The following is a 72,089-nucleotide window of genomic DNA, read 5'->3' on the forward strand; positions in this document are numbered from 1 at the left end:
TGATGGAGGGTAAGGTAAGATTAGTACGATAGGAGTGTTTCGGTTTTAGAGTTGAGAGATTAGCGAAGTTATCTTTTCCCACTAATGTGCCTCCTGGAGGTATTCCTTTTGTTTCCTAGTGTGTACAGGAGCGTGTTGCTATTGATAGGATTTGGACCTTCATGGAACCTTTCTCTTGTTCACACTTCAAATCAAGCGCGACCATCGACACAAACAGGTGTTTCTTGTCCATTAGAATTGCCCTTATCTTTTTGCATCCATGTTTGTCTGCTTTGATTGTGATTGGTAGCATAATATTCAACGCATTTGCTTAGTATCAAACATTTAATTCAATGTAATGTTTTGTCATAATCACTTGTTTAGGGGTAAAAATCAAGCAGTCCGACTAAGCTAGTTTGACCAAGCTAGATATTAGAAATCTTCTCTTAATACCATGGGGAATGCCTTCCTAATAAGCAATGGTTACTTAGGTTCTTAATCCGATTTAGGCAGCATTGTATGAAATGTACTAGGGCTTTCTAGTGGGCTTAACCCTATTGACCTTTAGTTTAAGTATTATAAAGGGAGTTTACTAATGTGATGAGCCTGGGGAGGGTAACAGTGTTATATGACCCCCCAAAGTTACAAATTAAAATGCTAAAAATGAACAAACAAAAAATCAAAGTTCCACAATGTAAAATTTTAAGCTGGAAGAGAAATCTTAGCTTGATTTGGTACTTCACTCACATGTATTGCCTATGGTACTTGAGCCCTAGAGGTTCCCAGTGTGGGCGCTTTTCCTTGAAAAGCAAAAAACCCAAGGCATACAAAATAAGCACACACATCATAATTGAATCAATGTGAAAAGACTTTGGGGGGTCAAAGAAAAAGTAATTAGTCAGGCGATGATTTCATGAGAAATTCCTTTTATGGTAGCTTAACTACAAGGTTTTCTAGATATAGCCTCTAGTCAGCCCTCGAACATGAATACTTGGCTCTCGCGATTAAACAACTTAATTGACCACAGATAATTAAGAAGCTTACCCATGGTATTAATATTCGATCTCTAGTGCCTTTCGACCATCAAATTAGCGACCCCAGACTTGTTTAATTTTCTACCTTTACATCTGTTTATGCATTTGATTACATTGCAATTTAATGTTCATTGCTAACAAATTGTTTGAAATTCTTTTACCAATCAATTTGTCTACCTAAAACTGCATATGCTTTTTAAGAGAATGCAATTACTGTGCCAATGTTGTTTGATTTTGCAGTGACTGAAGAAGGCTAAGGACATTCATCTCAAATGCTCTTCCACCTCGACGAACCAGCTTTAACTCAATAGCTTCCGAGGACGGAATCTACATCAGGAAGGGGGGCATGTTAACCCTCACGGCTCACGGACACCCTATGATCTATAAACGTTGTATTATTTAGAGTCAGGTACTGGGCCTGTCGGTCCAATAGGGAAAGGTAGAGTGATCGCCGATGAGAGGCGCACTCTAACACGAACATGCTAGGGTTAGTTGGCTAAGCATGGGCGCCCAAGTGTGAATGGGGTGAGCTCCTATAAAAGCCAACTAAACCTAATTTTTACTCATTCTCTCATTTGTGCAATAGAAGAGTGCTCTTGCTCCATCTCCATCTTCTTCTTCTTCACCTCCTTGTGTGTGTGTGTGTGTGTGTGTGAGAGAGAGAGAGAGAGAGAGAGAGGGAGAGTGTGTGTGCGAGAGAGCATTACGAAGGCACGACGGCGGTGAAGCCGTTGAGCGCGGCACGACTGCAGCTTCTTCTTCATCGCGGCGAGGAATCCACCACGAAGGCGAGCGTAGAGCGGTGAGTGACACACCCTTTGCTCTCTTGAGCTTGCTAGTTTAGGCTTGTTGTGTGCTTGGAGCCGTTTGTGGCTCGTACACGGTGTATTGGCAAGTCCCTTGCTTTGACAGTGCGGCAAGGAGCGCACATAGCCCTTCGTACTAATCCCAACAGCATCATAAATATCCTGAACATCTAGATTAGTGACAATATTAGAAAAATCGCTAAGAACTCTCTTAGTGATTGCGTCTTTCAAGTGTTTTGCCTCTAGAGAGTAAAACAACAATGATGAGCGGTATTAGACTTAAACAACATGAGGGACAGAACATCTTACCTCATAGCTGTCACCCTTCGTTTTCTTGCACCTCCACGTGGTGCGAGAGTCTGAATTTCAGACAACTCTCGTTTCCTCACCCTACTTCCCATGGCAGTACTCTTCATGTCTGAAAGAGTATCCTCAAGCTTTTTAATTACATTTTCCTTGGTTGTGATGGTGCACTTTGACTCCTCAAGCGCACTAGTAGCTGTTTGCATCTGATCTTGAAGATTGTGGAAAATCCCATTCAGCAACTGCCAATGATGCAAGTAGATCTCGAACCGCGCAATATCGTGTCTGTTGAGTCTCTTGCAATTGCCCAACAAACCTTGCTCTCCATTTCCAACGTATTGCAATAGTGATGGAATGTTTGTAAAAGGCGGATGGACATTGAGAGAAGAATCCTTTGGGTACAAGCATCCGTCTGTCCAGAGATCCAAATTCTTCTCCCCTTGAGTGCGACGTTCGTTGGCTGAAGGTAATGTACCCAAGCATGTATTCTTTGTCGGAACATACTCTTGAGGTAGGCGTAGGAAAAGCCCTGGAGACCTACCGCATGAACAACTTGCTGGGACATCGGTCACGTTGTCAAGAGGCATTGTAGGATGGAGAGATGGAGCTGGAAGGATGGAGAGATAGAGCTTGTAGGATAGAGAGATGGAGCTTGAAGGATGGAGAGATGGGTGTGTAGGTGCAGCAGCAGCAGGTGCAGGTGCAAGGGGGATGGGTGTAGGAGAGGAGCTTAGATTAGGAGGGAAAGTTTTCAATTTTGGGGGGAATTTCCTAAAAGTTTTGGAGAAAGTCAAAAAATGCTGAATTATGAGTAATTTAACTTTAAAATCTTTTTTTTAATATGTATATATGCTGGGGGTACTTTTTAGGGGGGAATAGAGTTTTTTTGAAAGTTTTTGAAAAAAGTCATTTTTTTAACCTCTTTGACCCACGGATTTGATTAGGTGGCATGGGAGAGTTAAGAGGCCACTTACAAGTTGACCAAAAAGCTAGAGAGAGAAGACCCCCTACCCCCTACTTTTCAAATGTTTTACCCCGCCCCCCTTCCCTACTTTTTAAATGGTTACCCCCCCCCCCCCCCCTTCCCCCTACCTTTTTAGGGGTCAAAGGTGGAGGAGACCCTAACAAAATAGCCCCATTCAAAGCCTTTGTGCCCCTTAATCTTGGCAGGCTTCCTTGAAATTAGGGATTCTTACAAGGCCCATGGAGAGTCCATTTTTTTCCTAATGGCTTCCCTCTCCTGCAAACACCTTGCCTTTGCCATTGTCCACAAGTCCACCCACTTGGTCATAACCTTTGCATTGAGGATACAGAATTTATTGACCACTTGGGATAGATCCATATCCATGTTAAATAATCTACCCTTTCCACTTGGAAAGTGTGAAGTCATCCTTGCATCCTCCTCATCTGATCACATGCATAGGCATTGAGGGATCAACTTTTGCCAAACACTCTGAAAGGTAAACAAATGCCTCTTGCATGATCCACCCTTTGGCCATACATGCCTTTGGCTGGGACTGTAGCTGCACAATATTTTTGAGAGTCTTTAAAAACCTCTCTAAAAAGAACATCCATTATTCATGCACTACTCCACATATAGAAATCTCCTCAACCATGTGAACCAAGAGGTGCATTTGGCTAAAAAGAACGGATCAAAGAAATGCATCCTCAATGGCACACACAGTTTCCACAGCAAGTGTATGAGTAGTAGTGATGAAATCTATTTCAATTTCTTTGGATCTTACACTACAAGGGTTTCTTCAACGTAGCGACGCTCATAGTATGACGTTGAAATGTGAAAAAGTGTTAGTGTAGCTATAGTCTTTGGTATATAGTGATGCATGTAGCTACGCGGACCTTGTAAAAATAATCCAAGAGTGCCAAAGACTCAGATCTATAGATATGAGTTTCGGCACTCTCAGCAAACCAGGTATACTCGCCTCTCTCTCTCTCTCTCTCTCTCTCTCTCCACACACACACCCCCGCACGCACACACACACACACACACACACACACACACACACACACACACACACACACACGCACGCACCCACGAGAAGAGGAGGGAGAGCTAGGTATGCTCCTTCTTCTCCTCTCTCTCTCTCTCTCTCTCTCATGTTCCCTTCCCCTCTTTCTTTCTCTCTCCCACACACACCCACACATTGTCTATATGTGTGTCTGTGTGTGTGTGTGATAGAGAGACAGAGAGAGAGAGAGAGAGAGAGAGAGAGAGAGAGAGAGAGAGAGAGAGAGAGAGAGAGAGAGAGAGAGAGAGTACACACACATGTATAAACAAAGAACACACACACACACATTAAGAGAGAGAGAGAGAGAGAGAGAGAGAAAGAGAGAGAGAGTACACACACATGCATAAACAAAGAACACACACACACACACATATTGAGAGAGAGAGAGAGAGATATAGAGAAGTAAAAAGAGAGAAAGAGAGATAGAGAAGTAAAGAGAGAGAGAGAGAGAGAGAGAGAGAGAGAGAAATGAGATAGAATGTTACATTAAATGTCTTCAAAATTCCCTATGACCGATGAGACCAATCCTATGAATTATTTGGGGATCTAATCTAATGTCTATGTTGTCCGAGAAAGTAGTGCATCGGTCGGTGAAGAGATTCCTCAATGTTTGCCTTTGTAAATAGACGTACTGGGCGTCTCCCATATCGTGCTAGAGTAATCCTGTTGCTGTGATGGAGCCTCGGTCGATGTCGTGGGTGGATGTCTAGCTCTCCCGATATCACTGGCTCTGACAACTAATATATCTTGAGTATGAGAGAGAGAGAGAGAGAGAGACATAGACACAAACACACATACATTGAGAGAGAAAAGGAGACAAAAAGAGAGAGAGACATAGACACAAACACACATACATTGAGAGAGAGAAAAGGAGACAAAAAGAGAGAGATGAGAGATAGAGAAACATATATAGATAAAAGAGAGAGAGAAAGAGAGAGAGTCATAGGTTTAGGATTTAGTTTTAATATTTAAGTTAGAGTTTAGGTTAGAGTATAGGTTTAGGTTTAATGTTAGAGCTTCGGGTTTAGGTTTAGGATGTTAACTTTATATTTAAAGTTTAGAGCATAGTTAGGGATATTTAAAGATAGTTAGTGATTAGAGCTTAGGTTTAGATGATTTAAGATTAGATTTTGGATTTAGTTTCAAGATTATGGTTTAAATTTAGAGTTAGGTTTATGGTTATATTTGCAGTAGTTTGTATGTAACTCACATGAGTTTAGATATGTAGTTGTTTGCAAGCTCACATGTGAAAACGGCTCGCGAATAAGCCGTTTGTGCATGTGATCTTGCAAGTAAGTAAAGAGCAATGATTGTAAGTGAAGCCACCGTTTTGTGGGGTGCGCAATGTGAGAGTGTAGAGGCTTTTGTACAGTGTTTTGAAAAAGATCTTTTTTACGTCCCCAAGATGGATTTCAAAAATGACTTTCTACGCTCTTATCTCTACCTTCTCTATCTTTCTCTCTCTCTTTCTTTCTATCTCTCTCTTTCTCCCTCTCTTTCTCTCCACGGATACGGGATTAGGTTGGAAAGCTTTCAACGGCACAATACCTTAGAATGGAGGGAGGCCTGTAATGTGCATAGTAATCCCTCCAACAAGGAGTTGTTGTTGTGAAGGGATGTTGAGCAAGAATCATAATAAAGAAGCTCTTCGTCAAAGCACTTTAGAAAGGCGGGAGCACTCTCACACTACACACACCATGAAACGGTGACTTCACTTACAACCATAGCTCTTCACGTAGTTTACTCTAGGAAATGGCTACAGTTGAACAAGAGGCAAAGGGGTTCACTAGATGCATTGTCATGTAGACGTGGGTGTGTAGATTTCTTGTACCAAAATGCCAAAATTTTAAAATTTTAATAATAGTAACAAAAGGGGTTTTTTAATCCATTTTAGACAAAGTCCCGTAAGTTTTTGAAAAAAAAGGGGTCATTTTATTACCTTAACCATGTAAATAGACGGGTTCTTTTAATTTCAAGCTTGTCACTTACGAATGCATTCTTTGCAGAGGGGAATACATGGACATGGAGAAGTGTCCAAAATATAATTTTGATAGATATCGAATAGATCTCCATATACAAAAAGTGTTGCAGAAGGTGTTGCGACACTTTCCTCTACTGCCTCGCATCAAGCATTTCTTTGAACGTAAGTCCATGGCCACTCTAGCATCATGTCACAAGGAGAATAGATCGTTAAACAGTGTGCTACAAATCCCTGCAGATTGCACAGCATGGAATCATATAGATGACACGGATTTTACTCGGCGTGGCTATGGATGGAGTAAATCCATTTGGTCAGAGGTCAACATCTTACAGTGTATGGCCAGTTGTCATTGTCAACTACAACATTCCTTCGTGGTTTATGACCAAAAAGGGGCACCTATTTCTAAGCTTGATTATGTCGGGGTGGTATAAAGTGAAGAATATGGATATGTGCCTTTGCTCACTATCAAAATAGCTACAACAATTGTGGATTGGCATAGAAGAGGTGGATATGAGGCAACACGCAAGTCGATGCAATGTTTTGATCAAAGGCATTCTGATGTGGACCATGCATGACTATCCCGAACTAATAGAATTCCCAGGTGATACTCAAACTCACACATTCTTTGTTTTTCTTATGTGGATTTATTTTCATGTTTACACATGCAGGGATCTAGACAAGCGGATATAGAGCATGCATCACATGTGGACCTAGACTTAATGCACGTCGAGTGTCCTCACTCAAGAAGAAAATCTACAAAGGTCATCAAGTGCATCGTCCAAAGAATCACAAGCTACGTGATGGTTTTTGGGAAGATAACCGCCAAGGATGTATTCTCGAGCATGGCTAGATTAGAAGGAGATGTGTGATGACAGTCTGCCCCCAGGGATGAAAAGATTCTCTCTATGGTATGAGTTGCCATATTGGCCCAGACTCATGATCAATCACTTTCTTGATCCAATGCACATATTCAAGAATGTGGGTAATCTTCTATGGGACCATCTCATTGGCAAGAAAGATACTTTGGGAGCCAGAATTGACCTTAGAAATGCGGATCACATGAAGAATTATTGACCGCAGACACCTTCTAATGGATTGATAAAGATCCCTAAAGCACCATGGATTGTGAGAGGAGGCCAGAACGCAAAGTAAAAGAGATCATTTGATCAATGCATACAACCACTGGTGTAATGCACTCACTCCAAACATGTTTCACTAAAGAAGGAAAGCTTACTGGTTTGAAGTCACACGACTGGCATAAAATGTGTCATGTATGTTGGAAGTGAAATAGATCATAGTGGGAATTGCATGGTGGCATATCTGTATGTGGAATTTAATACCATTGCTAGACTTGTTTTGAAGTTTATTTTACCAATGGCCATTGAGGGTTGTTTGTCCCTTAGCATCTATGGAACACAATTTACAAACTCACAAAGTTGGTGCAATGGATCTGCCAGAAGGAGATTGATGTAGGTTCATTACCATCCGCTAAACTAAATGCTACAAAGGTAGTGCTTGCATGTTCAAGAAACACTTTCCTACTACCATGCTAACCGTTCAAGTGCATCTTCTTGTTCACATAGTTGATGAGGTGGAAATAGTAGGGATAGTGAATTCTAGATGGATGTTCTTTTTAGAAAATTTCAGAAAACACTCAAGGATATGTGCGTCAAAAGGAATGTTTGGAGGGTAGCATGGCAGAGGGTTGGCTGGATTTAGAGTCCCTTGTTTACATTGAATAATGTCTCTATGAAGTTGATTGTGCTCGAGATATGCTTTGGTGCACCATAGATGATGAGCGCATATCTCGGATTGTGATGTGCAATCTCGGTGTTGAAAAGTAAATGAAGGAATATCTAGAGGCTATGATCAATCTATTTTTCATGCTTCACAAACCAGTGATGCAAACGTGGATTTCACAGTATGAGGATGCAAAGCAAGAGTGACAAAGTTCACGAATTGAGTGGAGATGGGGAAGATGACCACCGATGCATTATTCAACGGGCCTTGAGAGTCTACCAACATTCATGAGCTTAAGATGGCTGCAAAACCAATTCAAAAGCGCACAACAACGTGGAGAACAGGTGACTAAGGAGGAGTGGGAGTACTCGTGGGGTTGGAGCCCCAAGATAGATTTGCAATGTTTGACTTGTGGCTTTCTAGATGTTATGAAGGCCACTCATAATCGTACGTTGTTGGTTGTAGTATAATTCATACACGGCAGAATGCTGTAAAGGTCAACATTTCATGGTGGAATGGATCGACAAAAATCATTTTACATAAAATTATGAAATCATGGCCAAATTTGAACAATCTAGTCGATGACGGTCCTTTGATACAGATCATGTGGTGGCGGAACTCACTTACTTCGGCACACTACAAGAAATTTTGAGGATAGAGTATAGAGAATTTTTTTTGGACTTGGTTGACGTGCAATGGTTCAAGATAAACATGGAGGATTTCCAAGCTATTGTGCACAGAGGAGAGTCTGGTTTCCTTGAGGTGCACTCGACCAAAAAGTGGACCGATCTTCGAGACACTTTCGTACTACCCGAGCATTGTGAACAAGTAAGTCGGTAAATATTTAACATCCAACTTTAGAGAACTGGTGTATAGAAGCACTCATGTAACTAAGTTATGTGGCTCTTGCAGGTGGTATTCCATCCTAAAAAGTATGCACCAAATTGGTGGTATGTCATAGAGGTAGCCCCTCGGAGTGCACGGATATATAAGGGCTACAATTTTCCAATCACCTTGGCATCTGTGGAGGAGATCTAAAAGGATGCTGATTCAAAAGCCGTTGATGTGGTGCCACACAAGCCTAGTGCTACTACTCTCTATGGGATGCATGTGGAGGACCTACAAAATGAAACCGTGGACATTTTCCTAGATGGAGAGATCTATATGGACTTAGGGAGTTATGCTGAGTTATGCGAGGATGAGAGAGAGACCTCTTAAAGTCATCTAGACATTGTATCTGAGCAATTTTGCTCCCTTTTGTCATATATACTGTATTCACGTGAAATTTTGCCCATTCTTGTCTCTATGTTAAACTTGTGAAAGTTAAATTGTGAATCAAATTATAACTTATTTGGATTTTCTTCTCTATTCATCATTAAGATGTGTTCTTGCATTTAATGCAAGTATGGATGATGATCAGTTTCTTTCTTCCTTGGACCTCGAGTAGAGGAGGTGGTATGAGGGCCACCATTGCTTTGGATCACAGTCATGTCATTCCACTTCTTCAAAGTCTCTATCTGCTTTGGAGTGATCAATGTGCTCCAAGAGTTCAATGTCGCCTAGACGATCTACACACTCCTCTAGGCACCGATGCTCTAGTGGTGGTGATGGTTGTTGTGGAGGAGGCTTTGCTAATGTTTCCATACCACCTCGAAGTCATCGAGGCTCCTTACCTCCCCCTTCTTTGCCCGCCCCCACATCAGCCACAGCATCGTCCTCTACTCCAGGTTTTGTGCGGCTATCAGCCATTCCTGGCTACACACCATTTACAACTCCTTCGAGACTCACACCACTTGCTACTCCTACGAGACTAAACCCACTCGACACTCCTTGCTCCGAGCAGGGATTTCACTAACGTGATGAGGATCGTATGATCACGTAAAATTGCAAGTAATTACACATAAAAAAGACATGATCACGTTAATTAGTAACGTATCTTGATGGTGACCTGCAAAAACCAATAGAGCCGGTAGGTCCACCGGGATTTTTCACTTTCTCGATAATGGGTCCACCAAGCTTTAGGGTTTTCTTAGTGGGCCCGCCAAGAAAATGAAAAAGCCCAACGGGCCTAGACTGTATATAGTAAACCTCTTCTTACTTTGGCATTTTGGCGCCGGGTACAATTGTCTCCTTGTGAATTGACCTAAGGTTACAGAGTCACATGTCCTTTTTTGGGCCGAGCATGATTCTTAATGCGGTAACCACTTCTAAAAATATTTAAATCCTTCACCAAAAATTAAGGTATGAAGCCAAAAAATTTGAAACTTTGAAGAGTCGTACTCATTGTGACGAAGCCATTGGTCCATAAAAGGGCCCAAGTTGGTTTTAGAAGATAAGCATATTTAAATAATGAGTTGATAGTCAAGGGTCTGATGCCTTGTACTAGTGTACAAGGTATGGAAAGATCCTTGAAGTCTTGCATTGTTTTCCATCATAGATTTGAATTGATATACATTTGCACTGCACAATATGAGAGCTATAATCCTTAATTGGATGAAATTAGCTTTTATATATTGAATTGAATGCATAAGGGGGCTACAATCCTTCATTCAATACAAGTGGTCCTAAATTATGTAATTGTATTGAAGATTTCATTGCCTTGTTTTATGCATTGGTTTATATAGGGAAGGCATTACGTATTATGAAATATTTTAGTGCATGAGATGGCCAATTATCAACATTATTTCTTTGTGTGTGTTTTGAAAATAATAATCATCATTTCAATGTAAATGTTGATGATTCTTTGTAGCATGTGAAAATAGTTTGTGTCTTAAAGGAGGCTGCATTTTAGTCTAACACAATGCTACACACACACACACACACACAACTCATGTGTGTAACAAGAACTCCATCTCCTTCTCCAAGCATTGAGAAGTAGAGGCCTACACCAACAAATCTTGGCTATGGAATGCAAATGCAACCAAGAACCAAGCTTCAATGGCATGCTCATCTATTGTACCATGCTAATTACTAAGCTAAGCTATGCTATTAGAGTGATTATGTGAGGAGAATACTTATTTCTCGTAAGATACATCTTCTTCCTCTCAATCTATTCTCATTCCCTGCTAGCTCTCACCATTTTTGAAGGTGTGTGAGGTCTTGGGACTAAGGCTAGGGACACTAGGTGTGTTTTTCAAGTATAATTTGGTGCATGAAGCTTCCATCTTCATTGCACCAACGCATTTTATCAAGGAACACAAGAACTGTAATGAAAAGAACACTTCTTTGATGGGACAAGCTATAATACAAAGCCTTAATGGAGGGGGAACCGGCTGCATGTGAATCCGGTCCTCAACTGTTGTCAATTGTTCTATTTCTCTCTCTTTTCAAGTAGTGTTGATCCGAGCCTATCACAAATTTTTGTTTATCATATTTTGTTGGTTTTCCTTGCTTCTAGAGGTTTACAATAAAAGAAAGAGTGAGAACAAACTCTTGGAAAAAAAATTTAAAAAAATGATTTGATAGGAATTTTTTCTTGACTAGTTCACCGGAGGTGAAAGGTAGAGGGAGAACCTAGTGGTAAAGGGAAGGGAAAATATGTAAATGTGAAAAGAAACGATATGAATTGGTTGTGGAGCCATGCATCCATAATTCAAGGGTCATGAGTGGCTCATATCATCATGGCTTTGGAGCCATATGATGATTCAAACAAATGGGACCCAAGTGGAAGACTTGGTAAAGGAAGGAACCAGACACATGATTTTGCTGAATTTTTAAAAAATATTCCACTCCGATCCAAGAAAAGTTGTCTTCATCAAAGTTGTAGCTGATGAGCTGGAGATTCTGGCCATATTTTTTTTATAATTTTTTCATCTACGGTCTAGGAGATATGGCCAAAATGGCGGACGCCAGTTTTTTCAACTGTGGTGGAGACCACCCCCTCTACCTTTACACACACACACCCTTCCTTTTCCACATTGAGACCTTCTCTAAAAATCAGCCATTAGTCTTCTCACCCTCCTCTCCTTCCTCCTCTCTCTCAAGCTCAAAAACCCATCAAAATTCCTCTTCTAATCACCTCTCAAGTCATGCTTAATCTTGTTGTAATTCATAAGTTCTCATTCGACACCTTTCTATTATTACTAGATATGTATTGATTTTATGTAGATTCTTTACATTTTAAAATAAGGAAGCTCTTGGACTCAACCTATGGAGGAAGGAGTGAAGAAAACACAAGTGATGATGGAGCTAATTGCTCAACAAATCACTTGGAAGGAGCTTCTTCATTGGTTGAATGTCCCTAATCAAGCTTCATTTGTACAAATTACACTTGGATCTTAACCTCACTCCTAATCACTCTCTTTCCTATATAAAGAGGCCTTTCCCTTTGTAATTTCAAGCCTCCCTTAGCCCCATTGAGTCTTTGTATCACTCACCATGAGCCCATAAGCTCATTCATTCACTCTATTCTTGCACATTCTTCCCAAAAAATTTTGGGCGTAGTGGGGAAAATGCTGGGGATTTTTTGGATAACTTGGAGATGGCTTTCCTTGTCTCTGGGAGGGATGATGAAGCATTGAAATTGAGAGCTTTTCCTTTGGTGCTCAAAGAAGAAGCTAGGGTATGGTTCCACGCTCTAGATCCAACCCAAAGAATTGATTGGGAGGGATTGAAGGCGGCTTTCCTACGAAGATTTCAACGAGCCAATTCGGCAGAAGAACTATGGCAACGGCTTCTGGCCCTTCATCAAGTTGACCCTCATGGTTATGCAACCTATGAGGAAGGTTTTCTAAAACTTTGGGGGCAATGGTCAGACTCACTAAACCCTGGTGAGCGAGCTCCCAATTGCCTCCAAAAGGATCGATTTATCTCAGGTTTGTACCCCTTGCTAAGGGAGAAGGTAAAGAGAAAATTTCCAGATGCTTTTGAAGATGCCTTAAGAATTGCTAAGGAAAAGAATAGAAAGATTCTCTATCAAGCCCAAGCTGGCCAGCTAGCTTTGGGAGGCAATATCACAACTATGGAAGCTTCTCACATACCTCCAAATGTGCCTAATGCACCAGACCTCAATAGAGGTCAACAAGAAGATATGCTCCAACAAATAAACAATCTCCCAAACCAGCTAGAGGGGTTGAGAGTAAATCTTTTGCAGGGTGCAAGAAGGCCTATTGAGGGAAATGGTGGGAATCGGCCACCAATGCGACGTCAAGCAAGGGAAATGTTGTGTTACAATTGTGGGGAAAATGGCCACGGCATGTATAAGTGCCCTCATCCCAGAAGATATGACTACCCTGTCAGAGGTCCTCGACAACAAGTAAGTCCTCCCCGTGCTAGAGCTCAAGCACAAGAGCAACCGCAACCTCAAATTTTGCATCCACCTCGTGCTCAAGCTCAAGCCCCTGCTACTCAACCAAATGTGAACATCATAAGGATGGAGGAGGTCCTCAAGGGTAGAAGCAACTAGGAAGAAATAGCTAAAGGGAAGATGAAGATTGATGAAGTGGCTACAATGCCTATCAAACGTGTGCGTGTCCAAGATGAAGTAGGTAAAGAAACAAGCAAGTATGCAAGCAATGAAGCAAGTACATCTCGGGCAACTAAAGATGAAGCCAAGAAGAGAAAGACCCGTACTAGGTCTCAAATTGACATCTCTGATTTCCCTATGGGATCTCGGACACAACCTTATGACTTGACAGCTGATGTGAGTTCTCAAGGACCAAAGATTACTTGGCCACAACTACTTCATATCTCCCCAAAGCTTCGACGACAATGGTCAAAAATGGTGAGCACGAGGGCAAAGCGAAGTAAGCTAGTAAGTGTAATCAAAGCATATGGTCTCAAGGATATAGTGCCTTTGGTGGAGGCTCAAATCAAGGGACAACGGATTCCAAAAACTTACATTGACAGTGGAGCAGAGGTTTGTGTCATGACAGAAAAGCTAATGCATCAATTGGGTTTAGAGGTAATGGAATCATCAAACTTTAGGGCAAAAATGGCCAATAATGTCTCTGTCACTTGTGTGGGTGTAGTGAAATCTTTGAGAGTTTCTGTTTTTGGAATCACTACAGAAGTTGATGCTTATGTGATGCCAGTAAAGGGAGAAGGATACCCCCTTATTTTAGGACGACCTTGGCTCATGGGTATAGGAGCTAGGCAAGATTGGGCAACAGGAGACTTGGAGTTGAGGCCTCGCATGGGTGGCCATAGTCGGAAGGTGGTTTATAACCTAAAGAATGGGCGACAAGAGAACCTTGAACTAGAGATGTCAGCTGATGAGTGGAGCTCAAGTGGATGCTCCTCATCCATGGACGAGGAAGAGAGTTCAAGTGAAGAGAGTGATAGCACTCTCGAAGTCATGGGCGTCACCATAAAGGAAACTACCTCATCAGAAGACAACCCAAGGATCCAAATGGAGAATGTGTGGGATGCCATCCTAGAGGAGATGTTATCCAAGGATATAAAGGAAGAAGAAAAGGAGGGTTATGTAAATGTTCTCAAGAAGCATGCATCATTGTTTATTTTTTATTACACTCACATTACAGGTGTCACTGCAGTGAAGCATCATATCCATCTAAAAGAAGGGAGCAAGCCAGTAGTACGAAAACTAAGAAGATTAGGAGTTGTGCAACAAAATGCACTGTTGTCTGAGGTGAAGAGGCTCTTAGAAGCAGGATTCATATACCCAGTAGAAGATTCAGAATGGGTCTCCCCAGTAGTGGTGAGGCCAAAGAAGAATGGTAAATGGCGAGTGTGCGTGGATTACAAGCCACTAAATGCTGCAACAAAGAGGGACCACTTCCCTCTCCCATTTCAAGATGAGATTCTAAATGAAGTAGCAGGCCATGAGAGATACACAGTGTGTGATGGCTACTCTGGCTACTTTCAAATACGCATTGCAGAGGAGGACCAGAAAAAGACTACTTTCATCACACCATGGGGATGTTTTGCATTTCGAGTCATGCCTTTTGGTCTCACCAACGCTCCAGCCACCTTTCAACGATTCATGAACATGGTCTTCCAACCTTACTTTGGTAAGTCCATAAGGGTTTTCATAGATGACTTTTGTATTTACAGCTCCAAAAGTATGCATCTCGGCAAGATTGATGAAGGATTTACTCATTTAGCTAAGCTGGGTGGACAACTAAACAAGGACAAATGTCACATTGGGGAAAGCAAGGTTACACTATTAGGGCATGTAGTGTCCATTGATGGAATCGAGGTAGATCCTAAAAAGATAGAAACATTGCTAAATCTACCTTCCCCAACTTCCATCAAACAATTAATCTCTTTCTTGCAAAAGCTAAGATATTTGAGTAGATTCATACACTTACTCTCCCAAGTGATATTTCCTCTACAACAGCTGACTCGTCAAGAGACGCTTGTTTGGAGTGAAGAAAGTGATGGGCATTTTAGAGAGATTAAAAAAATGTTAGGGTCACTGATCCCTGTAATCCTCCAACCTTGTTGGGAAGAAACATTCTTTGTAAACCCTAGTGTGGGAGAAGAGGCCATTGGTGCTGCCCTCCTACAAAAAGATCCAAAAACATCCTTAATGAGGCCTGTGTATTTTGCTAGCCGCCTCATGGAAAACACAGAGAAGGCCTACACCCTGATGGAACAGCTAGTGTTAGCTCTCATGTTTGCGGTAACCAAATTTCGGCCATACTTGCTGCCGAAGAGGTTTGTAATTATCACTGTGGAGGATATGTTTCCCTATGCATTACAACATATGGAAATCTCTGACAAAATAGCAAAGTGGGTGGTGCGACTTCAAGAGTTTGATTATACAATACAGGTTGAAAGAACAACTCGAGCATGCTTAGCCGACATTTTAACAAACAAGTGCTATGAAAAAGTTTTCCATTTGAAGAGAAAGGAACTTCCACCACCTCCAGCTCCAGAGGCTTTGGTCAATGCTTATAGCCTCTACTTTGATGGAGCATACAAGAGAACCAAGGATAAGGCAACTGCAGGCATCGTGGTCTTATCTCCATTGGGAGAGAGGATCCATGGTGAAGGGATCACTCTAGAAGATGTCCACTCCAACAATGAAGCAGAATATCATGCTCTAATTCATGGCCTTTGTTGGTGCCTCGATAATTCAATTAAGAGATTAAACGCTTTTGGTGACTCCATGCTTTTGGTAAGGCAAATGCAAGGTACATGGGCTTGCAAAAATTCCCGTCTCTCTACTAAAATGAGAGAAGCCAAAGCTCTTATGAGGAGATTTAGGGAGGCACAAGTACATCATGTGCCAAGAGACCAGAACAAGGATGCAGACCACCTAGCATCATCAAAGTTAAATGAGTCAATAGTGGGAGCAGTGGCCATCAAACTTTCACTTCAGCAAGGCAAGGAGTACTTGGAAGATATTATGCACATTCTGGAGCAAGGAGAGGCTCCTAAACACTTGAATGCAGGGGAAAGGCGATGGTTAGCTAGGAAGGCTACCAGGTATCGCATAGTAAATGATAACTTGTATTGTCTTGGTAAGGATGGTGTGCTTAGGAGAGTGCCTTTGAAGAGTGAAATTGAAGAGATTTTAAAATCTTGTCACGATGATATGTGCGGAGGACACTTTGCACACGACGTCACTAGTAGAAAGGTTCTACAAGCTGGGTTTACTTGGCCAAGTCTTCATCGTGATGTCAAATACTGGTGTCAAACATGTGATGAATGTCAGAAAGCACGACCACGACGGCTCATAGCTGAATCTCAGAACCCAATAAAAGTATATGGGCCCTTTGAGAAGTGGGGAATTGATGCCATAGGGCCTCTACCACGCACTCAGTCAGGTAAAGAGTACATCATCATGGGAGTATACTACATGACTAGATGGTTTGAGGCTATGTCGACCAATAGAATTACTGCTAAGGATGTGAGTCAGTTCATCTTTGACCACATCTGTTGCCAGTTTGGCACCCCTCTTGAAATACTATCTAATCGAGGACCAGGGTTTAGAGCAAACTTGGTAGGAGAACTCATGAAGAAGCTAAATATTCAGCATCAACACTCTACTCCTTACTACCCTCAGTGCAATGGTTTGGTGGAAAAGGTAAATGGAATCATTTGCAAAATTATCACCAAACAAGTACATGCCAGGCGCCAAGATTGGGACAAACACCTGAATGGAGCTCTATGGGCCTATAGAACCTCCTTCAAAACCACATTAGGGTACACACCCTTTCATTTGGTTTATGGAAAGGAGGCGCTTTTGCCCATTGAAGTGAAGTTAACAAGTCTTCGAATATTGGGTAGCCAAGTAGGCTCTCAAAAGGAGAAAGTACATCAAAGGATCATGGATCTAGAGAGGCTGCAATTGGATCATGAAGAAGCCATCAACCACTATTCTCAAGAAGCAGAGAAGCGCAGAGAAAAGTTCAACAAAAAGCTAGCATCCAAAGACATCAAAAAGGGATCTCTGGTGCTTCGATATGACAATCACTTCGACACTCGTAAGGATGGAAAGTTTCTTTTTCGATGGGAAGGCCCGTTCTTGGTCACCAAAAAGTTCAAAAATGGCTCTTATAGACTTCAAGACATTGATGGTAAAGTGCACAAGACTAGGACAAATGGATGGCGCCTAAAGCCTTATCACATCAGGATAAGGTCAGCTCAAGATCAAAGAAAGTAGGCTAGAGGCATAAATACCCCTAGCAAGGTTTGGGGGGGCTATGATCCGAGCCTATCACAAATTTTTGTTTATCATATTTTGTTGGTTTTCCTTGCTTCTAGAGGTTTACAATAAAATAAAGAGTGAAAACAACCTCTTGGAAAAAATTTAAAAAAAATGATTTGATAGGAATTTTTTCTTGACTAGTTCACCGGAGGTGAAAGGTAGAGGGAGAACCTAGTGGTAAAGGGAAAGGAAAATATGTAAATGTGAAAAGAAAAGATATGATGTGGTTGTGGAGCCATGCATCCATGATTCAAGGGTCATGAGTGGCTCATATCATCATGGCTTTCGATCCATATGATGATTCAAACAAATGGGACCCAAGTGGAAGACTTGGTAAAGGAAGGAACCAGACACATGCTTTTGCTGAATTTTTAAAAACTACTTCCACTCCGATCCAAGAAAAGTTGTCTTCATCAAAGTTGTAGCTGATGAGCTGTAGATTCTGGCCATATTTTTTTTATAATTTTTGCATCTACGGTCTAGGAGATATGGCCAAAATGGCGGACGCCAGTTTTTTCAATTGTGGTGGAGACCACCCCCTCTACCTTTATACACACACACCCTTCCTTTTCCACATTGAGACCTTCTCTAAAAATCAGCCATTAGTCTTCTCACCCTCCTCTCTCTCAAGCTCAAAAACCCATCAAAATTCCTCTTCTAATCACCTCTCAAGTCATGCTTAATCTTATTGTAATTCATAAGTTCTCATTCAACCCCTTTCTATTATTACTAGATATGTATTGATTTTATGTTGATTCTTTACATTTTAAAATAAGGAAGCTCTTGGACTCCAGCTATGGAGGAAGGAGTGAAGACAACACAAGTGATGATGGAGCTAATTGGTCAACAAATCACTTGGAAGGAGATTCTTCATTGGTTGAATGTCCCTAATCAAGCTTCATTTGTACAAATTACACTTGGATCTTAACCTCACTCCTAATCACTCTCTTTCCTATATAAAGAGGCCTTCCCCTTTGTAATTTCAAGCCTCCCTCAACCCCATTGAGTCTTTGTATCACTCACCATGAGCCTATAAGCTCATTCATTCACTCTATTCTTGCACATTCTAGAGTGCAAATTGTTTCATGCTAGTAACCTCTCCTCCTCTTACTTATGTTAATTAAGAGAAATCTTTTATATGTGTGTGAGAGTGCTTGATGTGATCTTGGCTAATCCTTGAGTGGTTGTTTGGAAATCTACATGACTATTTGTGTTGGGAGTGTTTGAAGTCATCCATTCCTTGTACACACACTAAGGTTAATGCTTCATTCATAGTGATCTCTCTCTCTCTCTCTCTCTCTCTCTCTCTCTCTCTCTCTCTCTTTGTGTAGCGGTCCTAGCCCATGCTTCCAAGACTAGGTGGTGCCCTTATCTCATTTCCCTTGTGGCGCAATGGAGTTTGTTTTGGTGTAGAGGCCGCCATTCCAAATTTCCTTCGTCAATGTCAATGCCAAATTAGCTAGGTGTAAATTGCTATGTTTCATTTTCAAATTAAGTACTCTATCTATGCTCATTAGGAGCTTGTTCTTAATAAAATGCTCACTATGTTATCGATTTCCGCTACACACAAGCTACTAGTGCATTAAATGTTACATTGGTATCAGAGCTATGGGTTTCTCTCTTCTTGCTCAAGAAGAGAGGTCCTCAAGCTTGTTACAAATGGTTGGTGTTATTAATTGCAAAAGTATAAGTAGAATAGGGATTTTTCATCCTTGAAGCATGCCTACTTTATGCAGTTAACGGGGACACTGTTGAGAGCTATGGTCTTAATAATGGAGTCCTATGGGGATTGCCTTTGGCTTAACCATTATTGTGCTATTACAAGCTTGACAGGAACAGGTGTTGTCTTGGCTCTGTCGAACCCTCTCTTCTATTCCTTGCAATCAATAATATTCGAGCCACGGGTATAGATGCCTGAGTGCTTATCTTTGAAGGCAAAGAGGAGTAGCAACTAGGGCTTGAAGTGCCAAAGTACAAGTAAACATTTACACCTAAAATTTGCTAGTATGGCTAACAAGGGAAAAGAGATTGAAATGAATGTTGATAGCATTGATTTTGCTAATGAAAGAGCAACTAATGATGCCCCTATGCTTGTTAACTATCTTGTTTCTAGGCTTCAACAAACCCTGGGCAAACCATCCCTCCAAGGTGAAGTGCTATAGCAATTGTGCACCCATGGTATTCTCCAAACTCCCTACCAAGAAGAGAGAGTACCTAGGAAAGCTCTTGGTGAGACTTCCAAAAGAGAACTCTCTCCGATAAGGGAAGAAGAGAGGATCCGTATGAAGGGCTCAAAAATTTACTACTTGATGATGCATCTCCCTCTCAAAGGAGAACCCAAGTTTCAACGGTAGAGCCCCCACCAAAAGAACGAGAAAGAAGTGAGTCTCCTACCACCTCGGTGGAGATGGCTCCATGAAGACGGCGGGCAAAATGCTCTCCAACACCCCCTAAAAGGAGAAGACCATTTCGTACTTCTCTACACCATAATTCAAAGAGGGAAGAGAGAAAACAAGAGAAGAAAAAGGAAAGAAAGAGGTCACCCTCTTCTCCATCTTCCTCATCCTCTTCCTCTTTTGAAGAAAGTGATCGTGCAGACAAGGAGGAACAAGGAAAGAAAAAGGCAAGAAAATAGGTCACCCTCTTCTCCATCCTCCTCATACTTTTCCTCTTCTGAAGAAAGTGATGGTGCAGCTCTTGAACCACCTAAAAGAAGAGGCCATAGGAAATCCTATGGCGCATGGAACGGGTCATCCAAGCTTTAAAAATTCAAAGTTGGAGGAAAGAACATCTCTTTTCTTACCTACGATGGCACCTTTGGTGCTACAGACAAAGTCTTGGCCTTTATCCATCAATTCGATGCGGTGTTTGGAGATGAGGGCTTCACGGAGTCCTCTAAGCTACATCATATAGCTACGTATTTTCAAAAGTCTGCTAGGCAATGGTGGTCTAGCCTACGAGCAAACGGTGAAGCTCCACCAACATGGAAAGCTTTAAGAGCTTCCATCATGAAGGAGTTTTTTTCTACCGATGCCAAAGACAAAGTATTCACCAAATGGCGAAGCAGCTTGAAGCTCTCTCCCTAGGAATCCATTCACAAATATGTAGACAAGTTTTGGGATTTAATCTCAAAGCCGTTGTGGATGGGATGGAAACACACAGAACGCCTCTATAACGACCCAACACACACTCTTGGGAAGAAACACACACACACACACACTATGGGGCACCACTCGGCTTACACAACACACCTGGCCGAGACAGGGAACACACCGACGGAGTGAGAGGAGAGAGACTAACCACTTACCCACTCCACACAGACACACACACCCAAAGAAATCAGCTCAAAAGAGGATAAATTTTGATATTTAGATACAAATGATCTTAGGCCAACACCAATGGGGCAAATAGCTCACACAATATGGGTAAAACATGCCAGATACAATCACAAACTGGAGCGGAAACTTCATTCATAGCAGAAACTTACACAGCCAAAACAGCAGAAAAACAATGAGGAATTTAGCAAAATGGACAGCGCCATCACGTCCGGAACGGCCCAAAACCCCAGTCTACAATGTCAAAGTGCTCAAATCCGACCTTGGATGAGCAGTTTACGGCCAAAACAGGCTCCAAAAACACCAAAAACACACCTGCGGCTGTTCCTCCTCTTCTCTCCACGTTTTTTCTGGTCTTCTCTCTGTTTTTTCAGTTCCCACACTTAGCTTTTTTACTTGGGCACCCTTGGCCTTTTAGATGACCTCAAACGGACCCCAAACAGGCCAGAAACTGACCTCTCAGTGCATAGTTGTCACCTTTTTGCATCCATACGCACACCTGGCACTCAGTATTTTTCAATAATGCATCTTGCAACCACGTGAAGTGGCCCCAAAATATGGTCCTCACGATGACCTTTCTGCATAATTATCACAAGAAAACATCCACGTTGTGTCCATACTTCTCCACGTGCAAGTATTGACCCCATTCACCGTCCTGACGCCACTAGATGCCATATGACGCACCTGCTTACCTCATGTCTTCGGCCCGCGGATAGCTTCCTCGAGAAGTTTTACACGCTACCAACTCCTCATCATTGTAGAAAAAACACACTGGTACTGGTAATAGTCAAAATCGATGCACTATGTACATGGTGTCCGACCTGTACACATGTGGGCCCCACATAACCACCTGGCTCTGGAAAATGGGCAATACTTTATTTGATGCACCATGCATGGGTATGTACATATGCGCAATCCCTTGCTTCAAAAAACTCCTGACATAATCTGCCCACCCCCTAGCCTGCTAGAGCATTCATGCTCAGCATCAGCATTAGTAGATGCTCATTCCACCTGGATCAAAAGGCCAAAGGCATATCGCCTGATTCACAAGAAGCATCATAACACCACACCTACATTTGTCAACAATCAACCAAAATGCACCATAGGCATATCCAACTAACACATCCGCCCTGTGTGGAGTTCCAAAAGCATAAATATTGCATGCCACATTCAACCCAACCGATAGAGACAACTCAAGTGACTCATCACCTGGCATCTTGGCTTCACCAGCCATAGCAACAACGTGCAAATCATGCACCCAAGTAGCTAAAAGCATTGTGTGAAGGTAAAGTTGTTGATATCCAAAACACAAAAGTATCCCCGCAGCACACATATCCCTAGCATAGACATCCACATCGCTGAGATTGGACTCATATATGCCAAACCTCTTCTCATCATCATAAGCATACTCGTCATCACACATAACTTTATCCACATCATAATCATGGCTAGCACCACTATCCATAGCTTCTAGCATGGGTTCATTAGTCTCCAAGAATACAGATCCCTGCTCTAAACCACAATCATGCTCACCAATCGGTTCAATCACTGCACATACATCAAAATATGGCTTCAAAACAGGCTCCACATCCAACAAATCCACAAAATGGCTCTCAACCTTGCCCTCTTCCCTAATTTCCAAGGAACTAGTATCCAAAGATACGTGCTCATCATCAATAACCTCAACCTCACACTCACACCCAGAATCACAAGGTACACAAGTAGCCAATGCATCCTCTTCAAGACTTTTCAATCCTGTATCCAAAGAATTACTCACCTCTTTAGGCTCTTCCATAAACCTGTCAACCTGCAAGACCTCTTTACGCTTCACAATAGACCTTGGGAAGAAACGAGAAACATCATAGGATAGGCTACTTTTCACCTGCTTAGGCTTAGCTTCATCTTCCATGCCAAATCCATCTTGCACATGCATGCCTGTACTGATACCATGTTCCTCAAGACGCTTAAACTTCCATTCCTTGTGCTTTGCAATGCATACTGCATCTTCAAAAGACTCGGGCCTCTTCAACTCAGCCTCAAACCGCAACCAAGGTGACAAACCATCAACAAAAAAACTTTTCTTCAATGAACAAGGGGGGGTCTCATCCTTAAGAGCAACACACCAACGAGTCCATAAATCTGTAAAACCTTGTACATAGGCATCAACACCTTGACAAGAACCTTGCTTAAGAGCATTGAGCTCATTCCATACTACATTTGCATCTTCAAAAACCTGGAAACGCTCTAAAAAAGCTTCTATAAACTTGTCAAGACTCAAACCATAAGAAGAAGCCACTGCTTCTTTAGCTTCCAAATCCATGAACCAAACACGGGCCTCATCTTTCAAAAGCAATCCAAATAGCCTCAAAATCTTCTCCTCATCACACATATTGTTGCTTATGCATGCCACCTTGACTTGCTCCAGAAAGTCTTCCGCATCTTTACCACTTCTTCCATGAAATTCCGGATAAGAGAAAGCCATGGCTACCCAAGTTACGATGCTTTGAGAACCCCTTCGAACACATGTGCAAGAACCCAAAACTTTTGACTCAATCAATCCCTAGAAACTTCAATGGAGCTCAACTTTAGATAAGGACAAACACATGCATATCAAATGAGTTTTCATAGTTACTCATCGAAATTACAACAGGCAAAGGACATTCCAGGATCTCTCAAAATCTTCTTGGCCCGAACATAAAGACTATGCGGCACTGCTGGAAAAAAATATTCTTGGATACATGAACATTTATCTAGATTCTCTGAGTTAAATGAAAAGGAGTGAATTGAGGGCCATTTTGATCATCCATTAAAGACCATGAAGCTCCCAAGAAGGCACACCTGACTTATCCTCTGATTTTGCCAAAATTTCAGCATCATCACAGCATAAATGGCTCAGAAGACCAAAAAACCAGCCATCATAACTTGGAAAATTTTTGACAGAGTTTCCCCAGAAGTAGAGCAGTAGGAACCCAAAATATAGACTATATATGTATGCATAAACTGTCAACAATAGAACCCGAGCATCAAATAGGACTCACTAGTACATAGTCTATGGCGAGGTCATGAAAAGGATGCTCCAGCCACCTGTATCACCGAAAGGATATCCACATTTGAGAATCCCCCAGCTCAATAAAACCTCACGCTATCGACCCTCACACGAAGGCTTATGCAAATCTCGTATAGTCAAGTCTCAGAAATCACTATCTTCCAGACCAAGTCTTAGAAATGGCTGGGAGTACCAAATAAAACCAAATATGGCTCTACAGAGGCGTACAATGGCAGTTTCCACAAGTAACGTACAATCCAGCAGACAATGCGCTCAAACAGGCGCCAAGTGATACATACCCACAACAACTGTAAGTGACATCACTACTAGTATATCACTGTACTCCAGCTACCTGTACCTGTGTGAATCACCTGTACCTGTACCTGTCCATGTAACCTGTAACCTGTAACCTGTAATCTGCAACCTGCAACCTGTAATCTCGAAGCTTGAATCTCGAAGCAGAAGGTACTCGAAGAAGATCCTCCGTGGGGGCGCCAAAAGAATGTGGGCGGGATGGAAACACACAGAATGCCTCTATAACGACCCGACACACAATATTGGGAAGAAACACACACACACACTATGGGGCACCACTCGGCTTACACAACACACCTGGTCAAGACAGGGAACACACCGACGGAGTGAGAGGAGAGAGACTAACCACTTACCCACTACACACAGAGACACACACACCCAAAAAACTCAGCTCAAAAGAGGAGAAATTTTGATATTTAGATACAAATGAGCCTAGGCCAACACCAATGGGGCAAATAGCTCACACAATATGGGTAAAACATGCTAGATACAATCACAAACTGGAGCGGAAACTTCATTCATAACAGAAACTTACGCAGCCAAAACAGCAGATAAACAATGAGGAATTTAGCAAAATGGACAGCGCCATCACATCCGGAACGGCCCAAAACCCCAGCATACAATGTCAAAGTGCTCAAATCCGACCTCGGATTAGCAGTTTACGGCCAAAACAGGCTCCAAAAACACCAAAAACAAACCTGTAGCTGTTCCTCCTCTTCTCTCCACATTTTTTCTGGTCTTCTCTCTGTTTTTTCAGTTCCCACACTTAGCTTTTTTACTTGGGCACCCTTGGCCTTTTAGATGACCTCAAACGGACCCCAAACAGGCCAAAAACTGACCTCGCAGTGCATAGTTGTCACCTTTTTGCATCCATACGCACACCTGGCACTCAGCATTTTTCAATAATGCGTCTCGCAACCACGTGAAGTGGCCCCAAAATATGGTCCTCATGATGACCTTTCTGCATAATTATCACAAGAAAACATCCACGTTGTGTCCGTACCTCTCCACGTGCAAGTATTGACCCCATTCGTCGTCCTGACGCCACTAGATGCCATATGACGCACCTGCTTACCTCATGTCGTCGTCCCGTGGATAGCTTCCTTGAGAAGTTTTACGCGCTACCAACTCCTCATTATTGTAGAAAAAACACACTGGTACTGGTAATAGTGAAAATCGATGCACTATGTACATGGTGTCCTACCTGTACACATGTGGGCCCCATGTAACCACCAGGCTTTGGAAAATGGGCAATACTTTATTTGATGCACCATGCATGGGTATGTACATATGCGCAATCCCATGCTCCAAAAAACTCCTGACACCGCTGACTTCAAAAAGATGGATTTTGGAGAGCAAAAACAACAATTTTGTGTGGGTTTAACCAAGGATAGGGCGGAGTATGTTAACTCCAAAAGCCACGCACCGTATCTGCAGTCATATACCATACATGGTGGCCTCAAGAATTAATTTCCAACAAGGGACTAAGAGAATCTTAAGCCCATAGAAAACAAGGATTGTAACAAGCCTAAGGGAAAGGACAACATCCAAAAGTCTCCCAAAGGCAATGCCAACAACAAGAAAGCCAAGGAGAAGGGAGTTTATAAAGGCAAAAATAAAAACTATCCTGAAGAACTAGAGTGTTATCGAAAAGATAACCATTGTTTCAAGTGCGGGGAGCAAGTGCATGATGATCATGCTTGCCCCCACAAGAATACACGTAATGAGCCTCCTAGAGCTACCTTTGTCGAATTTCAAGAAGAGGATGCTCATCACAAAGGATCTCCTTATGCCATTCTTGGGGAAAGGTAAGAGAAATGCATGATTCTTTTATTCTCTTTGACCCTGGTTCTACTGACAATTCATATCCACAGAGTTGGCCACCAAGCTAGGCATCCAAGCCTATGATATTGGAAATGTCCTACCTGCCTGCCGATGGTTCTTTCAAGGGGCAAGAAGCCTCAGTCACTCCCTTAATTGGGAAATTGAGGCTCCATATCCAAAGCTATGTGGACAAGGAGGATATCTTCATCTCTCCTCTCAAGCATGAGTATGTAATCCTATGGGCACCATAGTTTGATTGCATGGCTACCAATGTTAAATTCCCTGAAAGGAAAATCTACTTTAGGTTCAAGGAAAAAGATATGTACATAGATGCTAAGGAGTTGGGTAGTACCATACCCCTTGTACATAAGCAAGCTTTCAACAAGTCAGTAAAAGATCTATTTCCATTTACATTGTTTTTGTTAAAGATTCTCAAAATGAACCTACTGCTTTAGCAAAAGAAAATATAAATAATCAAAAGGAATTAGAGTTATCCAACTTCTTCAAGGGGTTCCAAGATGTTTTTATTGAAGACATCCCTGAATTACATCCCAAACGAGGCAATGAAGACCATGCAATTAAACTTCTTCCAGGAAGTTCACCACCTAATAAACCTCCTTGTAGAGTTTCTCAAGCTCAACAACAGGAGATTATGTGGCAAGTGCATGAGTTAGTTGAGAAAGACATGGTTAGGCCTAGCTCAACTCCATTTTTTTCACCATTGTTTTTAGTGCAAAAGAAAGACGGCAGATATCGTATGTGTGTCGACTATCAAGCAATAAATAGAATCACTATCAAGAATAGCTTTCCCGTTCCATGGGTAGAATACCTATTTGATAAGCTACAAGGTTCGACCTACTTCAGTAGGATTGACCTAAAAAGTGGCTACCATCAAATAAGGATAGCTGATCAAGACATTGTAAAGACCGCATTATTTTAGACTACGTTTGGTCTTTACGAGTACATTGTCATTCCTTTTGGCTTGACCAATGCACCAGCCACATTTAACCGCTTGATGGAAAAACTATTTAGGCCTCACCGAACCTTTACTGGAGTGGTCTTTGATGATATAACCATATACTCTAATTCATTAGACAAATACAAGAAAAACCATACCTCCATGTAATATTTCAAGTTTTTACAAGGGAATAAGCTCTATATAAACCGAAAGAAAACTCCTTCTACAAGAGATTCAGTATTTAGGTCACATTATCTCTCAAGATGGCATCCAAATGGATCCATCAAATTTAGAGGTAATAAAAAAATGGCCTAATCCAAGGAATCTGCATGAACTAAGAAGTTTTATAGTTATGTGTGCATACTATAGACGCTTCATAGAAAAGTTCTCACAAATCGCAGGACCATTACATGACCTCACCAAGAAAAATGTTAGGTATATATGGTCCACCAAGGAGGATAATGCTTTCAAAAATCTTAAAGAGAAGCTTATCTCTCAACCTGTGCTTACACTGTCGGATCTTTCAAAACCATTTGAGGTCCAATGCGGCGCTTGTGGCTCGACCCTATTGAAAAAGATCTAGGGATATATGAAAAGAAACTCTTACCGGTTCTACATGCTCTAGACTCATGGAAGCATTATTTATTGGGGACTCCTTTGATTCTGCAAACGGATCACCAAAGCCTTAAGTACTTCATGACGCAGACCAAGCTTTCCGATAAACAAATGAGGGTGGACAAATTTCCTTTCGCAATTTCATTTTCATATTTCTCACATTGCTGCCAAGCATAATCAAGTAGCCGATGCACTCTCAAGATGACCTAGAGTGAATACGGTATCCATAGCAACTCATAATGATGTATCTTCTATGATAGATGAGTATGCTATCGATCCCAATTTTAGAGGTGATTTTCAGCCCTTGCACTAGGGAAGAAGTAAGAACCATTTACCCTACAAGATGGTTATCTTCTCTATGGTAATAGAATATGTGTTACCAACTCACCACATGAGGAAGCAATGTATGAATCTCATGCTTCTCCTTATGCGGGGCATAGAGGGATTCAGTCTACCCTAAAAGGGATAGAAACATATTTCTATTGGTCTGCCATGAAAGCAAACATACAAGAGTATGTTTCAAAATGTGTGGTATGCCAAAAGACAAAGTTTGATAGAGGGAAGCAACCTAGATTGCTTCAACCATTGCCAATCCCTAATTCACCATGGGAGAGCATATCCATGGATTTTATCTTTGGATTGCCCAAGTCTATCAAGGAATATGGACAATAGACAGGTTTAGCAAACAAGCACATTTCATACCTGTCAAAAAGACTATCAAAGCCCATCAAATGGCAACCGTCTTTATAGTACAAATCTTCAAATACCATGGCTTGCCCAAGTCTATCCATGGGAATAGAAGAATATGGACAATAGTAGACAGGTTAGTGTCGGATAGAGATCCTAGAATGACCAGTAACTTTTGAAAGGGTCTCGTTGAGAATTTAGGTACAAGGCTAAACTTCTTTTTCGCCTATCATCCCCAAACGGATGGCCAAAGTGAAATAGCTAACCTAAAAATTCTTGATCTACGAAAAGCTTATGTCATAGAAATAGACCAAAAGTCCCAATGGGAGAAGTACTTACCCTTAGTGGAGTATGCTTACAATAACATTGTACATACTTCCACGGGAAAATCACCTTTCGAGGTGATAGAGGGAAGATCAAAAAGTCCTATGCTACTCAAGGTACATGGTAAGATCTTCACTGCAGATGAATATAGCCGAGACCTACAAGAATCTTTCCCAAAAGATTAAGGATGCTATATCCATCTCTTAGTAAAGGAAAAAGGTTGCTACTGATAAGCACAGAAGAGACCTAGTCTTTAAACAAAATGATTGGGTCTTGCTTAAGTTTACCAAGGATCGATTAAGGCACACAACAGGCAAGATTCCTATGGGACACCAAAAGTACTATGCTAAAGGTACTATGGTCCCTTCCAGATTCTTAGGCCAATCAATGAGATGGACTATCAACTCAAGTTTCCCAGCCATTGGCTCATACACAATGCTTTCCACGTGAGCCTACTAAAACCTTACAAAGGAGATCCACCTCAAGAAGCAAATATTGAAGACCCACCGGAGATTGAGGACCAAGAAGAGGTGTTGCAGCCTGAGTCCATTCTCTGACACGAAGACAAGGTATTACGAGGCGGTAAGACTATCCAACAATATCTTATCAAGTTTAAAAATTATCCTTTTGAAGATGCTAGATGGATGCAAGACATACAATTAAAGGATATCCTAAACCTTGTCAATGCTTACAATGATTCCCTAGAGTAAGAAAATGTAAATATGTATAAATGAACAAAGTTTTTGTCTTATCAAACTCTATTTTTCTTTGTTGTGCACAAATTTGAATAAGTATGCATGCTTAGGATCATGTTTGTGGAGACGACGTATCCCAAACACCAAGTAGAGCTTGTCACTCTACTATGGAAGATTGATACAGACTAATGTGTAGGCATGCTTGCGGTAGCTAAGGCTCTCAAGCACCAAATGGACTAGTCATCCATTCTGGAACAAAGTCGCGGTAGCAAACGGACTAATGACTAGGCTTTATCTTTTGTACATCATAGTCGAGGACGACTATGATTTCAAGAGAGAAGTAATGTCATAAAAACTAATATCTAATACTCCCAAATGATTTTCTCATGCTAAACTGATCATTTAAATGGGAAAGTACCAGGGAAGTAAAAACTAGAATAATGGTAAGGCTGCCAGACTAAGCTCTGTTAGGGATCCAAAGGAGTAAAAATAGGGATCCAAAGGGGGACAGTCTGCAAAAGATCAATGTGCTTCAATGGGGCTTAAAATTCCTAAGGTTCAACCCCTTTAAGACTTCCATAGGCTAAAGTTTCTAAATTTAATTGTATTGTCCAAAGGCCAAAGTAGGGGAAATATTGGATGGTCATGGGAAGATTAAAAAGTTCTTCCCACATCCCTAGGAAGGAGGGGGCAAGCCCTTATTGTGGGGGATGAGAGATAAACACACACACACACACACTCCAAGGCTCCCCCTTTACACAAAGGGAATACTGGACACATGTCAGGCTCCTAGGCTAGTTGCTCCCAATCTCCCCTCAAATCCTATTGGATGGCCATAGAGGTGGACCAATGAGAATTAGGCTAGAGTAAATTTAGTCTAATCAATTTCAAAATTCTTGATAAAATAACCAATAGAATTTAAGCTCCCTAGAAGACTATTGGACAGTCTACCAAGGGGTCCAATGAGCATTCAGCAGCCCAATGGCTTGCCTGATTCCTATTGGCGAGAAGACTAAGAGATCCAATGAGAGTTTAGTTGAATTATTTAACTACCTATAGCTCTCACAAAAGGGGAAAGGGGGACACTTTTCAAAAGGCTATCAACTATGCTTCTAATTTGTGATTGACTAAGCTTTACAAGAGCCAATGGGAGGCCAGCATGGGCATTTAGCAAGAGGGGTCGACCAAGGTGAGAGAGGGGGATGCATTTTATTCTAACACAATGCTACACACACACACACACAACTCATGTGTGTAAGAAGAACTTGTTCTTAATGAAATACTCACTATGTTATCAATTTCCGCTACACACAAGTTACTAGTGCATTAAATGTTACATAAAACTTTCCAAATCCCTAAGGTTCCATGCACACATTCCCATGTGGTGCATAGTTAACTCCTAACATGCTAAGAATCATGTATCTTTTGAGTAAGTTCAAAAGTTAATATATTTATTAGCTTCCATTCAATATTTTGCTCGTTTTGACGAGTGCAAATGTGAATTACCTTGCAAGAAATACACTAGGCTTACCATAAATACTATACACTATGGAAAATTTGTTGGGCAAGGGTTTTTTTTAGATGTAATGGGCATTTCACATGTTTTTGGATACTTGGCTTTCTTTTAACAGGTGAGATGTAAACTACCTTGCAAAAAATCACTAAATAACCAAAAAAACCATATATTCCGAGAAATTTGAAGGGCAAGGTTTCTCATAAAAATATTCTTTATGGGAAAAAATCCACTGGCATTTATTGGAATCTAAGTTCAAAATATAAGCATGACTATAGCATTAATTGCTACAAAGCAAGGCTTGTTGCATACGGTCATGCAAGGGAGAGGTTTATAATTTGATGAAACCTTGGCCTCCACTTATTGTATGATAACCATTCATGGCATATATGCATTGGAAATGTAATATGGATGAAAGGTACATTGGTCAAGCAATAAAAAACATTTTTGAATAGAGACTTACATGAGAATGCGTGTGTAATTCACGCTCATGGCTTTGTTCAAATAGGGATAAAAAGAAAACATTAATGCAGATTGCATAAAGCACTGTGATGTTTTAATCAAGCCTTGTGTACTTGGTATAATAATTCACGTACATCTCTCATTGCACGTGGATTGTTTAACATTTTGATAAACTTTTTTTCTAGAGACAAGAGTGATGTTCTTTTAGCTATGGCTGTTGTATGCTAACGATTGCTACTCGTTGGACCAAATGAGGCTCATAGTGAATTTATCCTTTGAATGTTGGATTTGGAACCATTGCATTTCTATTTGGGCATATAATTGAAGCAATGCATGGAGGTATTACCTTTTCTTAGGGACATACTAAATTGTAGAGATTTGGTCTTGAAGACTTAGAAGTATATGCCTATGGCTACACATCTAGAAATAGATGTAAGACTTTGTCTTAATGATGCTAGAAATCCATTTGATGTCTCTATGAATAGGGCATAGGATGTCTTATATTATGTTTATTGACGAATTTATAACGTCAAAGGCAAAAAATTCATGCAAAGTCTAGGTTTTAAATCTTAAACTTGTAGTTAAGAGGAATGTGGGTCTCACAAGTAAATAAGTTTATGGATGGGATCATAGATGTTCATAATGAGGGTCAAAGCAAATATTTATTTAAGTGGCCTTGTTTGCCATGGCTATGTTATCTCTAATACTGCTATTAGGAAAGAAGAACGTAAAAGAGCACACTAAGTAGCTACTTCTTATAAGACTTTTCTCATCTTCCACATTCCTCCATGGATATGTTCATAGCTGCTTAAAGGTTAACTACAATGCAAGCTCCAAGAATTGCTTTTATGCTAGAGGGTTTTAGGCCACTAGTACTGCACATATCAAAATATAAAGCATCATTCCTATCATGATTGGAATAAGAAACAACACAATTAGGCACCACAGACTACCTACCAAAAATGTAGTTCACACAATGTGTTTCAAATAACCAATTGGATGGGTTAAAAATTGTACTCACATTGTTCCTCAAAAAAGGCTTTCATGTGGATGTAAATACAACAATATTTGGACATGGTTGAGTCTTAACTTTTCACAGCACATAAGAATCTAGTATGACAATCGACTTCATGTTAATGGCTCTAAATTCAACAACAAGAAGTCAAAGGGATGAGGCCCTGCAAACCACTTAAAAGGCCCCATTAAAGAAATAAGGGGTACCACAGGATAATGACAATTTTTTGTTGGATTATTTCAAACTAGTATATATTGTGCAATATTGCTACTATTGTTTTACGAAAAAGTTGTGGCAATTGGTGCATATTGGATCAATATGATGGATAGATGTATAATATGTGATCTCCATTTTGTGTGTGCATGTTACCACATTCTATATGTAGACAAAGAGCACGTAAGGAGTCCTTCTTATATATCCGCATTAGGACGAAATCTTTTTTTTTTTTTTTGAAAATAGCAACCCAGAACGATTCTTACTTTTGGATCCACATGGACATCACCATTTTAAGTATCCACCTCTATAACTTGAAATACATGTAGCTAGGAGATGCTTACTATTGTACGCAAGGAAATTTTACTCAATGCTTGTCTCTCATGCCATCATGTCTTGTCCTTTACACACATACTTGCCTTCATGCTTGCACACATAGATGCATGCTCTCTCTCTCTCTCTCTCTCTCTCTCTCTCTCTCTCTCTCTCTCTCTACCTTCACAAGGGAAACGTTCCTCACTTTTATACTCTCCGTTTCTCTCTTCTCTCTCTCTCTCTCATAATTTTTCTAACTTTTGGATATGGTTGTATGGCGTGGTGGCATAATTTTGAGTGCCTTTCATACCTCCCTGCGTGCCATTTGGATAATTGGCAATGACTCAAAAATACTTCTCTCTCTCTCTCTCTCTCTCTCTCTCTCTCTCTCTCTCTCTCTCTCTCTCTCTCTCTCTCTCTCTCGGGGGGTGCACTATGTAATCATGTTAATGTATAACGTGAGTTCAAAAAGAGGGGTTTCAAAATGTAAAAAATTTAGGCAATTTAACAAAGATACATTAAAATAAGGGGAGTTTAATATTCGATTTTGGAAAAATTTCCTAAAACAAGAGGTCATTTAATTCATTCAGACATGTTAAAAGAGGGGTTTTTGTAAATACCCCACAAATGCACGTTATATAGGTGGGTATTGAATGGTGAACCCCTTGACTCTCTCTCTCTCTCTCTCTCTCTCTCTCTCTCTCTCTCTCTCTCTCTCTCTCTCTCTCTCTCTTAACTTTTTCAAGATGTAGCTGTTTGGTGCAATGGTGCATTTCTACGTTTCTTTAAAACCTCTCTGGATGCCATTCAGACAAATTGGCCATATTGCAACTATACCTTTCTCTCTCTCTCTCTCTCTCTCTCTCTCTCTCTCTCTCTCTCTCTCTCTCTCTCTCTCTCTCTCTCTCTCTCTCTCTCTCTCTCTCTCTCTCTCTCTCGCCCATAACTTTTTCAGGATGTAGCTGTTTGGCACAATGGTGCATTTCTACGTTTCTTTAAAACCTCTCTGCGTGCCATTCAGAAAAATTGGCCATATTGCAACTATACCTTTCTCTCTCTCACTTTCTCTCTCTCTCTCTCTCTCTCTCTCTCTCTCTCTCTCTCTCTCTCTCTCTCTCTCTCTACACATTCATTGAGATAGACACCCCATGCCTATACATGCTTAAATCTGATTTCTCCTAAAGAAATACATTAGGTATGGGCACATGGCCCTAAAATTGTAGTTAGAACTAATTGTGCATCAAGTTAGTTCTGCTAGTTAGGCTAACTTGGGTATTTGAAGAAATTAGTGGGCTTACTATCACTACCTTGCTGAGACAACCTAGATGAGACCTACTTAACTCATAGCCTAAGTAGATCACAAAAGAAACCTAACTAGGTTAGGCTAAGGCTATACCCTAAACATAGACTGAACTAGGCCTTCACGTCTTTCTGACTTGGGACCTGGGATGGATTAAACCCAAAGGCCTATATCCTGGGCCAGCTTTAAAAATAACATCCTTTTTGCAGGGGTGATGATCTAGGTTGTTAAAAGATAGGCCCAATGATGTTGTTATAACATCTTTACTATATTTGAGCTCAAGGACAAACGCCTCAAAATTTGTGAGGTAGTCCACCTTCATAGCATGATGTGCAGGCTTGAGCTACGGCACCTTTGTCACAGAGTAAAATACTCTGAGCAAGAGAAGGAGTTTTCAAAAGGGACCTCATTACTTTGAGCTCACTTAGTTTCCATTTCAAAAACAAAAACTGCTTAATATGTGAGCATAACAAGGGTTTCCTTTATGTTAGAGCATTGCTAAGTAAGTAAATCAATAGCTTTACAACTCCATCTCCTCTAAGTGAGACGGTAAGTAAGATTTACGAACGCTGAAATTTCAAACCACATTGCCATGGTGTGAAAGAAAGTAACTGGGCGATCTAAGGTACCAAAACCATTAGGTTGTGCTTAATTTCTTTACTAATGTATGGAGTAGTGATTAGGTGGGGATGCATGGGCTATACATACAAAGGTACCATGTTAGATGCATGGTTTAGCTAGATTAATATAATGATCAAGGAAATTTGATGAGACTAACCCGTTTCAGAAGGACTAATAGACTCATCCTTGATAGATTCCCTCCCCCTTTTTCTACAACATTCTTCTCTCTGAGTATAAGTTAGGGTGACATTGATGAAAACTAGAGTCACCATAGTTACCTGTAATGTTGTTTGGAAACTAATACATTGATTTTTTTCGTACTATAGATGCAGGTAAGGGTATTCTCTCTCTCTCTCTGGATTTGCAAATGGAAGGATCTTCTGTCACTTTCTCTTTTTCTCTAGCGAGACCCTAGAAATACTAAGATCTGGCCTATAAATTTGACAGATGTATCTTTTACAGTGAATGACTACTTAGATATTTGAAACAATTGTTGTGGCCTAGGGTTCTTGATTGTTTGATGGGAGCTCATGTGCTACTTTAGCGTTTATTTATAAGTATTTTTTAGGATGTGGTTGTATGACGTGATGGCGTCGCTTTGAATTTCTCTAAGGCTCCCTCGCACGCCATTAAAAAAATCTGCAATGAAGCAACTATCTCTCTCTCTCTCTCTCTCTCTCTCTCTCTCTCTCTCTCTCTCTCTATATATATATATATATATATATATATATATATATATATATATATATATATATATATATATATATATATATAGACACACACACACACATATATATATACATACATACATACATACATACATACATACATATACATATATATATATATATACATATATATATATATATATATATATACATACATATATATATATATATTTATCTTCACAATGAATATTTGCATAACCTCTACCCTCTCCATATTTCTCTTTCTCTTTGTCACTCACTCTCCTATATAAATTTCATAAACCTTTAGGATGTGTTTGTGTGGCACACTAGCATGTTTCTGAGTTTCTTTGAGACTCCCTCCCATTGTCGTAGTGCACAATTCTCCAAGGTTGATCAAAAAAGCATCGGGCCTCTCACTGTAGACAAGACCTTAGCAGCGCTCAAACTAGAATAACAAAGTGCAGATAGATGTAATTAATAGTTTAATACACATAATAATGATGATTCAAGTGATTTTGAGAGAGAAGACTGCAAATAAGAATAATAGCCTTCCTCTCGTTTGTCTCCACCAAATAGTAGCGTCTGCTTATTTTTTCATTAGAATAAGCATTAGAGTATACTGTAAGACTTGTTAGATTTCAACGTTATGTTACTTTTATTGAGTTCTTATTTTGTTCATTTGATAAATGTCTCTTGTTTTTATGTTAAATGCAAATTAGATTCGGATCGGTCAGAGGGTACACCGCCACCCCCAACTACTCGTGATCGGGATGCAAATGAACCCGTTTATGATGATTTGTACTACGACGAGTCTATTATATGTTGGTGCACTCGTTGTTGTGGCACATATCGGAGACCTAGACAGGAGTGTTTTTCACATCAGATGACTTATGGTACTTTTGAGCGAGCACCACCTCCTGAGGAGTGACATCGACCAATGGTATGTGACTGATCTCTCTTATTTTCATATTGAAATTTTATTAACAAAAAATTGATATGTAATAGAACCTATTATATATGTAGGTTCCTTCACTTGATGAGGAGGATGACTTCACTATTAGTGGTGCACATGTCCCTTGCACACGACACGGACAATTCATTTATCAGTTTGCAGCTCGAGGTTTCTCGACAGCCTCTACCTCTTGCTTTGGACTCTGGGACGAGTGGAGATCACCTCTTGCCTACTCATTTGCAAGCTCTAGTACAGACGTACGATCGAAGGCGATACGGAGGATGGCAGGGAGGATCACTTCCTTTAGATGGAGTTGTTTTAAGCTTTTGGGGAAATCGCTACATGATTGCTCCGTCCACCATCAGTGGAGCAGGCCGAGACCTCTTTATTGCACAGGATTTGCACGTTCCTCCTCATTCAGAGGTCACCCTTATGTCTTTTTGTGGACCTATATATGGATGGGGTCTATGGCATTGGCTTGCTCGTTCCACGTGTAAAACATTTTTCCCTCGCTCCACGTATAAAACATATGTTTCAAAGTCCCGAACTCGCTAAGCTTATGATATGGGGAGCAGAGCACAAGAGCAAAGATGGAGTAATGCGAATTCCAATGGATAGTGCTGCATTTGAGCATATTGAAATGCTATGGCCAAATTTTGCAAAAGAACCACGCATTTAAAGATGGGTGTAGCATTGGATGGTGTGAATCCATTTTCTATGAAATCGAGTAAATGGTCTACATGGCCGGTGGTAGTTATCAATTATAACCTACCCCCATATCTCAGCATCAAGAAAGAACATTTAATGCTCTCACTCTTGATTCCTGGAAAACGACAAGTTAAAGACTTGAATGTTTATTTAGCTCCTCTTATCGATGATCTTCAAGAATTGTGGAGAGGGATTGATGTTGTTGATATGTCTAGAAGCATTGATCAGAGAAAATTTACTTTTCGTGGAATTTTAGCATGGACTATCCACTATTTTCGAGGATATGGATTTTGCTCAGGTAAATACGCTTTTATATATAAATTATCTCATATGCTAGGATTTTTAATGCGCTAATCACCTTCATTATTTTTTTCATGCAGGGATATGTACGAAGGGCTATAAAGCTTGTCCTGTTTGTGGTGATTAGTTAAAATCTATTTATAGCAAAAATCTCAACAAAAATATATATCTTCGACATAGACGATTTTTACCCGAAGATCATCATCTACGAAACGGAAAGCAAGCCATACATTTTAATGGTTTGGTAGAAGAAGGAAGATGTCCAATACCAATGACACCAAAGGATTGGTATCTAAAGTGGACTTTTGGACCCGCTATTGATCCGAAGTCTGAGATCATAAGCGACGACGATGATAATGGTGTGAAGGTGCGAAGCAGAGGAAAACGTTCCTTAGCTCAAAGTCCTTTGATATGGTACACTTTGGAATATTGGAAGGATTTGAAGATATGTCATCTTCTTGATCCGATGCACATATTCAAGAATGTTGGTCATTCATTATGGCAACACCTCATTGTCTTAAAAGACACAGTGGCAACAAGACATGACTTAAAAGATCAAAACTCAAAGCCCAATCTATGGCCACTTTATGATGAAACTCGAAATGAGACAACTTATGAGCCTGCTCCATGGATACTTATGACAGAAGAGTTGCAGGCAATTAACATGAAGATTCAGTCAATTCGTACACCTACGGGATATTGAGCATCTTGTAGAAACATGTTCACTTTAGATGACAAGAGCTTGTCTAGTTTAAAAACACATGATTGGCACAAGTTTGTGAAGGTAAATCTACAACGATCTTTGTAAATAGTTAGTTTCTTGTATATTTTCTTGATTGGATGAATCATGTATGCAGCATGTTCTACCCCTTATTATTGATGGGTGCACTAATGTCTCCTTGATAACTTACTGATAGATGGATTACATCTAAAGAGATCGACAAACAAATAATTCCACAAAATAATCATGAATGTATAGATCTTCTTTGTTTGATCGAGAAGGAACTTCCAACATCCTTTTTTGATATTCAAGTCCATCTTTTGGTCCATCTAGTGGACGAGATAAAGCTCGCCGGTGTTGTTTCTACTCGATGGATGTTTTGGGCCGAAATAGTTATGGGCGTACTCAAAGGTTATGTACGTCAAAAAGCAAGACCTGAGGGTTCAATGGCAGAGGGATGGATGCTTGAAGAATGCATGTATTACGTTTCAGAATATCTTGAACAAACGGACTCTGAAGCTCCGCGTGCATGGACAAATGAGTCTTCTTCTATCATGTCAGACGAGGTACTGTTTGGTAAGGGAGTTTCTTTTCAACTTAGCATCCAAGATAATTTGGATATTTCTACTTTCATTGTCTATAATAGCGAATGCATGCAAAAATTTATTGATGAGTATGAAGAGGATCTTGCAAACCAACAAGTTGGCAGACGTAAAAAGAGAAGATCTAGATATCAAACCAATGTAAATAACAAGCAGAATGTATCTTCTTTCACGGATTGGTTATATACCCGTATGCAACGTGCGGTTAGTGATCATGAGTCAATCTCAAGGGAACAACGAGAGTATATGATCGGGTGTGAAAGAAAGGTAACTTCTTGGGTTTCAAAAATTGAACTAAATAAGCTTCAATCTTCTCTTTTTTCTTATATAATTTATTTATTGTTCTAGGCTCGAATGTATACCAACATGTGGGCTTATGGGCAACATCTTTGGATAAAAGAAATTGACGACTTACGTCTAACTCAGGATTCTTGCATTGTTGCCTCTTTCAAGCAATTATCACGTGCCAGTTCAAGAGACACAAATCTTGTAGATGGTGAACTTGGTTATGTGGGAACCATTGTCGGTATTTATGAAGTATCGTATCGTATCTTCAAGCAGGTAAAATGAAATCTCTCTTCATGAATCAATAACATGTAGTTTGTTGAAGCTATGCATAAGTCTAAAGTTTTGATTTGTGCATTTTGACAGGTGATTTTGAAGGTGGATTGGTTTCGTGCCGAGTATAAAGGCAATAATTCCACAATGAGACGAGAACCATCCATATTTTGGTCTGTCGACTCCTCAAAGTTAATGCGTGCAACAAAAGAGCCTTACATTCTGCCACCTCATGTTGAACAAGCATTCTTTTTCAAGAATACAGATGCTCATCCATGGTGGCAAGTTGTGCATGTCCAACCCAGGGGTCGACACTTGTTTGATAGCGTTGATCTTGAGGAAGAAAATCAAGAAGAAATTGTTCCTTCCCCGAATCTAGACACATCGACTTCAGAGAATTGTAGAATTTTCCTTGCAGATCATGATGACATTGTACATGATGAGAACGACGATGATTCATGCTCTGACACTATAGACACTGAAGAGGAAGACATGATGGATGTCAAGCGGACAATGGAAATGAGTGTAAACACATATTTAACGGCGGAGGAGTTTGAGGAAGTCCACAAGGATAATGAAGACGAGATTCTATTGACGATTAATCTCAGAGATGACGATGAGGACTACTAGTCTTATTAGACGTCAACTCACGACTCAACTTATGTTGGGTAAGATTTTATCTCAAAGCAATTTATTGTATGTCAATATTTTTATTCTTTTGAAAATCATACTAATAAGGGTGGGTGGTGGAGAGTCTCTTGGTGATAGCCTCATATGGCTAGTGTCGGGGCTCGATTCCCCTCAGACTCGTTTTTCTTTCTTTGGTTGTATACAGAGTGTCAAGGGTACCTTCATAGTGAACCACCAAACAACATACTAGAAGATTGACTCCCAAGCTGACAGGAATGCAAACACAGTGATGCACAATACATTCAAAATTTCTCAATGACTGTTGTTTTTGGAGTGTTTTGCAGTTGTATGGATGCCTGCAACATTGGGAACAGTGCCCAATTGTCAGAGTACACTTTTGGGAATGGTTGGGATTGGAAACAGGTGAAAAACCAGAAATCTAGAGAGCTGTAATTGCTCTTTTTGAGTTGGAATTAGAGGGTTTTTGTCAAAGAAAGTGAGTTCTTGGTTGGAAACTTGTTTGGGACCAGTTTGGAGTTGTTATGCTGCCAAAATTTTGTCAATACAGGTCAATAGGGTGGTGCATGACTCTCTGTCATAACCTTCTGTCGAAGAAGTCGACAAACGCAAAGATTTCCACGAAACATCAGAAAATGAATTAGGATGTTCACCACGAACAAGAGCGTCATAGGGCTCAACAAATTCCGCATCTGTATTGTAATGATCTCGCATCTCATCCAACTCGGCCGCTACATGTGGACGCCTAGACAAGGTATCTGCTACCATGTTCTTCTTGCCCACAACATGCACAAGCTGAAAATGAAACATAGACAAGAAGTTGGCCCATGACAAATGCTTCACACAAAGCTTGGCCTGAGTGATAAAATATCGCAATGACTGATGATCAGTCTTCATAGCAAAAGCCGCCTTAAGAAGATAGTGCTTCCATGACTCTAGAGCATGAATAACGCCAAGAAACTCCTTCTTGTAAATCTACATATGCTGCTCTGGCCCTCTCAATACCCTGCTCTTATAGGCAATAACATGTCCATCTTGCATCATGCAAAGGTGCTTCTATCTCTGCGAAGAAACGAATTGTCATAGTAGATGTATATGCAAGCCCCATCTCATTCGTCTTTACTCCCATCTTCTCAGCTAGCTCTGGTGTAATAAAACTGACCCTTACCCCCAGATCGAAGAAAACAAGCAATTGATGATCCCGGACCTGACCCCATGCTCTGCAGCTCTGAACTCGCATCCGCATCCCTTGATCCCAAAATATCAGGTACTAAACCTGTAGATGGACGGGATCTACTCGAAGACGATCTCTGGTTCTGGTTCAGGTTCATCAAGATCAGCCATAGTCTGGGCTGTCTTGGTATACATAGAGAAAGCCTGTCGACCAATGTTAGCTGATGTATAGTGCGAACCCGGAACTTGATACAATGATTCCCGAGTATCTTTGGCAATCCTATAACAAATCACTCAACTTCCTCCTTAAGAGTAACATTCCAAAATGAAGTCATCGGCAATTGTGCCTTCCAAAACTTTGATATTTACTATTCCATAGTCGAGCAACCAAGATATGAAAGTGTATTTCAAGTTGCTATCACATCCGCTTCAAAAGCCACAGTCATAAAGATAGCTGCAAATGTTCTCTTGAAATCCACCAAAGCTCTCGGCTGAATGCGATTGTTCATAAGGCCATTCCACCATGACTGCGTATCGTCCTTCAGAAAAGTAGCGACTTTGCGAAGTTTGGAAGCCTCTGCAAAATTCTCACCATTAAAGGCGTTGTCAAACTAGTGGATAAAGGCTAAGGCCTTTACCTCATCCATCCCACCATGGAAAGTATTAAACGTGACTGACTGACCACCTTCCTTGTAATCTTTTGCTGGTCCCACAAGAGTAAGGTCGTCGGGGATTGGAGAAGCAAAAGTCCTCGTCCCTCCAATGTATCCACCATGCTCTTGGCCTGCTCCCAAAGTTCCATCGTGTGATGGTATTCCTCCCACAAAACTAGGTAGAGTTCTAAAATCATATGCGTATCTACCAAGTCAGCCTCCTCCGTTCACTTCAAGTCTATGTTTTAATGGCTTCCAAGAGACAACGTTCAAAAGCACACTCCTCAAGCATTTTAAGTGCTTTCTTGAGTGCACCACATTTGGCATATATGTCAAAGAGACAGATAACGGCTTTGATCAATCTTTTAACTTAATATCTCCACCTCGACGTACGACAGCAGACAAGTCTACCTCCTTGGCGCCTTTCCTTTTGGGCTAGAATCTGCTCAGGGTGTAATACTTTGTCGAGCTCATCAACCTCGGGTTGTGGACTGCCCTCGGGTTGATTCCCGCAATTCTCCCATGAACTGTCAAAGAAGACTCACATGGAAAGCGTTATGAATCTTCCACGAGGCACGCTCGCCTTCTCAAATCGAAGCAAAACCCAATCACCTTCTCTGAAGTGCAATTGGCATCTATGCTTCTCTTGAGCTTTTTGACTAGCTCATCAGATTGATCATGTACAATCTTGTGATTTTTGATGCTCTGTTGCTGAGGCAAGAGCCTCCCTATATAGGAACAGGTAAAGTTAATTACCTCGCCAAACAGGTACAAAAATCAGCACTGTTTGGCTACTTCTTTTGAGCTATTTGGGGGCTGTTTTGTGCTCAGAATCATGCCAGAATCAAGGGGCATATGGCCCAAGGTACAGAGAACAGTACAAAGACACTAGAGAGGTGAAAATAGGTCAAAAACAGGCCATAACCAGAAAATAAAGCGGCTTGAAATTACCGCTTTTGGACTGTTTTGCAGTCGTATGGATGCCTGGAACATTGGAAACAATGCCCAATTGTCAGAGTACACTTTTGGGAAGCATTCGGGCTGGAAACAGGTGAAAAACCAATTCCAGAGAGCTGTAATTGCTCTTCTTGAGTTGGAATTAGAGGGTTTTTGTCAAAGCAAGTGAGTTCTTGGTTGGGAACTTGTTTGGGACCAGTTTGGAGTTGTTATGCTGCCAAATTTTGGTCAATACAGGTCAATAGGGTGGTGCATGACTCTCTGTCACAACCTTCTGTCGAAGAAGTCGATAAACGCAAAGCTTTCCACGAAACATCAGAAAAGAAATCAGGATGTTCGCCACGAACAAGAGCGTCATAGGGCTCAACAAAATCCGCATCTGTATTGTAATAATCTTGCATCTCATCCAACTCGGTCGCTACATGTGGGCGCCTAGACAAGGTATTTTCTACCACGTTATCCTTGCCCGCAACATGCACAAGCTGAAAATGAAACATAGACAAGAAGTTGGCCCATGACAAATGCTTCTCACAAATCTTGTCCTGAGTGAGAAAATTTCGCAATGACTGATGATCAGTCTGCATAGTAAAATCCGCTCCAAGAAGATAGTGCTTCCATGACTCTAGAGCATGAATAACGACAAGCAACTCCTTCGCGTAAATCTGCATAAGCTGCTCTGGCCCTCTCAATACCCTACTCTCATAGGTAATAACATGTCCATCTTGCATAAGCACTGCACCAATAGTGCTGCCACATGCATCACACTTCCCTTGAAAAGACTTTCTCGAGTCCGGCAAAATAAGGACTGGCTCTATAGTAAGCTTCTCTTTCAAAAGCTTGAATGCTTTCTGTTGTCTCTGGCAAGCCTTGCAGATCATCGATGTAGAGCGAATTGATGGAAGCCCCTCCACCAAGGAATGCCTAGCCGCGCGCTATAACATCGCATAGCTAAGGTGGCCAAACCTAGCATGCCAAAGTGTAGATGAAACCACACCCTGTGAGAGTAGAGCCTTGAGCTTGAATAACCAGCCATCACGCTCCCCTCTAGCAAGAATTGGACCTGTAGCACCATCTGTAATAATCACCTTACCATCCCCAAAAGTGACAAAAGCTCCCAAGGTGTCCAAGGAGGAAACCGAGAGAAGGTTGAAGGCTAAAAGTCGGGGACAAAAAGTGCATCAACCGCACTATACTTGGGGTCTACTGAAGAGCGGAAGATAGGAATCATCCCAGTCCCAGCCACTGGAATCAAGTGAGAATCACCCATGGTAATGTACTGATCTGATGAAGAGGTAAGAGAACTGAACCACTCCCGCATGGGAGTCATGTGAGTGGTCCCACCGCTATCCACAATCCAAGCACCGGACTGTGAAGAGGTCAAGCCAAGGTCCTGTGAGGCAATCAAAGAGACTCCAACACTCACCTTCACCTCCGGCACAAAACTCGGCTCGGCTCTCAATCTGCATGAGCTAGGAAGGAGCCTCCTCCCAAGTGGGTTGCGTGGTACACCTTGACTAAATGAGACTCTGGTAGAAAGAGTCGAACCCATATGGAAGTTTGAATAGGAGTTGTTGCACCATCCGAGTAGAGGTCATCTCGCCTCAGAACGCAACCAAATCATCCCATAGCTCTCGCATCGTGCGGGTCAACCCTGAGAGAGAGTTGAATTGGCTATACTGCAACTGGTAGAGATCCTTCTCCAATCGCATAATACGGCCAATAGACTTGTCTACGAAGAGATCTGAGAGTCTCTTCCAAAGACCATGGGCATGTGACTCCATTCTGACTTCCTAAAGGATAGAATCAGAAAGGTTAAGCAAAAGGAAAGTAAACACCTTACGGTCTATCTTTTGCCACTCGTCTTCCGTTCTATGTGTATAGTCCTCCTCCGCTGGGTGAGGCATAACCGCTTGTGCCGCATCCTCGAGCCAATCCCAAACTTCATTGTACATACATATAGTACGCACCTTTGTCTTCCATATGGACCAGTTAGCACTGTCCAACTTGGCACTCTCCAGGAACATGGAGAAGCCGTAAGGTATAATTTACAACTCCGATTAGTGTCCTCCTCAGAGGTCAAGGTACGCCACGTACGAGAGATGCAAGACTCCAAGATTGAATAGGCACAGAAATGCAACCGCAAGTTGACTCCTCCTCAAAACAACTCGAGAAAACAGCCCGAGATGCCTCCAAAACACTTCCGAGAAGTGTATAAGCCTCCGAAATGTCGATGTCATCCAAAAAACCCAGTAATCCGCTGCTTTCCGCTAAAAAAGAGCAAGTGCAGAGCGCTGACAAACACAAAAAACGATGATTTTCAGCGACTTACGCGCACCCATAAACGTCCAAGATGCGTAGTGCCGATGGGGAGAAGCCAATCCTTGCGAGGTAGGCTGAGTTTGGGACCTCTCAGTTTGAAATATTTAAACTAGATCTCTCTCTCTCTCTCTCTCTCTCTCTCTCTCTCTCTCTCTCTCTCTCTCTCTCTCTCTCTCTCTCTCTCTCTCTCTCTCTCTCTCAGAATAGAGCCACTACACTACCTTGTTTTCAGAACAACCTACACTCAGAGAGCTCATGGAGTCCAGAGTCTAGAGACCAGAGACAGCTTGGATGTTTTCTTCTAGAGATGCAGAGACATAGAGATCTGATGCTACAGTTACCTAGTGGAGATAAACAGTCCCAGCTTACAGATTTTTTTCATCGAGCGACTTCAGCACCCCCTATTACTACCACACATAGAGGGGTCACTCTACAGCAGGAAGAGGTGGTTAGAGCTAGGAGACGACCTAGAGTTGTGGGATACCGGACCCGATGAGCACACCAGAGGGAGATCCACCAGATCCGGGCACACCATGAGCATGATAGACAGAGAGCGATACAACGATTCTACTCCGACCCTGCCACCATACTACAAGGACTCTTCACACCCTACCCACCTATTCATGATATCCTACACCCCCAGTTTGGTACCGGAGGGAGCTAGTTTGCATATCATGGTTGTATATCCTGAGCATATAGCTACGCATCCATTAGAGATAGAGCTCCATCCCCTCATTTTACATGGATATGTGCTCACCCTACCCTTGAGGAGATTACTCTAGCCTTGTATCACCTTTTTTTTAGCAGTATGTACCACTTTACTTTAGTTTTTCAGCACTTTAATCCTTTTTGGTTACCAGAGGATACACATATGTACATGGTTTTGTCTCATAGGCCGAATTCGGCCTCTAGAAGAAGACGTTAATAAAGCTTTTTCTCTCTCTCTCTCTCTCTCTCTCTCTCTCTCTCTCTCTCTCTCTCTCTCTCTCTCTCTCTCTCTCTCTCCCGAGTCGATATCTCTGGTGGCGTGCTACTCTGTCGACGACGCGAGCTACATGAATACAAACATACGGCAATTAGGATGATAGTTCTTAAACACTACTTGATATTAATTCCATAATCGACATAAAAGAAATACCTCCGAGACTGACGGCCACTAGCCTGTGACTCAGGCGTCACCTGAGTATGAGGAGGTACATCAGGAGTAAGCCGCTGACTCTGGTGATGTGATGTACCTGGGATAGGGGTCCTAAGCAAGCAAAGATAGCAAAAGAAACAATTTTTAAGAGTACTTTACACAAAAGAAGACTGACACTACAATTTTATCACTCCAAAAGCTTACCGAAATGCTCTAGTATGATCCTTGTTAACCCTCACGGCTCACGGACACCCATCACCTACGATGGACGCGTATTATGTATTTGGTAGAGTCAGGTACCGGGCTTGTCGGTCCAATAGGGAAAGGTAGAGTGATCGCCGATGAGAGGCGCACTTTAACTTGGACATTCAAGGGATTAGTTGGTTAAGCATGGGCGCCCAAGTGTGAATGGGGTGAGCTCCTATAAAAGCCAACTAAACCTAATTTTTACTCATTCTCTCATTTGTGCAATTGAAGAGTGCTCTTGCTCCATCTCCATCTTCTTCTTCTTCACCTCCTTGTGTGTGTGTGTGTGTGAGAGAGAGAGAGGGAGAGTGTGTGTGCGATCGAGCATTACGAAGGCACGACGGCGGCGAAGCGGTTGAGCGCGGCACGACTGCAGCTTCTTCTTCATCGCGGCGAGGAATCCACCACGAAGGCGAGCGTAGAGCGGTGAGTGACACACCCTTTGTTTTCTTGAGCTTGCTAGTTTAGGCTTGTTGTGTGCTTGGAGCCGTTTGTGGCTCGCATACGGTGTATTGGCAAGTCCCTTCCTTCGACAGTGCGACAAGGAGCGCACATTTTTGGCGCCGCTGCCGGGGATATGCCCTACACTAAGCTCGGTTAGCACTTTACGCTTCCTTGTGGTGCAATTTCTATCATAGGAAAGGCTGGGAAGGAGTGTGTGGAAGATTTCTGTTTTTTGCGTTTTCTGCAATTGCTGTCATGTTTCAATTTTTGCTATTGTCTGCGTTTTTTCAATTTCTGCAATTTCTGCATTTTCAAGTTCGGCGTTTTCAATTTCTGCAATTTTCTGCATTTTTGTCAATTTGCTGCAATTTTTGCGTTTTTTCTGCATTTTCTGCAATTTCTGCGTTTTTCTGCATCAACAAAAAAATAAATAAAAAAATTTTTGAAAAAAAAAATAAAAGGAAAAAAATTCGGAAATTAAAAACGCGAGCGAGTGGCGATATTTTTCGAAAATAAAAAACGTGACTCTTAAAACGGACGGGTTGGTTTGTATGAAAGATAGATCGGGAATCGGGATCATTTTCCCAAGCCCAAGCCCAAGCCCAAGCCCAGGCCTCAGTCTTATGATATATACTAGACTCACTCTTATATATATACCCTACTCCCTCAAGAGAGAATGAGAGCATGTGGGACAAGTCCTCCACTCTCCTCCTTTCTCTTCCCACTTGCACCCTTAGACTTTCTAGTTTGGGCCTAGTTCCCTACTGGAAATTGACAGTTTTAGGGATTCCGAGGGCATAGAGTGACCAAACGGAGGGCTGTAAATCACGGCACGACCCTCTGACCGATACGCTCGTTTCGAGCTATCACACGGCCCATTCCACGACATGCTCTAAAAAATCTAGCAAAAAAACAAACAAAAAACACGCTAAAAACTAGTCACAAGGCCTCCTAGAGCAGCTTTTTGACACCTTAGGGTATCAAAAGCACATGCACTTACGCTCTGGGCGGGTGCTAGAACACGAGCATATTGAGGGTGCCTCTGTTCATACGGACACCCATTACCCATCCACGATAAGCTCTAGACCCTCAGCGAGGACACAAGGTAGCACCACCCAAGACCCTAAAATAGCCGCTAGTGATTCCTCCTCCGACTCAGAAATCATGGAAGCATACCCTACCCAAAACACTGAGAGAGAAGGCCATGCACCTCCCGAAGCTCCACAGCCTAGTACTAGTATGTTTAGCCGTTTCATGGAAACATTAGGTAGAGCTACTCGCTCGGAACCTGATGCAAATGAAGCACACGAAGGGGGTGGGGAAGTGGACTCTCCTTTCACATCGCACGTGGACCCCACACCCCCAAAGAGTGTCCATGTGGATATCCTACCAACTTCTTACCAAGAAGGCCCTGTTGAGCTGCCTCCTTCAGAAGTTCCCTCTAGAGTACCGTTGGTGGCAAGTAAAACCACGGGGAGCAACATTGCTTCTACCTCACAAGAAACCGTTAACACGTCGACTCTAGAAGGATTGTTCATTAATGATCATTGGACATACGACCTCCACACTGAGGTGTTGACGGATCTACACTCTGGCCACGCCTACCATGTAGGATGGATAGAGATTGTACAATCCACCTCTAGTGCCACGAGCATCGAAGATCAACAGAAAATGATCTGTAATGTTATCCATGGCATTATTCAATCAGAAAGGCAAAACCGAGGGGTAAATATACTCTCAACTGGCCCCATGAGATTTCTGGATACGAGCAAGGCTCAACAGCCTACTCTATCACAAATGGAGACTCCTCTAATGAGCCCCATGGACCCATCTTACGTCATTTCACCTGGGGTCTCTATGCAATCTGAGCCTCCGAGCGAAAACTTTAGCTTCCCTAACTTGGCTCAACCCTCTATCAAGGAAAACACAGTGCTCACTCCAGGGATAAGCCTGACAGAGAATGTACCGATGACATCTACGGTTAGCGCAGTGCCACTACCTAGTGTCATAGTACCTAATATGGGGCCCCCACACCTCCAATAGTACCACTTGCTTATGCTCCTCGAGTGCCGCTCCCTAGCTCTTATCCGAGTGGACCTATGCCCGGTTATGTTCCATATCCTGCATCATCCACACATATGCCAAGACCGGTACCCGTTCCTCTCCCACATATGATTCCAAGAGTACCTCCACCGGCCCTACCTCCTCACATAGGTGACTTGGCAGCGTTTGCTCAAACCATAGGTCGATCTATCGCGGAAAATATGCGTCATGCATCTGATAGAGAGCCTAGAAGTAAGGCAGTACAAATTGCCAAACTCACGCAAAAATTCAATGGGGACGAAGATGCTAGGAAACACATTGAAGTGTTTGAACAAGTATGTGATTCCTTAGGGGAACGCAACGAACTACATAAGTGCAATGCCTTAAGCTTGACATTAAGTGGGAAGGCTGGAGATTGGTATAGGACCCTAAGGGTGGACGAGAAAACAATCTACCCTACCCTTCGAAGGTTGTTTCTAAAGGAGTACATACGAGAAGGTGTGCTTTGGGGTGTAGCATCTCAGCTACAGAAGGCCGAACGTAAGGAAGGAGAGTCAGTAAGGGACTTCATTAGTCGTCTAAAGCACTTAAACTCTCGCTGCCCTGTAAATGAGCGCTTCAACAATAACCAACTGCTTGATCGATTCATTCGAGGGTTGAGGAATGAAGGAATCTATAATGGACTAGTGATTAGAGGTATCACAACCTGGGAAGATGTCACTGCCAATGCAATCCAATTAGAGGACAACTTGATGATAGCAGGCATGAGGGTGTCTACTGACACGAGATCCACTAGCTCACAAGCCATTGAGTATGAACCCATGACTGCAAAGCCCATTGCCAATGAGCCAAAGGTATTTGAGACATTCTTGACAGACCTCACCAAGGCAATCCAAGAGTCTCTTAAGGATAATCGACCCCCTCAAAATAGTCACATGTATCCAAGAAGGGAGCAACAATGGTGTTCCATTTGCTTAGGTCCACATAGCACTAGTGAGTGCCCTACGTTTAGAGTAAAATTTAATGGAACTTGCAACGCATGTGGTAGGTATGGTCACCAAGCTAAGGATTGTTTAATGATCAAACGTATGATGGCAAATAGACCACCTGTAGCCTGGACGGATGCGCCTCGAGCTCCTGTATTGATGCCTACTCCACCTGTTGAGCAACTACCGCAACCATGGTCCCTAGATCTCAAAATGTTGTACAAGCTACACCGCTACCACCTCCTGTGCTAGGACCGCAGCCCCCGCATCCAAGAGTCGCCCCTATGAACCAAGTGGGTTGCGAGCCATCAAATGCTTATGCAGATGGTTGTGAGGAGGAAATAGACACTAGTATTGCCTACGGACTTGATACATTGGAAGAATGTCCTATATACTACATGGAAGATTGTTGGGGACAAGTCAAGCCGGTTTATCAAGCTGCTGCTCTCGCATCCAGAGGTCAAAATATCAACACCCAGGCTAGGAGGCCACCTCTTCAATGCTACGAGTGTGGTGGACCACATCGAGTAGCGGAGTGCCCTATTAGGCTGCAAAAGAATGCTGCACAGATGCAAATGAATCAAGGGAGCACGTCTGCAATGCCAATACTCACATGTAATCGTTGTGGCATAGATCACTTGATTGCCCAATGCCCCTATAACCCAAATGCGCCTAAAATCACACCCCTAAATTTGGTCGAAATTGCTAGTGTGACATCGCCAATACCACCCGTCGCACCGCTTATGCGATTACACGGTCCATGCTTCAAGGGCCAGGACATATCCTCGAAGAGAGAGATACCGCGTCAATTATCCAAGCAAAGAAAAAGAAGACACGAAGGAAGAAGTCGCAGAATACGGAAAATTCAAAGCCAAGTTCCAAAACAAACATAGGAACAGGAGATGACCCCGTGTATATGAATGACCTCGAGGATGATTCAGATTCAGTCGAGACAATGGAGACTAGAACCAATACCACAAAGGGAAAGACCGACAAGAAAACCGTAACATGGAACCAAATGAAAACCGAATAAGAGAAAATCATAAAGAGCCTCTGAAAACACCACAAGTGTTTCCAAATCCAATCCAAGACCCCCAAGATAAACCGCAGGGGCAAAAAGGGAAGAATCGTAAAAAGAAGATTGGGACGTACCCAAACCCTGTAGACGAGATTAAGCAGGTGAAACATCTAAGAGGTTTAGTGGAGGAGACTCAAAGGAAACTAGAACCAGAACCCATGCATGTCAAAATTCATGACACAGTGTTTCCCACGCAAGTTCATCCACCCCACATGAACCATAGACCGTTAGCCATATCTAGTATCATCCAAGAAGGGAGTGAGGACAGGACATCAGAAAGTGAGCATACACCCTTCTTGTTGGAAAGGATGTTTAACGAAGGAATACCTGATCCCATTGAGGAATATGAGATTCCATCCTCACCAGTTCCTAGTCAAGGACCTACACCCTGCAAAACGCCAATGAATGTTGCCAAACTAGTGGACTTCATGTCTTCTGAGGTCCGAACCACGATCATAGCAAAGCTGTATGGAGATCCTGAGTTATTCCTTGCACTTCGAGCATTCCTTAACGGAGAGCTACGAACGGGATTACCGCAGTTTGCGCAACCAAATAGGCCTGACTCGATTATGATTGATGAGGAAAATCATGTGCAATCACTTGACTTAGATGGACACGAGTCTGTGATCGAGGTACCCATTAACGAATTAGGGCAGTATTTTGAAGGCGACGAGTCTAATGCGACCCTACCCATCACTACCAAGGGATTAACTATAAAGGGAATTCTTGATGGTGGTGCGGGAGTTAGCATCGTTACAAAAGATTGTTGGGAATCCATGGGAAAACCCCGCCTCAGTGTTACTAACATTGTGGTAAAGATGGCAAATGGTACCATAGCCAAACCTATGGGGATGCTCAAGGATCTTAAGATCAAAGTTCTAGGACACAAGGTACGACATACGTTCATTGTAATGGATTTCTCTAAACACCTTATGTCATATGAAATGATTTTAGGACGACCATTCATGAGGGAAGCACAAATGGTTCACGATTGGTCTAAAAATCATGTCTATTTGCAATTCCAAGACTCTGTCCTTAGAGTGGATTTGGTGACTGGTAAGGTACACCCCTTAGGGAGTAAAACCATTATTGATCATCGCTCTGACACCACAGTTCACTCGGCCCCACTACAATATTGTTACACTTGTAAGAAGGATACAGACATTGGCCAAGATTCTCCTTATATGGATATCCTACCTGGGATGACTGAGTCGGACAATGTGGATTGGGTACACCTAGCTGCAACCATAGATACCTGGGGAAATAGAGGAACCACTTGGGTCACACCAGAGGGGGAAGAGGTACCACAAATTGCACCTCTGAACATGATAAGTGCCATACATGCATCTTCTAAGGGCAAGGCAATTGTGGACCAATCTGACAGTGACACTGATAGCTCAATAGAAGACTTTGACCAACACGACTTGGACACTGACTCCCAGAGTGAAACGGATTCTGAATCTCATGAATTAGAGAGTGGAGCAAGTTCACAGTCAAAACATTCGGAAGGATCGAGCACATCAACCGATGATAGCTCCTCCGAGAGTGAAGAGGACACCAACGAGGACTCCTTTAGTGAGCCAGATCTAAATGAAAATCAAAACAGGTCTCAAATAAGAAAAAGAAAAACCTTAAGAGGCGTCGATATCGAGCCAATGTACGTGCTAGGATAAACAAGAAGAGATCCTCAGCAGAATGGCTCAGTTATATAGGAGCATGTGATGCTCATCGAAAATTGGTAGACAATTGGGGTGAATATCTCCAAAATGTTATGTGGTGTAGACCACGACCCCATGACATAGCCCAATTAGAGATCATAGACAAGCCAAAGTTGAGCCACACTGCAAGGAGGCGTCAAAACCAAGAGTTAGCTCGACAACACAAGAAAGCAGAAATGGAAGCACAAACCAACGCACAACCAGAATCCACAGACTTGCATCCTGCACCAGAACATTTCAAATCTTACACCACAGGGGAAGCAAAGGTTGTGTACACAAAAGCCCAAAGAATACCTATCGATGGGAATAATGGAATCTATGATGGTCCGGCAATAGTTAAAGAAATAGAATTAGCTGACCCCGGTGAAGAATCAAAACCTGTTTTTATTGCCCAAGACCTCACAGAAGTTGAAGAGGCGGTCCTCAAAGAGCTTCTCAAGGAATTCAAGGACGTATTCGCTTGGACATACCATGATATGAAAGGTGTTCCGCCTTCTGTGGTCCAACATACAATCCCTATGATTAGCACTGCGAAGCCCGTACAACAAAGACCCTACCCGATGAATCCTAAGTACGCAAAGATCATTCAAGAAGAACTAGAAAAGCTTATCAAATGTGGGTTCATATATCCTATTGAACACTCTGAATGGGTGTCGCCAATAGTTATCGTGCCAAAAAAGAATGGGAAACTCAGGGTGTGCGTGGACCTCAAAAAAGTTAATGCAGCTACTAGAAGAGACCATTACCCCCTACCATATTCCGAACATGTACTCGAAAGAGTTGCAGGCAAGGAAGCTTATAGCTTTCTAGATGGGTACTCAGGCTACAACCAAATCACGATAGCGCTAGAGGACCAAGCTAAAACTGCCTTCATCACAGAATTTGGCGTGTTTGCATTTCGTGTGATGGCTTTTGGCTTAACAAATGCCCCTGCTACATTCCAACGATTAATAAACACTGCTTTTAAAGAATATTTGAGAGAGTTTTGTGAAGCTTTCTTAGACGACCTTTGTGTTTACTCTTCTTGGAAAGAACATCTATCATGTTTGCGGAAGGTGTTTGAAAAATGTAGGTTATATCGTATCTCATTGAACCCGTTCAAATGCCAATTTTGGGTCAAGCATGGAGTTATTTTAGGGCATATAGTATCCAAGAATGGTATCTCAACCGATGAGAGCAAAATTAAAGTGATTCTAGAGTTACCACCACCAACCAATTACAAGGGAGTTCAAAGGTTCATGGGACACGTGGGTTATTATCGACGGTTTATTTTATTTTTCGCTGAGATAGCACGTCCTTTGTACAAGCTTCTCATTGAATTTAAATGGACTGAAGAGTGTGACCAGGCCTATGAACAATTGAAGAAAACACTAGCAAGTGCTCCAATTTTAAGGACACCTAACTGGGATGTCATTTTCCATGTGCATATTGATGCATCAAACTTTGCTATTGGGTGTGTTCTCACTCAACCAGGAGAACATAAATTGGACTATCCCATTAGCTTTGCAAGCCGTCAATTGAACGATGCTGAAAGGAACTACACCACTACAGAGCGAGAAGGTTTGGCAATGGTTTATGCAGTAAAGAAATTTCGCTACTACCTTCTGGCAAACAAGTTTGTATTTTATGTGGATCATCAAGCGTTGCTGTATCTGGTAAACAAGCCATGCTCCACAGGAAGAATCACACGATGGTTGTTAATTCTTCTTGAGTTTGATTTCACGATTGTAGTGAGACCCGGTAAAAGGCACGTCATGGCTGATCATTTGTCTCGCATACCCAATGGTGAAGCCCCTACAGGAGTTGATGATGAATTACCCGATACTTCCCTATTCATAGTTGAGACTATGCCTGAATGGAGTGAGAACATTGTTAACTTTTTAGTTAATGGTTTTCCACCCAAGGAACTTCGTAAGGATATCGCTCGAAGGCTAGTAAAAGAATGTGAACCCTATTGTTTGATTGCCGGAACCCTGTATAGATTAGGCAAGGACGATATTCTTAGGCGTTGTGCCCGCGAGGATGAATATTTGTATATCTTGCAAGAAGCACATATGGGCATAGCAGGAGGACATTTTTCAGGGGACCTGACTGCTAGAAAGGTGCTGCAATCAGGCTATTGGTGGCCAACTTTATTTAAGGATGCATCACTTTTTACAAAAGGGTGTGATGAGTGCCAACGTTACAAGACCACACAGCGCAAGGACAGAATTCCCTTACATCCTATTAAAGTAACCCAACCATTTGAAAAATGGGGCTTAGACTTTGTAGGCCCAATTAGTCCCGCAGCTCGCAACACTCAATCTCGATATATTCTAGTTGCTACGGACTATGTAACAAAGTGGGCTGAAGCTAAGGCTTCACAAAAAGCTGACGCGAGGACAACAGCTAAGTTTCTTTTTGAGAACATTATCACAAGATTTGGTTGCCCTTTTGAAATTGTTAGTGATAATGGTACCCATTTTATAAATGAGGTAATAAGAGAGCTTACCACGACCTTTATGATATCCCACCATAAGTCTACACCTTATTACCCGCAAGCTAATGGACAAGCCGAGAGCACCAACAAGACTCTAATCTCTATTTTAACCAAGACGGTAGAAGCTCATCGCACTGATTGGGATTTGAAGTTGACATCTGCTCTATGGGCTTATCGTACTGCTTATAAAGTGGCTATTAATTGTACGCCATTCAAAATGGTATACGGCCAAGAAGCGGTTATGCCTTGGGAGTTTGTCATTCCTAGTCTTAGGGTAGCTTTGCAAGAAGGATGGAATGGTAACCCCTTAACCGAGCGTTTGTTTATCTTAGAAAAACTAGACGAAGAGAGACAGTTGGCTGTGCAAAATGCTCTTGTGGAAAAGGATAGGAGAAAGAAGTGGTTTGATCGCCATGTGAAGGACAAGGATATCAAAGTTGGTGATAAAGTCCTTATGTATGGAGTACGTAAAGAGAAGAAAAAGTTGAAATATGCTGGTAAAGGACCATATAGAGTATGTGAAATTACCCCACAAGGTACCCTTCGTGTGGAAACTCTTGATGGAGTTGAAACCATTGGATTCCTCAATGGGAGTAAATTCAAAAGATATTATGATCCTTTAAGCCAAGAAGAACTACGGGCCATTCATCAAAAGAAGGCCGCCAAAGCACAAACCGAGTTAAACAAGATACAAGCTCAAGCTGAGGCTAAGGAGCGACAACAACGTATAAGACAAAAACGAGAGGCTAACCTTGGGGTCACAAATGCATTCCACGTGGAAATCGAAGAGGATGGGTTGGACTCTGACACACCTCTACGATACCCCATTGAGTTAAATAGTGCCTATGGAAAAGTGCTATATAACGCCTTATTGGACACGGGTGCTAAATACAATCTGCTATCCTATGGGGTGTGGTGTCAGTTAGGGAAGCCACCTCTATCTGAGAGTATTATCCAAGTCAAGGGTGTCAACAAGAAAAAAACTGCGGTTTTTGGAATCTGGCACACTTCTGTCAGTTATGACAATGGGGTGGTAGCTCAAGACTTTTAGGTCATGCCTACTGAAACTATGGAGGGTAATATAAACCTAGGCCGCACGTGGATGATAGCCACCAAATGCACTATTGATTGGGGGACTGGGGGTGTTACAACGCAAAAACCAACTCTTAGCCCTACCACTCAAGCCATAGTCCCTGAGATATTGCCCAAGGAAATAAAACCCAAGACATTGCATGTCCAGGAGGTTGAACCATACGTCCCCATAGCCCAACTCTCTAGAGCTTCAACTAATGTAGTTGAAAGAAAGCTTGAGACACACAAGAACCATCCTAATATAACAGAGAAAACATACAAGTGGGTCCCTAAAACCTCTGTAGTGAGCATGGTTGATGCAAAAAAACGGAAACCTAGTAAGAACCGTACCACTCACTCCAAGAAATGTAAAGAAACGCTGCGTTGGATTCCTAAACGACTATTGGAAGCCCAAGGATACTATGAAGGAAATGATCAAATCTGGGTGCCCAAACGTAAAGTGTACTCTTACCTGTCACCTGGCCCATGTAAACCCAATCCTGTGGCTCCAAAACAAATTGAAAATCGCGGAAAGGAAAAAATCATGGAATGTTACACACCCGTTCTAGAGCTAGTTTGGGTACCAAAGAAAGAACGATTTGTTCCACCTAGCTCAGGAACAGGGAAATCAAATGAAGCTTCTTGCTCTTCATGTAGTTCCTATATGCAAATAGAAGCTTCGACACAACCTCCACCTACCACTGTACATATCCATCCAAGCACGAAAGAGTTTGCACCTTCCGGGGTAAGTTCACCACCTACAACAACGTTGCAAATAAAATCCTGGGAGAGTACCTTACCACCCTTACAACTTGACGAGGCACCTAGGGTAATAGAAAACTACTGGCAAAAATCCTCACCTATTACCAACTGGAACAATTGGTTTCAAAGGGTGACAAGCTCATTTCAAACGGTATGATCTACCCAAGGAAGGGGGGAGTGTTTGTGGACATCCATCATTCACTTGCTTCCCTCTCAACCTTTTTCCCTGACCTCTTAATCTCCGATCTTAGGGAATGTATATATATAGCCTTATACTCACAAAAAAAGAAAAATAGTAAAGAGCAAGAGCGCCTAGCAATGAGAGAGCACCCTATCAGATCTTACATATAAGTCCAAATTCACCGTGTCAAGTCAAGCAACACACAAAAACAACTCTTATGTTTTAAAGGCCTAACCAAATCTATCTGTCTTGTCAGAAATGGCTACTTCACCAGAGGCATGCACTTCTATTTTTGATGAAAGGTACCCCTTGTCTTTTCAACAAGTGTTCTACTATGCTACCCTATACTTTCTTGCGAATGGGATTTGATAGAGAGCCTTGCATGTGAGAGAAATTTTGAGGAGTTAGAATGGCTGATACGTCTATGGCTAACTAGTGATCCCTACCCAGTGGCGAATGTGTCTCCAATGGCACATGCTTATTCTTTTGCACAAGATGAGTATCCACGCATCACGAGGTTCTTGATTAGCATGCTTGCACAAGAGGATGATGAAGAGGAACTAATAGAGACCGAGGAAGACTATGGCCTCATGGACAACAATTTTATTTATCTAGATGATGAGGATAGAGGCCTAGCCTTAGGGTGGCCACCCGGTTTATATAATATCCTCTTTCCTTGATTCTAAAAGGGGTGACAGATAGGTAGGTTAGGGGTCTAGATTGTGTTTTGAGTTTGTTTTTTAGGAGTTTTAATTTTTCCCACTGATGTGCCTCCTGGAGGTATTCCTTTTGTTTCCTAGTGTGTACAGGAGCGTGTTGCTATTGATAGGATTTGGACCTTCATGGAACCTTACTCTCTTTCACACTTCATATCAAGCGCGACCATCAACACAAACAGGTGTTTCTTGTCCATTAGCATTGCCCTTATCTTTTTTGCATCCATGTTTGTCTGCTTTGATTGTGATCGGTAGCATACTATTCAGCGCATTGGCTTAGTATCCAACATTTAATTCAATGCAATCTTTTGTCATAATCACTTGTTTAGGTGTAAAAATCAAGCAGTCCGACTAAGCTAGTTTGACCAAGCTAGGTATTAGAAATCTTCTCTTAATACCATGGGGAATGCCTTCCTAATAAGCAATGGTTACTTAGGTTCTTAATCCGATTTAGGCAGCATTGTATGAAATGTACTAGGGCTTTCTAGTGGGCTTAACCCTATCGACCTTTAGCTTAAGTATTATAAAGGGAGTTTACTAATGTGATGAGCCTGGGGAGTGTATCAGTGTTATATGACCCCCCAAAGTTACAAAATTAAAATGCTGAAAATGAACAAACAAAAAATCAAAGTGCCACAATGTAAAATTTTAAGCTGGAAGAGAAATCTCAGCTTGATTTGGTACTTCACTCACATGTATTGCCTATGGTACTAGAGCCCTAGAGGTTCCCAGCGTGGGCGCTTTTCCTTGAAAAGCAAAAAACCCAAGGCATACAAAATAAGCACACACATCATAATTGAATCAATGTGAAAAGACCTTGGGGGGTCAAAGAAAAAGTAATCAGTCAGGCGATGATTTCATGAGAAATTCCTTTTATGGTAGCTTAACTACAAGGTTTTCTAGATATAGCCTCTAGTCAGCCCTCGAACATGAATACTTGGCTCTCGCGATTAAACAACTTAATTGACCACAGAAAATTAAGAAGCTTACCCATGGTATTAATATTCGATCTCTAGTGCTTTTCGACCGTCAAATTAGCGACCCCAGACTTGTTTAATTTTCTACCTTTACATCTGTTTATGCATTTGATTACATTGCAATTTAATGTTCATTGCTAACAAATTGTTTGAAATTCTTTGACCAATCAATTTTTCTATCTAAAACTGCATATGCTTTTTAAGAGAATGCAATTACTGTGCCAATGTTGTTTGATTTTGCAGTGACTGAAGAAGGCTAAGGACATTCATCTCAAATGCTCTTCCACCTCGACGAACCAGCTTCAACTCAATAGCTTCCGAGGACGGAATCTACATCAGGAAGGGGGGCATGTTAACCCTCACGGCTCACGGACACCCATCACCTACGATGGACGCGTATTATGTATTTGGTAGAGTCAGGTACCGGGCTTGTCGGTCCAATAGGGAAAGGTAGAGTGATTGCCGATGAGAGGCGCACTTTAACTTGGACATTCAAGGGATTAGTTGGTTAAGCATGGGCGCCCAAGTGTGAATGGGGTGAGCTCCTATAAAAGCCAACTAAACCTAATTTTTACTCATTCTCTCATTTGTGCAATTGAAGAGTGCTCTTGCTCCATCTCCATCTTCTTCTTCTTCACCTCCTTGTGTGTGTGTGTGTGTGAGAGAGAGAGAGGGAGAGTGTGTGTGCGATCGAGCATTACGAAGGCACGACGGCGGCGAAGCGGTTGAGCGTGGCACGACTGCAGCTTCTTCTTCATCGCGGCGAGGAATCCACCACGAAGGCGAGCGTAGAGCGGTGAGTGACACACCCTTTGTTTTCTTGAGCTTGCTAGTTTAGGCTTGTTGTGTGCTTGGAGCCGTTTGTGGCTCGCATACGGTGTATTGGCAAGTCCCTTGCTTCGACAGTGCGACAAGGAGCGCACAATCCTCTGCTCCTACATGTGGCTGGGAGGATGTACCCTCTCCCAGACGTACGGGCATACTAAACCTCCCAAGAATGTCCATGGCGTCATCTAAACCTACGGCATCCATCTCCACATAATCGTACATAGCCTACGTCAACGCCTCTCCTGAAAGTCCAGTGCTCCGTAGCAAAGTCTTGATGATGGTAAGCTTAACACTACGACCAAGGTCACTCATTGTACCTGTACATTTTAAAACAGCTATATGTCAGACTAACACAAACATATATAATGCAACTAGCTCTCTCTTGAATCTCCCTCCCTCTCTCAAAAATAGCCATAATCAGCCTTTTTTACTCCCCCGTTTTGGGAGCGTTTCTGTGAGTCAGGCCCATCCGGTTGTGGTTGCATTTGGGGCCTCTCGTTTCCATTTCCCATTTCCTTTGAAGGTAACTAATGCTATAGAGAGAATCTTCTCCAACTTATTGAGAATGGTCTTGTGAGGAGACCGAGATACCCAGACACCCACTTATCTTATGGGATACGATGCACTTATGACGAGGCCGAGATACCCAGACACCCACTTATCTTATGGGATATCTTATGGTTCTCGAAAAAGCAAGCAATTTGAAAGTCGATGATGAAACAGAGGCAAACCCTGCTGTAACAGTTGCAGGAAAGCCACGTGCCACCTAAGCAGGCATTGATGCTTGTAATAAAAAGGACCTTGAAGCACGCACCAAAATCGTCCTTCATCTCGGGGGCAAACAACTACAACTAGTTTGGCAATCTCCAACAGCACATGAGATGTGGAGTCTTCTAAAACAACAGTATCAACGAACCACCGTGGTTTCACGAGTTCTTTTACACAAACAACTAAATGAACTCACTATGAAATCTTTTCCTTCTACGAATGCTTTCCTAGAGCGCTCACAACGCCCCACTTTCTTCTTCCAAGCATGCAATGCCCCTCTCTCTCTATCTCCATCAATCACTCTCTCTCTCTCTCTCTCTCTCTCTCTCTCTCTCTCTCTCTCTCTCTCTCTCTCTCTCTCTCTCTCTCTCTCTCTCTCTCTCTCTCTCTCTCTCTGGACACAAGGTTGAGCACCCACATATTATTATTCTATCCCGTTTGATACACGAGAAACCCTCAGTGCCACATGACATCATCAGAGCAGAGCTAGCCACACCACCTATGCTAGTAGAGGCTCTTTTTTAGACAGTATGTTCTATCCTGCGAGTACGACAGCTTCTCCCAGATAGACATCACATGGAGCACTTGAGGCATCCCGCCAGCTAGCTGAGTCTGGAGAGAGTGGATCATGGTATGCACAGGTGACACAGTGGTTCAGCACCCATGGTTTGGATATTCAGCAGCTACCACCCTTTCAGTACAACCCCGACTCACCACTCATTCGCCTTTCCCATGAGGAGAGGAATCAGGTGCTCAAACATGATGTTTGGCTGCTATATATCAGGGAGACATGGATCACACCTAGACAACATCTTCCACCAAAGATGTTGTACTACAAGGATCAATTCATGACTATTCTAGAGGATAGCTTCATCGAAAGGCCTAGATACATGGATGTTTATATGCCCCACAACGCTAGAGTAGCCATTGGACAGCTTTGAGTCTCTTCACACAGACTAAAGATTGAGGTAGGGCGAGCAGATTATATCCCTAGAGAGCACAGGATATGCAGGATATGTAGAGCAGAGGTGGAGAGCGAGGAGCATTATGTTTGCATCTCTCAAGCCTACCATGATATACACAGCCACTACATTGCCTTGTTTTTAGGACAGCCTACACTCAAAGAGCTCATGGAGTCCAGAGACCAGAGACAGCTTGGACGATTTCTTCTTGAGATTCAGAGACATAGAGATCTGATGCTACAGTCACCCAGTGGAGATAGACAGTCCCAACTTACAGTTTTGTTTCATTGAGCGACTCCACCACCCCCTATCACTACCACACAGAGAGGGTCACTCTACAGGCAGAGGTGGTTAGAGCTACGAGACGACCTAGAATTTTTGGGATATCGGACCCGACAAGCACACCAAAGATAGATCGACCAGATCCGGGTACACCATGAGCAGGCCAGATAGAGAGCGATACAGCGAGTCTACTTCGACCCTGCCACCATACTACAGGGACTCTTAACACCCTACCCACCTATGCATGATATCCTACATCCCCAGTTTGGTACCAGATGGAGCTAGTTTGCATATTATGGTTGTATCACCTGAGTATATAGCTACGCATCCATTAGAGATAGAGCTCCATACCCTCATTTTACATGCACATGTACTCACCCTACCCTCGAGGAGATTACTGTAACCTTGTATCACCTTTTTCCTAGCAGTATGTACCACTTTACTTTAGTTTTTTTAGCACTTTTATCCTTTTTGGTTACCATAGGGTACACATATATACATGGTTCTGTCTCATAGGCCCACTTCGGCCTCTAGAAGAAGACGTTAATAAAGCTTTCTCTCTCTCTCTCTCTCTCTCTCTCTCTCTCTCTCTCTCTCTCTCTCTCTCTCTCTCTCTCTCTCTCTCTCTCTCTCTCTCGCACACACACACACACACGCCGACTTCGGCCTCTAGAAGATGTCAATACAAATTTCTCTCTCTATCTCTCTCTCTCTCTCTCTCTCTCTCTCTCTCTCTCTCACACACACACACACACACACACACACACACACACATGCTGACTTCGGCCTCTAGAAGACGTTAATAAAGCTTTCTCTCTCTCTCTCTCTCTCTCTCTCTCTCTCTCTCTCTCTCTCTCTCTCTCTCTCTCTCTCTCTCTCTCTCTCACACACACACACACACACACACACACACACATACGAACATTGCCAAGAGACGGTGTGGGAGGGAGGAGAGCATACCTGAACTGCGTGACTGGTGTTCGCCAATCAACACAGAAGGAGCTTCGTTTGAAAAGCCCGACAAATTTTGGGAGCCCTCGGGTACTGAGAATTCCTGAGCGTCCCTTAAGGGACGTAATCCAATCTGAAAACATCGCAAAGGCCGTCGTTATTTACCGTCGCATAAGCAAAGCTTAATTATGGCGTCGCATAAGCAAGGCTTGGTCGTCCCATAAAAGACGCCAACTTTTTTTAAAAAAAATTTGCGATGTTTATGCATCGGCCGTCACTTATGCATCGGGCACAACTTTGCTTATGCATCGCCTTTGTCATCGCTTAAGCGACGCCCGTAGATTTTAGGCTGTCACTACACACCCCTTGGCTAGTAGTGCTACTATCTCATTATTATCTCACACCCTAGATACATCCTATATCCAGGTTAACTTCCAATATATATATATTCTATATATGTTTTATATTTTTCTTCTATTTCTTTTAAATAGCTACTAGCAACGAATCAAATCCTAGTGGGACACTAGGTGGCATGATTTTCAAAGATACACCTATTTCAATGCATTATTGCAAGCATGATTACATAACTTTGTCAAGGAGAAATGTCATGCTTTCATATGGCATGAGGTGTCCATTGGAATCAAATAAAAGTCTAGGCTAAGGGGACCACAAGAAGACTTTTGGTGCCAAAATTGTACCCTATTTTGATGATTTTTTAACACAAGGTTCCAATCCAAATTGGAAAAAGTATATAAAATGGGAGTCGTAGCTAATGAGCTAAATTTTTTCCCATATTTTTATTTTTGTTATTTGGAGCCATGGTTGAGGAGATATGATCAAAATACTGGGTCCCAATTTGCCCACATCATGCAGGGAGAACTCATTTTAAACTTTTCCAGTTTTTGTTCACACTGTCTCTTCTCTTCTTGTGTAAACCCTTGGGGGTTCCCTTCACCTATAAAAGGGGACCTCTTCTTCCTTGAAATTCATTCAAGCCATTCATGAGATGATTTCATGAGGGAGTGTGACTAGTAATGCCTAATTGTACTTAGCCATAAACATAAGCTTAAGCCTACACTTACTCCTAGAGGAAGACTAGCCAAACTTGTAAGCTATCCTTGGAAGATAAGCTCTAATCAATGAAGGACTTGAACTTGGTGCATCAATCAAGGTTCGAACTTTTCCCTCCTCTTCTCTCTCCATCAAAGATGGTGAATAACTCCCAAATGGTTCGTCAAGTAAGATGTATTCTACTTTGATATTTTGTTGATTTCTTGTTGTTTTCTTTTTCATCTCTAATCCAACTTATATCTCTAATCCAACATATATTTCTAATTTCATCTCCCTCTCTAACCAAGCCTATCACTCTCACTCTAGAAATTCATTCTCTCTACAAATTTTAGGTTCTCCTTCTATAGGTACATCTCTCCCCGCAGTATCCTTATTGCCTATGGGCAAGAATAGGGCTTGGGAGGGAAACTTCTCATCTCTTCTCTTCTCTTCTCTCATATCTACATTTTGCACATACTAGAGTTATCCTAAATGAATAATCCACATGATGAGAATTTCTTCGCTTCCACTCTGTGCGATCTATTAGAATTAATGTATGTATTAGCCGTAAAATACACTTTCAACAACGTATAGTGTTTCTCTTTTGCACAGAAAGGCTCAATGAAATACTTTTTTCATCGGATCCCATCATGCTACCTCTTATAGACTATTACTTTTCTTTTGATGTAAGTGTAGTTATCTTGCTATGAACCAAGAGGATTTGTACACACAATTAATCCCAATCACTAGACAAAACATATATATTATGGTAAGCACAAAATTACAATTCCAAAGAAAAATTCATAGCCAATTTGGTCGGCAAAGATTGAACGCCATTAACGCATCTATTAACCCTTTCATATTACCCATGATACGATATGATCATAGCCTTGATGTTTTCATCTCTGTGTTGTTTTGATATTCTCTTTTGTGTTCTTTCTTTGTGTGTGTGAGTGCAAGAGAGAAAGAGTGGGGCTTCTTTGATTGTACTTCCTTCCAAACCGTAGACTTCATGGTATCTATGGTTTAACTCCTTCATATAGTTTTTGGAGTTCTCTCACAAACTCTCACAACCAAAATCCCGATGCTTTCCTGGCAAGACCGCAAATTTCTCAACATATTTTTGGTGAGCCCGACGTGAAACTGCTACGGTGAGAGTTTTGTGGGCAACCATGGGTGATCATGTTGAGCAAAAGGGTATGCATTTTGACCCAGCAACAATGCAAATATTTCAATCATTTGCAATGTTCATGCAACAACAACATGCCACTAAAAGAAGGGAAATTTTAGCAACCAAGGCTATACAAGCGGTCGTCAACAGAATGGATCAGTTCAATGGAAAAGATGTAACCAATTACTTACGCGAGTATGTGACAGAGATGGAGATGCATCGTGTTTCAGAAGGTGAGATGATTCAAAGCTTTGAGCTAGTTGTTGCTCCAAAAATTAGGGAACATGTTAGGGAAGTTAAAGATGGGCATGGGAGAAACTGGGAAGAAAGCAAGAAAAAACCTATACAATACGGTCTAAGTATATGATTACTCTAACTTTGGTACGCAACCCTCGTACATACTCCCATTCTTTTTTGGTGATGTTCTCATGCTTTTTCTTCGATCATTCTCTCATGAATCCACTCGGCACTAGTGAGATCTTGGTTACATGCAAGGTGTCTAGGAACTGGGGGTGGCCTCCTACCTCCATGCGCTTGCTTCCATGCTTCCGTCTCCTGTAAACACATTGCCTTTGCCATTGTCCACAAGTCACCCACTTGGTCATAACCTTTGCATGAGGATACAGAAGTTATTGACCACTTGGGATAGATTCATATCCATGTTAAATAATCTAACCCTTTCCACTTGGCAAGTGTGAAGTCATCCTTGCATCCTCCTCATCTAATCACATGCATAGGCATTGAGGGATCAGCTTTTGCCAAACACTCTGAAAGGTAAACAATGCCTCTTGCATAATCCACCCTTTGGCCATACATGCCTTGGCTGACTATAGCTGCACAATATTTTGAGAGTCTTTAAAAACCTCTCTAAAAAGAAAAGGAAAGGAAAGCTTCTTTGGAAAGGAAAGTTTCTAACTTCAATTTTGTCAATTGGTATGTCAAGGTCGAAAAATAGAAACCTATGATGCTTCCATTGTGGCCAAAGTCCAATTTTGCTTTGAGAGTGTTTGTGTGTTGTCTATTGCTTGCTCACCGACTACAATTGAACCCGACTGTCTATCCACATTGATAATTATAACCCACCTATCACAAAGAGAGTTTTATGGTGGGAAATTCAATTGACAAGAGAACTTGTGTCTCGTGTGGTGTATGAGTCATTAATAACTAGACCTAGGCATTTGCAATCGAATCTTGCAATGCAGATGGTGATGGGAGTGCTAGTTTGAGAAAATGGGGAGCAACTAACGAGCAATGAGATCCTCTCTATATTAGAGGAGATGCAACCATTGATCCATATGCAAAAGTGTTGTTTTATTTTCTTGTCTCTGTACCTTTTTCACTTCCTTTTGGCTGACATGCATGCATGTAATGTTTATGTCAGGTATAAACATTGGATGAAAGAAGCAACTACTATATGAATTAGAGTCAGTGCAAAGTCCCAATTGATTCGGCTGAAAAACGAATGCGGCTATAGGTTTTTCCACAATATGCTATTTCTAGGGCAATCCACAGATCATAACAAAAGATGTCATGTGTTCAAAATGTCTATCAATGGACCTAGATTCTGGTGTTGATCTAGTAAATAGAATGCAACAAGATGGGAGTGGGGACTTGCAAAGAAGCTGGGTTTTCTTCAATCAGGTACGTAGGGTAGTGGGGTGGACAACAATGGTAGCACATGTCTACAATCTTGCATAAGTCCACCATCACATCTTCCTACTTTTTCCTTGTTCATTTGTAGCATTATTTTATAATGATGAAACTTTATAGGATTTTCAAGAAATTCAAACAATTTCCATCTGTAAGGTGATGGAAGAAGACACACAGGCACAGAAAACTGATTTTAAAGGATCATGGGGCAAATGAGGCCGGAGAAAATTGGAAATACATTCAAACTGTATTCAATGGAGGACTTGACAATGTTATGGAAGGAAAATAACACTCATTCTTGTTTCATTGGGAGAAAATCTTGTACATTCACACCATGCAATATGTGCATAAAAATTCCCGAGATGAGCACAAGCATATGTGTGAATTGTGGTGTTGTACAAGGACTCAAGAAAAGGAAACTATCTTGTACATGACTATGTGATCTTGGTGGGTTTCTAGAAAAGTGTCCGACTATAACTTGTTGCAAATGGGTTGTTGGCTGAGTTGGTGGCATGTACAGTACCCTCACTGGAGAAAACACTTCGTCGAGGTAAACAATTCCATGCAACTTTTTGATAGAGTCTAGTATTTAGTGCTTGAATGCAATCGCATAATAACAATATGTTGCATAAAGTGGATGATATCTCGTACATTCCGACTACAAACCTTGTTGAAACCAAAGCACACAAGTTGGCATGCAAGTTAGGGAAACAAAGAAATAATGAGCTTGTATGATGCATGCATGTCTAATATATCAAACACTTTGCTTCAAACTGTGAAGATGCTTGCTTTTGGTGAGGGTAGACATCATGAAGCCAGACCATCTACATAAAAACTTGCTTTCTGGACAAAACAAGTCCAAGCACCATGCCCAATTTCTATTGCTAGAGAGATTGAGGATTGAATCAGAGGTACACCACTCTATCAACAACCAGCAATGGAGGGAGATAACATTATAGTAGCCAAGAAAAAAAATAGGTTAGGAGAGTGATCTATGAGGAGGAGAATGCTTCACATCAATGTGAGTATCTCACTCAAAACATCATGTGAGCTAGTAGAGGTCTCCAAGAAACTTATACCAGAGTGGCCAATCAAGTAGTTGAAGAGCACAAAAGTGGGCTAGTGGTTGAGGAGATAGATATTCATAAGACAATGTAGGAAATCCATCGTATACCAAAGGAAAGCAGGGCTCAATGTCAAGGGTGGTTAGTATCTAGAATCGGTAATGCAAAAAGAAATAAAGAACAAGGGTGTAGGCAGTATTGCACCATCCTTTTGGGGTGTTCGGACATGGGAAAGGTGTGATGTTAGTGCTCACGGTAATGGTTCAAAGGCACATTTCATGTGGTTTTTCAATGATAGGGTGGATCACACATGGCATATCCGTAACACAATCACTCAATTCCCTACAAGAGTCCCAAGTATATGACCAGTGGAAAATGGAACAAACATAATTGCTTCATAGTTGCTAGAATCGGAGACAAGAGGCTTCATAGTAAATAAGGTTGAAATTAAGGAAACCAATATTGTGCATTGTTGGCCAGGAGTATCAATACAAGCCTCCAAGAGAGTTGAGTTGACAGTAACCATGGAAGCCCGTATTGTGCAGTACACTCTGGTGAAAGCAGGTATGCATGAAAAATTCATAGTAAAGACATCTTCCTGACAAGTCTGGGGCGAGAGGTATGAATTTCATGTTTCAAGTAGCCCAATGTGTATGTGTGGAGACTTTGTAGAACGATTAGCACAAAGAAAACCATATATGGCCTGCAAGCATATTTACTTCATCTTCTTTCAGTACTTTGGCTTGGATTTAAACCACAATATGTTTATCCATCGGAACAAGATGACAAATGAGGATCTGCTTTGTGTGTTCAACTATCATCATACATCATAAATTAGAATTATTATTAAGTTGTTTCGATCAAATCCCCTAGTAGTGCAAATGATTTTGTAGTCTATTGAGGATTGATCCCTATTAGATCGGTCCATTTAAGTAATCCATATGTACCAGCCATGAGTCTACGTACATTCATTAATTGTCATGTAAACATGGATATGTACTTATGTCAATTCCTTGAATATAGGCATTGACAAATAAAGACGAGATTATTACCCGGTGGTCCTGATCTCCATGCACCTCTAGATCGAGGTGTGCAAGGATCGAGCATATGACTAGAGAATATGAGGCAGTTAGAGCTAGTGGAAAATTGTAGACAAAATACAAACCAACTTCAAAAACACAAATTAACTTTGTCAAACAAAGTAAAATAACGCAAATGTACCTAATAATGTAAATAGACTTTAGGAACGCAAAAGGATTCCAAAAACGTAAATGATCTTCAGAAATGGCAGTCTGTTGAGGATAGGTTTGTAATAGATCGGTCCATTTAAGCAATCTGCATGTACTAGATTAGGGTTTGTATTGGATCTACGTACAAGCATTGTCATGTAGAGATGGGTGTATACTTATGTCCCTCAAATATAGGCATTGACCAATAAAGACGAGATTATTACCTGGTGGTCCTGATCTCAGTGCACCTCTATACCAAGGTGTGCAGGAATCTGGCATGGTTGGAGAATGTGAGGTAGCTAGAGCTAGTGGCAAATGGTAGAAAAAATACAAATGGACTTCAAAAATGCAAACAAACTTCAGAAACGGATTTCAATAACACGAATAGACTTCAATGACGCAAACGGATTTCAATAACACGAATAGAATTCAAAAATGCAAACGGATTTCAAAAACGCAAATGATATTAAGAAATGGCATTCTGTTGAGGATCGGTCCGTATTAGATCGGTCCTTTTAAGCAGTCTGCATGTACTAGATTAGGGTTTGTATACTGGATCTACATACATGCATTGTCATGTTTACATGGGTGTGTACTTATATTGAAGCCTCGAATATAGGATTTGATCAATAAAGATGAGATTATTATCGTGTGTTCCTGATCTTCGTGCACCTCTAGACCAAGGTGTGCGAGGATCGGGCATGGCTAGAGATTATGAGGTAGCTAGAGCTAGCGGCAAATGGTAGAAAAAAATACAAACAGACTTCAAAAATGCGAACGAGCTTCAAAAACGCAAATGGACTTCAAAAACGGCTTTTCACCCTCCAAAGTCTTTCTAAACCTATTCTATAGCTTAAAAGTGATTTTCTCTCTCTACAAACCCTTCTCCAAGCTCTCCATTGCTACAACAACCACATGCATCACCTATAGTCCAGCATTAACTCTCTGCTAGTTTTCTTCCACCTCCATTGTAGCACCAAGAAATCTTCTCCCTCATCTCTTCCGCTTTCCTACCATATATTTTCATACCAAGCTAGATCCTCTCCCTTCTCTCACCTACATTACACATGAAATTAGATTGTCCTCCTTCTACTCTCATTCACTCACACTACATGGAGACCTCTATTCCCAAAGGTGGCAAAAGTATGAGCTCACATAACTTGCATACCACAACAACACGAGGTGTCAATGGTGAGTGGGCATTGCAAGGGTTCACCTCCAACATAAAGATAGAATGGTAAGAAAACTACCCTTGTAGCTTACATTTAGAGCTTAACATTATCTTTATCTTTAAGTTTATCATGCTTGAGACAACTAACCTCTTTATGGCTTTCAATGTCTAGGGCTTCACACCTCATAACATTGGGATGTGCTATTTTGTTGATGGCTTTGATGCACCATCTAGGGTTATGTAGCATGTGATTGGGTCTCACAATGCAAGTAAGTTATGTTACCTATGGAGAGTTATCAAAGATTCTCCTTATAATTTCTTCTTTATATATTTGTCACTAGATTATTAGAATGACATCATTTTATACTTTATATCTTTGTGCTCATAAAATCTGGTGTTTACTTATAGAGTCAACTTGTTTTGCAAGGACATGGCCAAATTCTTGGTTTCCAACATGCTATTGTTTCCATACTAGTATGCCTTTGCCAAGCTTGACTTATAGAAAGGACAACTTGACATGGAGAGGTTGATGTATAGAGGTGATTGATAGGTAAACAATTAACTTATTATTGATTCATGTTTCAAAATACATATTTGTAAAGCCTTTGAGTTTCCACATTTTTTGAGTAGTGTTGACAAGTGTTTGGTATCAATTCTTCTTAAATATCCCTATTCATTGGCTATTAGTAGCTATTTCTTTGGTATTGCTAAAGATGATACCAAAAGCTATCACCTTGTGAACTAAATTGTTAAATTGTGGTGTTGACTTCTACTATGTAGCTCATTTGGATAGAGAAAGTATAAACATAAATTATACATACATACATTGTTAACATAAATGAATATATGAAACACTCGTGCCTATGTAAAATGCTAATAAAGAGACCTTTGGTTGGATACTATAACAATAGAGATAAATTGTGGTTTCGAATATCAAAGGAATGCCTTTACCAAAAGATTCCCAAGAACAGGGGGTAGACACAAGGAGGTAAAAATTGGCTCCTTGTTTGCTTGATTTCTAGTGCTTAATGTTAAGTGCACTGGATTTTTGAGGCCTTTGACCCGCCTTTGAACACATAGCAAAATGGGGGGGGGGGATTGAGTACATCAAACGTTGCACCTCTATCTCATGGCCATGCATGAAAAAAAGGCCATGTTTGCCATTTTTAGGCCCTAGGGACCCTCAACAAGAGGGGCCACAAGGGCGTGCAAAATGGCCAAACAGGGACCCCTGTTTGGCCATTTCACATGCCCTTAGCTGTTTGGCAATTATTCAAGCAGTAAGTTTTAAGTTGTTGAACTTTTAAGCTGTTTTCAACAGCTTGTAGCTCCCAATCGACTCCGAATCTATCCGCGCTTGCCTCACATGAATTTCTTCATCTCATTGCGCTCTTTGACTATTGTGTGATGCAAACAATTCATATCTTAATTGGTTTCTCCAAAAATCAACGTGCAAGTTTGCAAATTCTTAAAAAATGATGTAAAATATATTTATTATTTTTTCCTTACTCTACAGGCTCCAACGAGCATCAAAACCAAGGAATCTAGAAATACTCAAACAACCAATGTTTTTCCTTGTGTTAAGGGTTGTATTTCCTATATACAAAACTTTTCCAAAATCTCACCTTTAAAAGTGGCTTCCAAGGAGTGTCCTAGGTAAAAATTTGAAACTAAAGGAAAATAATCAAAATGAGTGTACAAACTTGAAAACAACCAAAATTTCATTCGAAAAAAATTTATTGCTAAAAATTCAAAAATAGGTCCCCCCTTGGACTCCCCACAACCATAGAAATTAAAGGGTTCAAGGAAAGATGTGATGTCATAAGTGCATAGTAGGAATCTCATTGAGGATTATTCCTGAAAGATCTAGTCTTTTACTTTATCATGTCTTCTCATGTACAATCTTACCAAACCAAAAAATAAATTACATTTTAAATGCCTACAAATCTTATTTAACTTATTAAACAATCTTAGAATATGGTAGACCTAGAGTGCTCTTACACATCAACAAATAAAAAAGTCCAAATTTCTTTTCATTGACTTTGATAAACATACATTCATGAATAGCTTGCAAGGGGTAGTGTGGTCATATTTCTTGCATCCATTCCATGACATGG

The 72,089-nt window shown here is 41.5% G+C and overlaps 2 pseudogenes; one reads left to right on the top strand and one right to left on the bottom strand.

Annotated features, from left to right (window-relative positions):
- Nucleotides 1-38,094: 38,094 nt before the first annotated feature.
- On the top strand, nucleotides 38,095-39,284 carry LOC147422773 (uncharacterized; annotated as a pseudogene).
- A 5,216-nt stretch (nucleotides 39,285-44,500) lies between these two features.
- Nucleotides 44,501-45,027, bottom strand: LOC147422774 (uncharacterized; annotated as a pseudogene).
- Between the last annotated feature and the right edge of the window lie 27,062 nt (nucleotides 45,028-72,089).

This window comes from Adiantum capillus-veneris, chromosome 27 (genome assembly GCF_014529385.1).
Source record: "Adiantum capillus-veneris isolate H3 chromosome 27, ASM1452938v2, whole genome shotgun sequence".
Lineage (NCBI taxonomy): Eukaryota > Viridiplantae > Streptophyta > Polypodiopsida > Polypodiales > Pteridaceae > Adiantum > Adiantum capillus-veneris.